The sequence below is a fragment of the Zingiber officinale genome, chromosome 1B (assembly GCF_018446385.1).
Source record: "Zingiber officinale cultivar Zhangliang chromosome 1B, Zo_v1.1, whole genome shotgun sequence".
Taxonomy (NCBI): Eukaryota; Viridiplantae; Streptophyta; class Magnoliopsida; order Zingiberales; family Zingiberaceae; genus Zingiber; species Zingiber officinale.
In genome coordinates, this window is record NC_055986.1 from 159999444 (window position 1) to 160071532 (window position 72089).

General features: G+C 40.8%; 2 protein-coding genes across 3 annotated transcripts; both read right to left on the reverse strand.

Moving 5' to 3' along the window:
- Positions 1-6845: 6845 nt before the first annotated feature.
- On the reverse strand, positions 6846-10647 carry LOC121986379 (auxin-responsive protein IAA17-like). 2 transcript variants are annotated; one of them, XM_042540292.1, is made up of 5 exons: positions 10064-10647; positions 9090-9319; positions 7971-8112; positions 7607-7668; positions 6846-7185 (listed from the first exon to the last, which is right to left on the reverse strand). In XM_042540292.1, exons 1-5 carry the CDS (start codon positions 10522-10524, stop codon positions 7154-7156), a joined length of 927 nt encoding a protein of 308 aa, XP_042396226.1. In that variant the 5' UTR covers positions 10525-10647; the 3' UTR covers positions 6846-7153. The 2 variants fall into 2 exon arrangements, with proteins under 2 accessions (XP_042396226.1, XP_042396234.1); XM_042540300.1 differs by having other exon boundaries at positions 7594-7668.
- Positions 10648-13814: 3167 nt separating this feature from the next.
- On the reverse strand, positions 13815-35270 carry LOC121986391 (D-amino-acid transaminase, chloroplastic-like). Its single transcript, XM_042540313.1, has 5 exons — positions 34941-35270; positions 34501-34556; positions 33695-33873; positions 15070-15743; positions 13815-14179 (listed from the first exon to the last, which is right to left on the reverse strand). The coding sequence occupies exons 1-5, from the start codon at positions 35143-35145 to the stop codon at positions 14085-14087; spliced, it is 1209 nt and encodes a 402-aa protein (XP_042396247.1). The 5' UTR covers positions 35146-35270; the 3' UTR covers positions 13815-14084.
- Between the last annotated feature and the right edge of the window lie 36819 nt (positions 35271-72089).

A 72089-nucleotide genomic window follows, 5' to 3' on the forward strand; every position in this document is an offset into this window, starting at 1 on the left:
TACACATTTATCTGCATTATTGGATCATCAAAAGATCAATTAGTTCTAGTCCTGATTTCTTTTAAGAGAGGAAAGGTTGCTGTTGATCTTCTAGCTTCATAACCTACAAAATTGCTGCATAAAATATACACAAGATTGTTAAGAATATATTTCTTAAACATCAATAATATATGCATATAAAACATATATATGAAATTAAATCACCTTGTTGTTGCTGGAGAATTATGATTTGAGAAAGTATTAGTTCTTCTTTCCATCATCAACTCAAAGTTTGAACTCTAATGCAATGCACTTATGCAATAGAGCAAGAGAGAGAGGGAGAGGAGGAGGAGGTGGAGGAGGAAGAGAACAAGTACCTCAAGAGCATTTTGGAAGTGTTTGTGTTGGAGTTGCAAATAATTGTATAGTTTACTTGAGTAGGTTTCATAGGTTTTGATTTAAGTTCAACCTAGGCGATTCTTTGACATTAGAATACTTAAAAAAACAGTTAGGATGAAGGAAATGGTGGACTTAATGACAATACAAGTACGCCCACGCTTTTCGTGTTAATTGATATTCAATTGGTGAAGCAGAAGCCACAAGGTTGGACCCTCCATTTTCTTGGAGTCTTCGGCACTAGTGTATTATTTAATATTATAGATCAAGAAGCTTCACTTGCCTTTAACATAACACGAGGGAGCCTAACAAAACTAGATTTCGGAATTCATATCTCACTTTATTTATATATATACTAAAAGAGAAACATATTTAGTCCAGATGGGATTTAGATTTGTCGAATCTACTCAATACATTCATTCCCAGAAATAAAATATGCTGGGAGATAAGACAATTGTCTCGCAAGGACGAATTCATGATTTGAACTTTAGAGGAGCTGAAACTCTTGTCATTACTTTCACCGCCGATCGATCGCTAGAATTTAAAATTAATTACATATTCAGAAAAGCTTGCGATTTAAGTTTTCTATTGGTAATTTGATATCAATATCTCGAAGTAATATCGTGACCTTGAAATGAGCTGTCAATCCTTGTTTCGCATTGGAGCTACACGTGAACTTGTTCACTATCATCTATAATTTGGGACGGTGATTTCTAAAATGTTTTGGGCTCAATTCTTGTTATAAATTAAGAATTCTCAAGGTTATTTGAGGGTGAGTAAATTTTTTATGATAATTATTTTGGTCACTTAATCTGATCATCGAGGAGAGAGCATGTCAATACAGAAAAAAAAACTTATAGTAATAAATTAATAAGGTTGGTAATTACTAATATTTTTGAAGGCTTTCTTTTTTTTTTCAAAATAAAAGTGTCATTTATTTTTTAATTGTCTAAGGGGAGGATTTATACGGATCCGCCCCTATCATGAACCGTTTGGGTGTGAAGCTGGATGGAATACAAATATTTACCTCTGTCGCCATCTAACAGACGAAGAGTTGAAATATGATGATGAATCATTCATATGTGAAGTTGGGTTTTCATTTGCAACAATACTTGGAGCGGATCCTCTTCCGAATTCTACTGACTTAGAGGTAACAACAAGCAACAACTCCGTTACTTAGTCTGTCTACTTGTCTTCTCTACTACTGCCTTCCTTGTGGCAATCGACCTTCTCTGATCTCGTTCCCAGATGATTGGAAGGTAGCCAGAGAGGGAAGATAAACGAATCCGATGTCTCCAAGCAGATCCAGTAGATGGTGCAATTGTAGGTGGAGGAGAAGGCCAATGAGATCTCCATCTCCGGGGAAGAGGTTTGAATCTTGAGATCATGTCAACAATCCCTAAATTTTGATGGGCATGGGGCACATGCATGTTAATTGACAACATGTTAATTTTAATATCCTATTTTTAAAATTAAAATTGAGTTGGATTTGAGTGGTGGTATTTGTAGCACTTTGTTAGCATCCAAAGGCAGTAGTCATGTTTTGTTAGTACAATCATCCTCGAGTCAAAGTTAACTAGTTTGACTAAGATCAAGTAGATTCGAGCTTGAATTTCGATATTTGACAATATATAAGAAAGAAGTTAGGTAAATCAAGGGAGGATTAAATATTTGATTGGAAAAGTTCTAACTGGAGGTTAGACAACGAAAAGTCCTAGCGGGAGCTAGGCAATGAAGACCTAGTTGAGAACTAGAAAGTGGAAGTCCTAGCGAGGCTAGACAATGAAGACCTATTTAGAAACTAAGCAATGGAAGTCCTAGCAGAGCTAGATAGTGGAAGATCTAGTTGGAAACTAGGTAATAGAAGTCCTAATAGAGTTAGGCAAGGGAAAAGTCCAAGTGGGTCAAACGTTGACTAGACACTTGGTGATCAAAATTCAACAAAAAGTTGGCAAGAGAAAAGTCCAAGTAGGTTACAGAGGACTGGCTATTTGGCACGAGACAGTAAGTCCAAATGAGTCACGAAGGATCAGACACTTAGTATGAGATGAAAAGTCCAAATGGGTTAAAAGTTGATCGGACACTTGATAAAGAAGCCCTGACAAGTCAAAGGTGACCAAATGTTAGATAACGGAAAGTCCCAACAAGTCACGGATAAGTTTAAGGTTGGGCAAAGGAACTCTAAAATTGAGTTCAAAGTTTAGGATTGGACAATCGGTTAGCTCACTCGATTAGCTCAAGGCCAATCGATTTAGTAGATTTCCTAATTGATTGGGACCTATTCCAATCGATTAGACTAATTGTCCAATAGATTGGGTGCTATTTGCGAAGCATAGTAAGGCTTGGAATCGATTGACTAATCTATTAGGCCTTATGTTAATTGATTATGACAATCGATTAAGGGACTTTTCGCATGAGAACAGAAAGGCTTAGAATCAATTGGGACAATCAATTCAAGCTTCACCAATCAATTGAAGCTCGTTCGAGAGAACACAGTAGGTGCTAGAATTGATTAAGATATTCTCACAAGAACAGAAAATTTCTAAATCGATTGAATAATTGCTTAGAAATTGCCGAATCGATTGGTATGACTCATCAATCATTAGTCTAGTGAAAAGAGTCATTCTACAGGTTTTGAATGGTCAAGCTGACATAACCATAGGAGGCGTCGAAGTAACCATAGAAAAGGGATTTTTGTGAACATTTGAACAACAATTGTTTCAGCTATTCTTGTGTGTTTGGATAAGAAGTCCTGCTACATTTTCTATCACTAAGAGACAATCCAAAGTAAAAAAAAAAAAAAAAAAAGCAAGCAAAGCAAGATTCATGTTGTAGACTTGTTTTCGACTTTCATTGTAATATTGTTTGCATTTTTTGGTTGTTTTCTTGTACTTGACCTTGTACGAGACTTCTCCACCTCTAGGAAGGAAGTTTCATAGTGCATTTGTGAGAATGAGTGGGCCCTTGGAATAGTCATCTCAAGGAGATGGATAATTAATAAGTAAAATTAAGGTGTTAGCATTACTTTAAGTTTTCCACTATAAATCATCCTCAAAAAAAGCAAATGAACGTATTCACCATTCCCCCCCCCCCTTCCAGGCTCTCTACATGTTTGACTTTCTCATAGTAACGTCATCATTTATTTATATTTTTTTATTTTTGTCCTAGTATTATTGGAGGGTTTAGGCCGTGTCACTCAAGTCTCAAGAGATTCATGTAAATCCACGTTTGATGTCTCGGCTGGCCTTAAACCTTGGTATCTTCCCTATCTCTGCCTTAGTTTAATACATAACAAACTAACATGAAAGAAATAGACTAATATTGTTCACACATAAGGACAATAACAATAACATAATTATAATAAACTAGATAGGCTACCACCACTTCCACTAGGGCAGACACTAGTGCAGTGACCAACATTATCCCTTTCAGGCTGGACTCATTTTGGGTAATCTCAGGTGGGACAGCTTCAGGATTCTCCATCGGATCCACAATCAGATCCTCTTCTGGATCTTCCTTGATCATTTCCGGGTCCTCTTCAAACTCTTCAGGATCCTCTTTAAGATCCTCTTCAGCCATATGGTGAAGTAGTTCCTCACATAATTCTAAATATGTGACGTGTCCTTTATGATGCCCCCATATATAGTCTGTTATGAACTTAGGATGCTATGACAATGAACACATCAAAGCCTAGATCCTATAACTGTCCAGGACTGGAAACTCTTCTCGCTCAAGTTTCCAAAATAGATCATCAAGTCGTCCAACGTGTCCGTCGACTCCATAAGTAGAGTTATACTCTATCTCCTGAATTTTCTCCCTGAGATGATTTCATCGTACTTTGTGACGAGTCAATGTGGTAATCGTCCGTGCCATATGAAAAATTGAAATTAAATAAGTTAGTACAAAACCGACTAACTAGTACAAAATCGGCTTAATTCAATTTATACAGACATAGTACCAACATAATAAATCAAGAAAAATAAATCTTCTCGATTTTCAGAAGTCTAAATCGACTGATCCATTGGATCAGCTGATTGAGAATTCAGTTCCTAAGCTTGGTCCATTATCCACAATTAAAATTGATCTAATTAGATAGTACCTATGTTTTGTTATTATTTAATCTAAGTTCATTTCAATCAATTTCAGACTTATTGAATAAACTCATGTCCGTTTGATCAAATCAAGGCTCGTTGATTTAAATCTGACTCATTAGAACAAATCTAATCATTTGATCATATTGGATTCAAGTCCAATTAATTAACCCAAATTGATTCAGATTTAGATCAAATTAATTTAATTAAATTAATTAATGATTTAATTTCAACCTGGTCTAAGTAGACCAACCTGATTAGTCCATTAATTAAATCTATTTTTTAATTAATTATTGCATGTAAAAATAATGATACAGTATGCATTAGCTCGCAAAAAAAATGTTTTAATTAATTAAGAAAAAAAACATAAACATATTATGTTTCTTCATTTCCAATGCATGTAGTAATTTTTTATAATGAAACGTTATTTTTATTTGATTTTCTCGAATCAAACATTTTCTGAAGAAGCAGTGTGCTTCGTGATCACGTTTCACTGCTTTCTCCGCTCACGATCGCTGGCCATGCCAACCTTATGCCGACCTTCTAAAGCGGTTGCCGGTCCTATCCAGCATCGATATCCAGTCGCTTTTGACCCGACGAGGTTGGAGGCGTCTACTTTGCCCATCCAAGCCACCAGCGCATCGCTGGCCAACTGGGACGACATCGCCAGCCACAGAATACCTTCATCGGCATTCCCCCCGGCCCGAGCCCGGCTCTGATGAAAATCGTGCCCTTGTCGCGATTTTGGTGCAGTGCGCTGCTCAGCAACGATGCTAACGCCGGCGGTGACTCGATCGGAGAGGTGCAACCCTGTCGTTGGTCTTCCACTACCGTGATATAGTCGCCGATGCCTATCTACTATGACACATTAACCGTGCAAACGGCGACGAAAAATTACAAATAGGTATAATTCCTAATGCTCTGCTACCAATGAACAAATTATATCTATTAATTGTACAAAACAATTAAATATTTACAGTGATCTCCCATAGATTTGGAATTGGCTACGACAAAACTTGCTATTGGAAGAGTGATCATAAAGTCTGAAAATTTCCCACAATTCTATGAACCAAATCTCACCGTCATGGATATTCTTCTTCCTTTCTCATTGTCTCTTTCTACACCTTCGTTCTTGAATGAGTATAATGGACTTTTCCATTAAAAATAGTGAGGAACGTGGATACGTTTTCACGTTCCCATTTCCTACAATCCTATCCTTAGGGCATGTGACTAATAATCATATGAAAGATAGTTGTGATTTAGATCTATAGGTTAATTTATAGGAAAGAATTTTAGGCCTAGAGTTTCGAAAGTTTGGAAGAGAGCTCGGAGTCTTGGGAGAGAGAGTGGCTGCATTGTTTTTTCTTAATTTTTCTTTATCATATTTATTTTTTTGAGAATAGTTAGGAGAGCCTTAAGCACTCACGTTTTGTTTAAGTTAAAATGGATTTTATATCTAAAACTTTAATAATTTTAAGACCCTTCCCAAGTGCAATAAATTTAAATTGTTTTTAAACACATAGCGCATATGACTGTTGGCTTACGGATGAGGGGACTTATCAGCAACCAATTTACAATCTTATGGAAAAACTAAGGCAAAATAAAAGTTTCTTCCAAGATTATCAGCACAGTTACGACCTTTTCTACTATCTAACGGGTGGGTGTTCACAGAAGAATCCAGGATAATTAATTTTAGCATTCAATGAACAAATAGTTGCCATAATTTGGCAGTATAATCAATCATTTATCAGGAGCTAGCAATGGCCTCAAGCAATCATCTCTTAAAGCATTCAGCCAGCCAACAGGATTTTCTGAGATCTCCTTTAGAAAACACAACAGTATGATATTAGCGCACAGAAAATGAAAGCCTAATGGAAGCAACAAGCAAGGAGCCTCAAAGAGTAAAAAGTTAAATGGCCACCAACAAGTAGATAGATCATCATGAGGAAAAGAAGTGGAATGCATCAGAAAGCCTGATTCCCAGGGGAAGAAATAGGTAACAGCTAAACATGGAGCACAAACCCCCCACCACAATAGAATCATGGTTCATGAAAAGATAGGTAATGAATGCTTGTCCCCCACACCCAACATGGTTTATTCTAAAAGCTGCAGATTTCACCATGCATGCCTGGTTCTGAGATGTAAGAAATAAGCATGCATGACACTTTTCCCACGATCACTTGGAGCATTTGTACCCTGTTAAGAAGCAAGTCGAAACTTGAGCATGGTATAGGAAGGGCATGCAATAGGCTTCACATGAACAGTACGAGCAGTACACAACCCCCTATGGAAGTCAAACACTGATATGAACTAGTAATCTCCTTGTCCAAATTATAAATGGATAGCTAGAATTTAAATTAGAAAAAAAAAACAATGAACTTTTGAACAGCATTCTCAAACAAGAGCATATATGATATAGCAGTTCCAAACAGCAAGCCTAGTGTTTACAGATGCAGTAGCAAGCTAAGAACACATACAAACACTGAATACACATTCACAGACAGCTTAGTCACTAGAAAATCTTAGCTAACCGAGTCTTAAATACATGTAAACAGAGAGTAAAGTAGATAATTCACTAGAAATGCAGCCAATTTACCAAGAACCTTGTTAAACCTTTCAATCGCAGTCAGGGCCTAGTGATATCGTCTGGTTCACATTTGCTTTCATGAAAAAGTTGTCATTTGCCCTTAGTTCTTGCATTTCTCATATGGCCTTGGAGCTGCGAGAAATATTTAAAAATTTGGAAGAGTATACATTTATTAAGCAGTGAATTAGGAAAAGGCGAACAGGAGTTACACTATCAAACTTGCAGTATAGTATTTGATCTAAAAGGTTCAAGATAATCATGCTTCACAACATACTCATGTGAGTGAATAAGTATATAAATTTTATGGTGAAATAAGTATAATAGATTAAAAGTACAAAACATGAACCTAATTATCATTGTTGAAGTTTGTTCTCTTGCTACAGTCTGCAGTAGTCTATTGTTCCATTTCATATGAGGGTAAAAAAAATCAACTTCATGAAAGATTATCAGTACTTAGGTTAAACCCTTTAAGACCATATATGTGCAATCACATATAATTTTATACAATTTGACAGATAAAAATTGTTAAATGTAACTAACAATTTATGCTCACCAAGTCCAATTGCATCTGAACCCTTCATTATCCTCAACCTTCTGCAAGAGCCAGAGAACATCCTAAAATTTCAAATCAAAGGTAAAAAGACACATTTGTCAAACAATAAGTCAAAGATGAAAGCTGGGGCAGAGAAGGGAAAAAGTAGAAAGAAAGGAGGATAATTTAGAGCAAGTTTAGGGGAAAAATGATTCTAATCAGACATCCAATAGTTAAAATAGGAAAATAATACAAATGAAAAAGTGACTTGGAACCTTAGATCAAACTATATGGATAAATGAAAAATAATCAACATTAAAATGTCAATCTTTATTATTTTGAAAAAATAGCTACTGAAATCACATTTAAGAAATTTGGCACTTACTCCCATGGCACATCCCCAACAAGCATCCAATCACCATCTTTGTCCTCATATGTGAGGACATATTCCGATTCACTCAAAATATCAGTCAACTTGCTCTCAGTTAATCCATCTTGTCCTGGTACCGCATGAGAATCATATTGGCCTGAAATAAACTCAATTTTTTTTTTTTTTACAAAAAAAAAAGTAAGATCCTCCCCACGGCAACAGAATTTGACAAGTGGAATTTTCTATTCAAGAAACTGACAAAAAAAATCAGACAAATTTTGCTTCAGCATTAAGAAATATGTTTTACATTTTTTCACCAAGTATAGCATTGTTGCTAGTCTTTCAAATAAGTACATTAAAAAGGTAACAAAATTACTGTGTAAATTTCCATTTGATTTGGACATTACTAATTAATTACCATGGTTAAATTAAAATACAATTTCTTCACCATCGCACAAATGGTTTATACTCAATTTTTTTAGTTGATTTGAAGGGCTGAATACCTGAATTACCAAAAAAAAATAAAAAGGTTTATACTCATGAACATTAATAGATGGTTTGATCTATCCAAAGCTCATGCTAGAACTATTATTGACCATTTATTAAAGTTTTATCCAGATAAGGGAAAGAGAGAGCCCCAACCAACATGGAAAACAATGAAATTAAACGATCGCTATAAATATCACTTCTACTTATATGTCAGTGATACTAAATTCATGTATGTACACATTCAATATGTCAAATAATAAGGCAAATACAAATTTGTCATGGACTTTTGACTTCATCAACTGTTTGTAAAAGTAAAATGAAGAAAGCGAAAGGTGTTCAGAAAAACAATAGATCTTTAATTGATGTAAATGATTATTTTCAAGTTAATGACACCCATATCAAAGTGTCAATATATTAGCGCTAAAAACATGTTATGACATGAAGAAACTAATATTTAAGCAAATACAGTTCAAAGACAATAGGAAATAGATGTGTTTCTTCCAACAAGGACTCGACTAATATGTTTATCAAGATATGGAACTAGGAAATGTCCAAATTAAATTAGAATGGGCAGATAACCAAAGCATTAATTTTTTTTTTGTGAGTTAAAATGAAGAAATTGAAGAAAAAAAAGTCAAAGCTCACCGATGGTGAAGCCACTAAACATCTGCTCAAGTGCTGATGAAAATTCCTTATAGTTGCTATACAGTTTCAGATCAACTTTCCTAAGGTATGGTGCTCCATCCATGCTAACCTTCACGTAAAGGCATCCCAAGCCTTGTTTTCCTTCAGTATCTTCTTTGTTCTTTGATGGATTTGTAGCCATACTGTTCTTTCGGTAACTACGTATTGGTGGCCAACCTACAACCTGTGCCCTGTTACAGCTTATACTAATCATTTCACATTCTGGACAAATTTATACTACAGTGGCTAAGTGAAAAATCTTGTTGAGAGAGAGGCTACAAGCACAAACAGGTGATCTTTCTAAGCACAATCAGGTAGGGTAGAAAATGTTTCCAGAGTGTCTTTGTTTTTCTTTTTATATGTTTTTGGACAATGAAGCAAACAAAAGGAAGTGTGTAAACAGTGCCCTATATCATAGGAAAGTTATAAGCAGTAGTAATTCAACCGGGTTTTGAATTATTGAGAAATAAACAAAAACTAAAGCAAGTAATCAAAATGTCATTACACGAAGAAATTATGAAAACTTCAGCAAGACCAACCAATTATTTGATAAGTGCAACAAAGAAAAAAAAAATTAAATTATAGAAAAAAATCAGACCAATGAAATATAAATAAAGTAGCGAAGAACATTCACCTAAGCGTCTAGTGAAAATATCTAAAAGAAAGTTCAAAGCATACATTCGTGAAAAACTTCGTTACAAAGTACTATAAGATCTTCTTCTTTGGGGAAATCGAATAAATATAATATACATTTAATAGAGAAAAACAACATCATCGTTTCTCAACTTAAACTCAAAACATCTGCCTAAAATAAACGTAACGTTTTTGCAAGAAGTGGAACCGACAAACAGGACCGAAGAAATATGATAAAAGATTGGAAAATTCTTCTCAAATTTCTTCGATCAAAGGATCCAGTAGAAGTCTGAGACACTTACTTTGCAGCGGGGGCGACGCCACGCTCACTTCCAGCGGAATTCTCAACCTGGATGGCGTCCTTCTTCTCCAGCGCCACCGCCTTCGACACCGTGTCCTTGGCCGCATTCCCCAGTCCGGGCAGCTTTCCGCCTCCTTTCTCCCCCATGGAGGAGAAGAAGGCGCATCCTTTTCCAGCATCCACCTCGAATCCGATCCCGCCTGCGATAAGTCCCCACTTCCCGGCCCCGTTCATGGCGTCGGAGAACCCTCGCTTGGCGCCGGGTACGAAGGGCTTGGAGAGGAGTCCCGGGGTGGTGAGACCTCCGACAAAGTCCTTCCGGTCGGGGGACTCGGACCCGGGCGGACCCAACCTCAGCTCCGTCTCCTTCAAGTTGAGGACCCCATCCCCCGCGGTGGCTACCGCCGCGGATGGCTGGAGTTCCGAAAGGCCTATGTAGTTATGCTCAAGAGGCGGTGACATCAGCCTCCGGCAAGGAGAGCCGGCGAGGATTCAAGCGGCGAACTTGAGAGAAAATGAGAGAGCGAGAGAGCACGAAGCGAGCATAGCGGAGAGAGTAGTGCGTGCGAGTGTGAGAAGGATCATTCTGAAGGCCGAGGAAATAAATAAATAAATAAAGATTAGAAAGAATAAATTTGTTTTTTATTCATTTTGTATTTCATATATTTTTAATTTATTAATATTTTTTTAAATTTTAATTAAATAATTAATAAGCTTTAATAAATTAATTATGTACTCCACATCCTATCTAAATTCATAATTAATCTTTTATGCCTATAAATTTTTATCTAAAAATTATTAATTTATGAAATTTATATACCAAATTATCACCTTAATATATCAAACAATCATATAAAATCATCCAAATTTGTTTTTCTTTGTAATATGATTGAAAAACCAATGTGAGTGTGTGCTTATGCGGGTGAATGCAGTTCGTAATGTCTTTAATGCATGAGCGCGTTAATATTTTTTTTTTTTTTTTTTTTTGAAATATGTAGATATTAACGTGTTCAAATATTTGAACACATTAATACTACAGTACAATAAAAAAATGTTCACGTCAGTATTAACATTCTAAGTTTAACACGAATGCAGATGAGGCGTGTAAAATCTAGATTAAATTAAAATAATCAATGAAATTGGTTTATTTTAAAATTTAATTTGATTAATTTAAAATTTTATTTTTTAAAAAAAAAAAATGAATATTTTAATTTACTCAGTTGATTATAAAATTTAAAATTTAAATTGAACTATCATCAAACTATACATTATTATCAATTTAATTCATAAATCAAATCAAATGTAATAAGTTTAAAATGTTATTATTGCGGTCAACTATCAACGTAGTAGTGTAATATCAGTCTATTGTTAATAACAAAAAAAATAAATAAATTTAATTTTGATTAATTTAATTCGATTACCCGTGGAGGATGGGTGTTGGAGTACATCTCTTGGTGGTAGGTTAAAGGAAGAGTAATCTTGGAACCTTGACCAAGGGGGTGAAGGTGCGTTTGAAAAGGTTTTGTCTTCATGTGCTTGCTTAAATAAGAGGAGTATTCTAGGCTAGTCACTTAGCCAGGGTAAAATCCTCCTCTCTTCACTTCTCTTCTGCTACGGCCGTCATCAAGCTAGTGCATGTGCACGTGTTGTCGAGGCTTTACTAGCGGACCTACCGACCTCGAAAACACAAGTTTCCACTGCTTTGACACATGCCAAACTTCTACTGACCGGATTCAGTGAACACAAATGGAGCCCTACTCTCAACGCAGTCCCACTCAAAGCACACCGCCATTTTCCTGACCATCCAGGACTCCTATATAATTAATTTCACTGATCATCTTAGCAAAAATACAGTTGCAAAATGGTCTGTCTGTTCTGTCTGCCTGCCAATAATTTCACTCCATTTTTCAAGTGTTATTTCCCTTGTTTCAGATGCATGCATCAGCATTATTAGTTGGTGGGCAACCTATTCCATTGCACCCATCTTCAATGCCTTGGATTAATCCAACAAGACTATGATTTGCCAAGATAAAAAAATAAAAATAAAGGAAGAAAGAAAGCAAGAAGATCTAGTGAAGATTGACATTGGTAATGGACAGCAGTTGAATCTGGAGAAAGATTTGAGCTACATGATTCTGAATTGTAGGTGGAAGGGGCCCTCGCCTCCCTGTTTCCAATAGTTGCTCATCGACTTGGCAATTATTCCCTTGTAGTGAACGAGATGGCTTCTGTTTGGGAACATCTTCTTCTTGGCTGATGAGATGAGACAAGGGCCAACTTCTTTTAGGGTGATCAGCAGTAGCATCAGCAACCACCAATGTGTCGATAAACTTGAAGGAAGCTCATGTCTCCGGTTCTTCTCTATACAACAACACATTTACGCCCTACCGAACGGCTGTCTTGCCTTTTCGATCATGTCAGGTGTGCTAGCTTTCGGTTCGATCGACAACCAATTGTTGGTTTAAGATGAAATGAAGTGCTCCATCATAGAGCTGAAGGATGCATACCGATCTATTTGTCCTCGGTCGGGTCCAACCTATAGCTAGTGTGGCATTTGTCATTGTTGTGGTGGGGCATCAAGAGGAGGACCACAGGAAGGGTTTGATTGAATCAAGAAGTGGAGTGCCATCATATCACATGGATTCTTAAGATGGAGGGCGAGGAAGTGGTGGCAGGGCTCCATGCTGTTGCTTCAATTGGCTTGCATTCATTGCAGTTTAGACCAATTCACCACAAAAGACTTTACAGATTTAAGAAAGCTAAAGAAGAAATGACCCCCTCCAATTCCAGCTTTCTCATCACAATTCATTCGAGTTCGTGTCGCTTTTTCGTCGAATGATCACCTCGCACCGCTTGCCTTTATTGGCATTCTTGGTCAGATCTTCTGCATCAGTGTGCCACAATTTATTCAGGCTGAGATAGATAAACCACTGAATCGCTTTACTTGCCCACAATTATCTGAAGATTCTGAAAACAACTTAGCTGAAATTGGTGGAAGATAAGAGCACAACCTTCTGTCTCGTCCATCGGAATGGCAGTCTCATCAAAAAAGTATCGGTTATGAGGCAAATTCTATCTGATAAGTTATTAACCAAAGAAAGAAAGAAAGATGGCGCAAGGGACATTTAATTATTCAGTGGAGGAAGGATTTGGCTCCATTGCTTTCTAAGATCCTTTCACTAAGAGAGAGGTAGGATTTGGCTCCATTACCTTAATATTATTTCAATGAAGAAATCATAAGTTCTTTGAGAAATTGTGATAATATAAAAGGTAGATGCTCAGTGGGTTCCAATTTGGCTGCTAGTGCTTGTAACTTCTCATGTTTTGGTTCAAGTTACACTCGCTAAATATATCTGTCTGCAGTCTGAAGCTTGATTCATTTGAGATTGAACACTAGCAATTACATGTTTTCTACAATGAGAGAGAAAAAAAAAGAAGAAAAAAACTTGTTCAAAATCAATTTGTTCATACATTCAAAATTAATTGGGTTTAATTTCATTGGTCAATTTATAGGTCTAATTATACCGGTACCAACTGCGCTAATCCGTGAGGACAGCTTGTCCAATTCGTTGAATCATGCTTAGTTTGCCTAGCTTACTCAACTCGTTTAGCTCATGGAATCAATTAGCTTATCAGCATTCAACCTACCCAATTTAGTCTCCCTCTTGATCATTTGTTCAAATGCTTTATCTACCTAGCCACACTTGAAAGGAAGGAACAAATACGAAGGATTACTAATGAATACACAAAAATGCCATAATAATATATCAAATTTCATCTGTAAAAATTCAAAACCAGCAACTTAACTATATAAGCGAACAAAACAAACCATGAATATGTGCAGATATTACATGATTAAAGTTTATCTGATTCTGCTGTTCCACTTAATCATCCCTCCCAAATCATGCAGTCCCATCAAACAAATATACCATTCCCATTGCATTACGCAAACTATATGCCATGGTAAATAGGTTATTAGGAGCCACTGATTGGTGCATCTTGAATTTATTTCTAGTATAGTTTCAATATGGAACTGGTATCCTTACTGTAGGTGGCCCATATTTCATGTCATCCAAAATCAGTTTAAATAGAGCTTGTGCAACAGGACCTTCCTTACCTACAACAACAAAAGCAGTTTAGAGCCAGAGCTGTAGAAATGTGATGCCTGCTACCATTATAAAGCTACTGAACATGATCCAGTTGACTGAAATAAATGAAACAAAATATAAACAGAGGAAGAAGGCAAAGAGTGGAAAATTTTCAACTTGATTTTCTGAGCTTATCAAAAAGTCTATCATAAGTTAAAGTCTTTCGAGTATGATTCATTGTTGTTCCTACAATGTAGCAAATGAAAACATGAGCTTCAATATAAATCCCTCAATGCTTGCATTCACAAATGACCACCAGTTGTCCAAACTCCTTCCCTAAGCATGGCATTAATCAAGTACAGTAATGAAAAAAAATCCATATGGAATTAACAGAAGCAGTCGTTAATATATCAACTCAAACATATACAGCCTTTTGATTCGTAATGGTCAATTGACCTTATGAAGGGTTGAGTCAAAGTGTACACGACAATAAAAGTTTAGTAAGTAGTTGAGGCATTAGAGTGGTATGCTATGTTGTTGGCTCTTGGGATCTAGTAGGCCAAGTTGATCCAAGACTGGTATGATGTGTTGCTAAACCTTGAGGTAGGCAAAACAAGTTTAGGTCAAAATTGATTTTCTAATGTTGTCGATCCTTGAAGTCAAATAAACTGGGCAGGTTCCAACTTGCTAGATCAGCAATAAAAAGTGAACGCCCTCTAGAGCAAGTGAGCACCAATTTCGTGCGCACATAATCTTTGATGCATGACGCAGACACTAAGGCCCACGATGGCATAGAAAAGACATCACTTGGGCTTAGTCCTTTGCAAGCCATACTAGTGATATTAAGTTTCAAGCAGATATTTGCTTAGATATATAAGTGTGAAGATGCAAGCTTCTTACATAAGAAAAGAAGACTTACCAGAACCAATGGGATGTTCATCCCATTGAAGAACAGGCTTCACGAGTATTCCACTTCCAATAAGCATCATTTCATTGGCCGCCTTTCCTTCCTGGACTGTGACATTCCTTGTATTAATTGCACTTAGCCTGCCATCTGCTAGAAGTTCTTCTGCAAGAACTAATACTCTTTTGGCTGTACATCCACTGAGAATTTTGTCAAACAGAGGCATGATTAGTTCTCTGTCTTTTGTCACAAATGCCACATTCATGTTGGGACCCTCAGCAATAAAGCCTTCATCATCTAGCCAAATTGCTGCAAATGCCCCATTCTCTTCAGCTTGCATTTTTGAGAGTGCATTAGGGAGATAATTAACATTCTTCATCACAGCGAACTGAAGTGGTTTCATAGGGATGGTAGATGTTACTACTTTATCTCCGCTACAAACTGGTAAGGATGGAGCTTCAATCACGATAGCATAAAGAGCAGGATTTAAACAGCCGGATGGAGATAACTGGAAATCTCCGGGTCCTGGAGAGAGCCAATATCTTAATGACCCTTGCATGCATTTCGACACTGCTGCAGTTTGTGTAAGGATATTCTTAATTGTAGGTTGATCAAAAGGAAGCTGGATTTTTGCCATTGATGCAGATTTCAAGAAACGATCTAGATGTTGATCTAGCTCATAAAGGTGCCTAAGTAGGAGAGATGAAAAGAAAAGGCGTGAGGTTGGAATTTGACCTGAAGATTGACTATATTTTTAGTTTCAACGCATACAAAGTCATAAGAACCAAAAGTTTAGAATTCATTTTTAAGACTCATTTTTACTTAAATAAAGAAACAACATTAAATATGAAGGATTGTGAGAACAATCCTACTGAAAGAATTTACTGTACTTCTCACTTCTTAAAGAAAATTCAATTTATTTGTGTTGAAAACATAAAACATGAGGCTTTTCAAATTTTCTTCTTGATAGACTCATTGGTGCTCAGCCGTGCCAACTTTTTTCCTGTTACAACTATTTGACGTGGGTATACTAGCCCAGAGAGCCTTTCAATGAACAACATGGTCATTTGAGAGTTCACAATATGGATTGCTTTGGATCCATGCACTCTCATTTTGACCATGAGTAAACAGACATATCTTACTTAGCCTACAGGCGGAAACCATAATTCTAAAAGAGGACTAGAAATTGAACCGAAAGTGGGATCACTAGTTCACTAGTCAAACTAGTGGGTCAATTGATCGAATTGCATATCAAACTAAAAATACAAGCTAACTAATCGGCTCCAATTGCATAATTATATCAATAATCCTAAATTTTTATTTACAGAAATCATATTTATATATTAGCCATCAATACAAATACATCTAGTCTACAAAAACCTTAAAAAAAAGTATTGATAAAAAGAGGTCTTTACCCATCTAATATTCAGTAGAAAACCAGGAAATCAGGTGAATGACTTGGGGTTTGGATTTTTATGCTATTGGTTATAGTTATTTCGATATTGTAAAGTGGCATCTCTACCAATATAATACTAGACTAAATAAATGAGTATTTTAGGGGTTTTAGGAGAATAACAAAACCATTTTGGTCTTGTATGTTATTGGTTCTCTATGTTTGATAAAAAAAATCAATTCCACCGTGTTTATGTAGGTCAAATGCAAATATGATTTCATTGTATTAATAGATTGGATTGGAACCTGAGCCTTAATTTTACCACACAAACTGATAATCTGTTGAGACTGGCTAACCACATGGTCAAGCATCATTAATAGGTTCTACATAAAGAGACACCTGTTGGTCGTATTAGCAGACCAACTATAATTGACAAAGGGCAAAAACTACTAGCCATGTCGTTCATTTCATAGTTGTTTCTTCATTTCTTGCCATTTGTTACTATCCATATGATACCCTAAAGCCCCACTTCAACCCTAGGTTCATCTCTAAACTCTACATCAATTGTACAACCGCATGATCATCCTAAATTCCGGAGCAATTCTCTATTCTCTAAACAATCTCTCACAACTTGCTTCAGAAGAAGTTGATAGCTCAGTTAGACACAATCCATTTATGCCGAACTCAAAATACCTCGACTGAGCTAGAAGAAATTAAATCGATTTCAACTCACTCCGTGCTTCAACTGAACCTAGTTGAGCTCTTCTCACCTTAACCACCTCTAGCCTATTCTTCTCCATATGAGATCCCAAAAATCTAGTAGACTTCTACATATACTGGGTTTTGACCACAACAGATTAAATTAGTGTTATCTCCAAAAAATTGCTAGACATGGATACAAGAGGAAAGAAAGAGAAAATATAAATCCATAACTCACCTGATTCACCAGTGAAGCAAATGTCCAAACTTCTAGCTAGCCAAGGAGGGGTCGAGCTTGTAAATTTCCATATTATAAATGAAAGAATTGTTTAATTCTAGGGCCACAAGTTCAAAATTTTCATTGGACTCAGTGGTGGTAGGTAAGGAAACATGAAACGATGAACTCACAAATAAAATCCAAGAAAGAGTGATTAGGAAGATATTTGTTGAGCTAATGATAGAGGAAAAGCCAAAGGTAGATGTTAGAGTGATGGAAGATTTGAGGGAGAAGTATGGCATCATTGTGGAGCAAGAATAATTTAAGCACCTAAGGGGAAAAGAAAAAATTATCTTGGTGTGAAAGAACCAAGTAATTTGAGGAGGAACAAATGTAGAGGAGGGAAGAGTTAAGGCAACAAAAATGAGAAGTCCAAAGACTTGAACACCCTTCACTTTGAGATTCAAAAGGAGCATGCCCCAAAGAATTTTCACAAAAATGGACACTTACGATGAGAGTATAGATTGTCAGAGAATATCAATGATTTTAATTCCCATACGCCCTTTTATAAAAAATGTATGATGCACTAATGTGCCAAGTTTTTCCAACAACATTACGAGTGGCAGCACGCTGATGGTTTGCTAGTTGTCATTAGGAAAATGTCTATTTTAGAACTCACCAATGTTTTAAGGCTTATTCTGTTAGCATTAATTGAATAATTCAAGCTGCAAATAGCCTGATAACATTGAAGAAAGGGATGAGCCACTTTCAAAAAATTTTAAATATGTTATCATGGTGACAAGGTAAATAAGTGGTTTTTATCCAACTATCCTAATGACTATCTTCAAGTTTGGCTCAATAGATTTTTATAATATTCACATTCTATATCTAAGAACTTCCAAAGGATTATGATAAAATGTTGGAGAGAGAGAGTAGATAATGGGACAATGTAATGCAAAATAAGGCCACAAAGATAAAACCCTAGAGGATTGAGCAGCTGAGGAGCTTTTGACAAGTAGTCAAGGGAGTTTAACAGACACAACCTGTAATGAGAAGGCTCAAAAGAAGAACCCAAAACACCCCACAATACAAATTACTTATGAAAATCAAAGATTAAAACCTGCAACTGCCTAAGCCACGACCAATTTGACCTTTATTCAGTAAAAAAGATAGAATGAAGCATTGCTGATATCACCAGGATCATGGGCACGACATAGACAAATGCATTCAGCTAAAATTTCAGATTGAGAAATAATCAGGAAATAGCATATCTGCAAGTTTGTCAGTCAAAAGGAGAAGGAACAGATTTAGGACACCCAGAAGCATCTCCTTTGATAGATAGAGAGTCAACTTCACGAGGTAAAAGTAGTGATAAGTCAGTCTTACGCCGGAAGGAAACCTTCATCTTTTGCTTTGCATGTAGAACATGAGTACTGATGTGGGGGATAGCAGAGGCCTACACGTGGCAAGATTTGGCCTCACTGCCTGATCAAAGGTCAAGAAGAGTTGGAAGTTAAAGTGGACCTTGGCACCAGACTCCTCCGATTCAGTCTACCTTAACACCTTGGACTCGGCTCGCCTGACTCCTCTGGCTCACTTTGCCCCAACACCTTGGACTCGGCTCACCTGGCTCCTCCGGTTCAGTCTACCTTGACACCTTGGACTCGGCTCACTCGACCCATTCGGTCCAATCTACCCCAACACCAAGGACTCGGCTCGCTTGACTCCTTCGACTCGGCTCACCCAAATTCCCTTGAATGGGAATTCGCATATTACGCAGCTCATTGAGCTGTTGCTCCTAGAAGATGCGGACAACATAGTCATTTCCCTCCCAGGGGACGTGGGTAACGTAAGCATTCATCTTGGAACACGTGGAGAACGTGTAGATACAACCGCAACTATATAAAAGATTACCTGCTCACGCAAGCTCAGATATGCACACACAACCAGCGACACTTTTTGACTACTTCATTTCCTTGCTCCTCCCTAGCCCCTTGGCTGACGTGAGTGTCTGAATGGTCACGCTGAGTCCATCCTCAACACTCATTCTAACCTCTTGCTGAGTGTTTGTAGGGAGCTTGTGGGTCTTCCTCGCCACCGTGCCCCTGCTACCTTCCCCTCAGCAGTTTCCTTTCGCTATCAATTGGCGTCGTCTGTGGGAATGACACTTGAACTGAGATGTTGAGATGGTCAAATCCGAGAGTATGGTCAAGGGTCCTAATTCCACAAGTGACATGGCTTATAGGGAAACTGTGACCATGCCCCGAGCAGACTTCCAAAGGCCAGTCGATCAAACGGTGCGGAGGGTTCTTCAAAGACTACCGCTAGTGAACCTGGCGCTTAAAGAAGTACTTGCTCTTCAACGGAGGTGCCTCCCATTCCCCTCCATGTATCGATGGGTCTGATGGGTCCTTCCCTCGCCGCATTTGTGGCTCCACAGGCTCAACCGATGGTCCGACCCGAGGAGCACTCACTCGAATCTGAAGTGAGAGAGACCTCCGTGGAATTTGAACAAGAAAAAGAGGCCTCTGCCCATTGATAAGAAAGGGGCAAATAGTACAGCTTTTGCAAAAATTATCTTGGAAGATGAGTTGCCACGTAACTTTTGAATGCCTTAGCTCGGAGAATACACCGGGCCAGCCGACCTAGAGGATCATTTTGGTCGGTTAGAGAATGTCGCTCTGTTAATACAGATGATGTCAAGTGCATAGTCTTCCTAACGATTTTGTCCGGCTCTGCCGCAAGGTGGTTTAATCGATTGTCACCCTCTTCTATCCGAGCCTTCACCGACTTCAAGGTAGCGTTCCTGCACCACTTCGCCAGCAGTACTACAAGACGTCCCTCAACTTGTTTGACCTAAAACAAACAACCAAGGAAATTCTGCGAGAGTACAAACAACGGTTTAATGATATTGCCTTGGATATGCCCTCAACCACCTCCGAGGTGCATCAACGCCTTCTTGCAAGGCCTATAGGAAGGAGACTTCTTCCGATCTCTAGTGAAGAAGCCTCCAACGAACTTTGATCATCTCTTGGGGTGAGCGGCGAAATACATTAATGTCGAAGAGGTTCAATCGGCAAGGAAGAAAGAAGTTGGTGCGCCGATGCATGTGGAGGCTCGACCTGAGCGCAAAGCTCCTCCCTCACCTTTGCGCCACAAGGAGTCGTTCACCAATCACCATTACCCTCCATTCCAGGCGAGTGCGAGAATGGTACAAACCGTGGAAGCAGTCCTGACACCCGACCTCTAGTCCCACATGTCGAATGGTGAGGCCCGGAGCGATATTGTGCTTTCACCACTTCGCCCATGAGTGTCAGCAGTATGCTAGAGAAGTTCGTCAAGCCGCGGAGGAGTGCCAACCTATTCAAAGATCACCTCTAAGGTCAGCTCGATGCTCACTTGCCCAACACACTCATGGTGAGAATTCGAAGCACCAAACCAATCGCCGAAATGACGGCTCCCCGATAAGGAGATCTCGATCCTGGTCTCGGTCTCAAGAATCAGATCGGAGTCGGCAACAGACTCGTCCCGAGAACACTAAGGAAAATCCCCCACCCCGCGGTGACATTCACATGATCTCGAAAGACTGAACCGACGGAGACTCAAATCAAGCCCGGAAGACTCACGGCCAAAGACTCGAAAGCTACGGAATCGGCACCAAATCTCGTGCGAGGACCGGTCCCTCGATTAGCTTCAGCCCTCGAGACTTGGAGGGGGTAGCTACTCCCCACGAGGATGCACTAGTGATATGGGTTGTCATGGCCAATTGTGTGGCAAGGGTCTTTGTTGACATCGGGAGCTCGTTGAATGTATTGTTCAAGCAGGCCTTTAACCAAATGCAGATAGACCGACATGACTTGCAAACCATTTCTATAGCGTTGTTCAATTTTACCGGACATGAGGTCAAGCCGCTCGAATAGATCTGTCTCTCACTGTCCATGGGAGAAGAACCTCGGAAGCGAACTTGGACCACTATCTTCACAATGGTCGATGCTTTGTTCGCCTACAACGTCAACCTAGGCCATCCCACCTTGAGCTCATTCCGAGCGGTGGTGTCCACGTATCATCAAAAGATAAAGTTCCCGATGGATGACAAAATGGGTAAGGTCAAGGGCAATCAGACAGTCATACGAAAGTGTTATGTTGAGGTGGTGAAGGTCGAGTTTCGTGTTATGTTGAGGTGGTGAAGGTCGACTCTCAGAAGAACAAAAGAAGTGCCAATGTCCAACTCGTCCACGACGCCCCTCCAACTCATCCAATCGAGGGACCAAAGAAGTACCGATAGTACCTGAGCTGTCGAATCGAACTACTCGGGTGGCAACCGACCTCTCCCTTGAGTTGAAATAAAAGGTAATTACTTGCCTCTCTCGTAACCAGGATGTCTTCACTTGGTCGGTAAAGGAGGTCACGGAGGTATCACCCTCAATCATGTAACATCGACCCAATACCGACCTAGAAGCTCGACCGGTCCAACAAAAGAAGCGACACTTTGGCCGAACGGAACAAAATAATCAAAGCTGAGGTCATCAAGATAATGGAGGTTGGCCATATTTTGGAGGTTCATTTCTTGATTTGGCTCACTAACGTGGTGGTAGTCCCCAAGGCCAGAGGAAAATGGAGGGTCTGCGTGGATTTTCGGGAGCTCAATAAAGCATGCCCAAAGGACTGCTATGCCCTACCTTGAATCGACCAATTGGTGGACTCGACCTCCGGCTGTAAGCTCATATGCATGCTGGACGCATTCCAGGCCTACCATTAGATCCCCTTGATTGTCGAAGACTAAGAAAAAGTTAGCTTCGTCACCTAGATTTTTTGTTACATCGTTATGCCCTTTGGACTAAAAAATGCATGGGCAACATATAAACGATTGATGGATCACATCTTCAAGTAGCAAGTCGGGAGGAATGTCGAGGATTATGTGGACGACATTCTGATCAAGAGCACTCGGGCTGACGGCCTGATTAGGGACATCATCAAGAATTGCGGCACGCTATGTCGATATGGTTTCAAACTAAATCCGAACAAGTACTTGTTTGGAGTAAAAAATGGTCGTTTCCTTGGTTACATTGTAACCGAGTGAAGGATTGAGGTCAATCTAGAGAAAGTCCAAGCGTTGCGGGATATGCCCTCCCTAAAACCTCAGGGAAGCTAGTCAGGCAGATCACCGACCTCTCTCGATTCATATCTAGATCAACCGACAAGAGCTTGCCCTTCTTCGAAGTTCTCTAGAAGTCAACTCGGTTTGAGTGGGGCAATAAGTGTGAACAAGCCTTCATGGAGCTCAAGGCATACCTGACTAGTCTCCCCTACTCTCTAAGTCTGTCAAGGGGAAACCCTCTAGCTATATTTGGAATTGACCGAAGGAGCAACTAGCTCAGTTCTACTTCGGAAAGAGGGTGGCATCCAACACCTCATTTATTGCACCACTCATCTTTTGAAAGACGCCGAGATTAGATATACCACCTTGGAGAAGCTAGCTTTGGCTCCGATAATGATGGCTCGAAAACTACAACCATATTTCCTATCTCATACCATCATCGTGCTCACCAACAACACTCTAGGACGGATATTAACCAACACCGAGGCTTTAGGACGACTTATCAAATGGACAACAGAGCTTAGCCAGTATAATATCCAATATCAACCTAGAACGACTATCAATACAGGCGTTAGCCAATTTCTTAATTGAGACCCCCGGTTAAGAATTGAAGGAGATTTGGAGGGTCTTTGTAGATAGATCATCAACAAAACTAGGCAGCGGAATAGGGGTGTTACTGATTTTGCCCTGGGAAGAAATCTTGCAAATAATCATACGAGCTTTTAAGCCTTCAATAATGAGGCCGAATACGAGGCGCTATTAGCCGAGCTCCGAGCTGCCAAACAAGTGGGTGCCTCTCAAGTTGTCATTCATTCCGACTCCCAATTGGCGACACAACAGCTCGAATGGGCGTTTGAGACCAAAAATGAGCAACTTCGGGATTATACCGCTGCTTTTGGAAAATTAAAAGTTGAATTTCATGAAGTTATCATCTAGAAGATACTCCATAGCAAAAATCAAAAGGCCGATGAGCTTGCTAAAATGGAAGTGCCTGGGCTACATAGACATTGGACGACCCGGTTGCCCGAGTTTAGTTAGTTTCGCAAATAGACCAAGTACCTTTGCAAGAACCGTTAACCGACTGGAGAACTCCATTTGTTTCCTTTCTAAAGGAGGGGATCCCATCCGGATCAAACTTGACTTCTCAAAAGGCGGGTCGCTCGGTTCACCCTGGTTAGAGATTGTTTATACAAGAAGGTCATCCTCTGCTTAGATGCCTTGGCCCCGAAGATGTTGAGTATGTTATACGTGAGATCCACAAAGGCAATTGTGGCAATCACATGGGCAGTCGGACGCTTGCCATAAAGGTGCGGGATACTTTTGGCTAACCTTACAAGCAGACATATCTCAACTAGTTCACACTTGTGCTAGTTGCCAAAAGCATCAGAACATCTCCCAAACCCTGGCCGAATTATTGAAGGCATCTAGTACGTCCTACCCTTTTGATAATAGAGGATGGACATCATTGGCCCATTCCCAACGGGACCTAGCCAAAAGAAGTTCCTCTGGATAGTGGTTGACTATTTCTGTGGAAGCTGAGCCCTTTGCCCGGATAATGGAAGAAGTTATACTAAAATTCCTATAGAAGAATATCATTTGTCGATATGATCTCCCTCATAAATTGGTGTCGTTAATGGTCTTCCAACGAAGCAAGCTCAGAGAGTGGTGTGAAGGCTTTAGTATTCAGCAGACCTTCACCTCTGTTACTTACCCTTAGAGTAACGAGCAAACAGAGATAACCAATCGAGAGATCATCCAAGGCCTTAAGATCAAGCTTGATCATGTCGATGATAGTTCGGTAGAAGAGTTGTCAAATATCCTTTGGGCTTATAGAACTACTCCTCGAGAAAGTATGACGAAGACTCCTTTTCATCTCGCATATGAAGGAGAGGTGCTCATCCCCGTCGAGATTGGCGTAGAATCTACTTGAGTACCAGCATATAATTCTAATAATCTCGACAAGTGACTACTCAAGCTGGACTTGATCACTGAAACTAGGGAGAAGGCAGCAGCACAGCTCATAGCCTATTGGCAACGAATGTGCCAAACCTACAATAAGCAGGTCAGCCCTCATGCCTTCCAAATCGTCAACTTTGTATGGAAGAAGGTTAAGTCAGTCGGTGATGTGAGGAAGTTAGAGCCAAAATGAGGAGGACCATACCGGGGTCACTCATAAGTTGAACTTGGGAGCATACTATTTGGAGGATTTGATTGGCAAAGAACTTGGCCGACCATGGTCGGTTGCGCATCTATGACCTTATTGCGTCTAGGGGCTCTAGGTACCTGTCATTTTCTATTTTGATGCAAGTATTTACTTTACTTTGTATCTGTCTTTTCCCTTCATCAATAAATGGTTGTCTTGCTTTTCGCAATAAATGACTCTTTATCACTCGGGCCCCTACACCAAGTCCAAGCGTGCTCCCACGCAATCGAAGGCACTCAGGCCCCAACACGTGTTCCCATGCAATCGAAGACACTCGGGCCTTGACATTGAGTTTAACTGAGTCTAAGGATGTCATGTGTCGAGCATTCTCATGGATTCGAAGCTTTGCGACTCCCGCTACCCACGACTGACCAAAAACGATTCAGAGACCATTCACAAGGGTTTACTTTTTCATTTCATTTCAAAATTTTGTCTAAGTACACAGCTGAAGGATTACAATTAGCAGAATATAGTCAAACTATGCTAATTGGCAAGCTCCACCTCGGGGATGTTGTTACAGACTCTTCGCATGCTTATGATGTTCTCAAATAAATGGCAAGTGTCTGGCCTTGTGAAGCTACTTGACGGCGCCACCAATCTCATATCGAACCATCTTAAGGGTGTGACTGCCTAGTAAATCATAGAATTCCTATGCCCACATAAACTATTCCTTCTTAGCGGCCCAACGGTCCTCTTCTCTAGCAAGATAGCCTTCGAACTTTGCCTCCATATTCTCTAGTTGGCCCCTTTGGGCCTCCCACGCGATCTTCAGGACCTCCGTCTCACCTTTCTGAGCCTCTGATTCAGCCCTCCCGGCCTCGGGTTCAAACCTCATCCCCTCCAGCTTTACCTTCTGAGTTTCTAAATTGGCTTTTATCGCCTTTGGGAAACCATAGCTTTCTTCTGCTATTTCCTCTCTGATGAGTCCTACAATTTCAGTTCTTTCAGGTGGCTGTTAGCTTAGCCCAATTGCCCTTTGAAGGAGGCCAAATTAGCTGAAGCTGAGTCTATCATCTCCTACATCAAACGCAGCTGCACTGCTTGGGCGGCGACTTCAAACTTCAATATGTTAGCCTCAGTCGTCGTCAATTCTCGACTAGAGGGAGTCGGCTAACTTTCTAATTTGGCCACCTGAGCTTGCATGTCTCGGAAGGATTAGAGGATAGCGGGAGCACAGGTGGACAACTCCATTATCACAGCCCATAACTGCAATAAAGAGAATGTAGTGGTCACCAAAATTGAAAGTCTAACCCTGCCTTGACACAGTGAATTTTACAAATCCTTACTCTAGTTGAGTCTTGCGCCACCGACTCCGGCAGGGAACTGAAGGATTTGCGCTGCTCTTTAGTCTCGCGCCACATCGTGGTCAATCGGTGGGTTAATGTTATCACGACGGGGCTGGACTTTGGAGCGATCTCTTATCCTTGAGGCATATCCAGTATAGCAGGCGAACCCCCAGCTACTCTTGGAGGTGAAGTGGTCGACTTGGGGTCTCCAGCCGACCTCATCAGAAGGTCGCCCAAAGAGATGGGGCCATGAGTTGAATGCAAAGAACTCGGGTCAGCTTGAACGGACTCTATCTCGAGGGAAGGGGCCGGTATCAGGACCGCTACCGGCAAAGTGGTCAATCGGAGGATCCATTGATTGGTGCCTTTTTCGAGTTACTCTAAAAGGCTCCTCCAATTCCTCGAAGGGGACAGATGTAATCGGCTCTGTGGGGCAGGGGGCGACAACTCTTTCACAGGTATAGTCGCCTCACCCGAGGAACCAAGGAGCATAGTGTCGCGTGCCTCTAGCTTAGCCTCAGCCAATTTGAGAGACTTGTTGAGGGAAGCCCTCCACATCGTTCGAGCTACACAAAGAGACAAATCTTCAATTAGCAATCATATATGACAGTAAGTGGAAACTTTTTACCAAAGGAAGCATGGAGCTCAGCGCCAATCGAGCTTCCGAGTGGTAGAGAAGACCCTTGAGTAGGCCGGAAAGAATGTTTATGGTTGTGAGATAGGTGGGCTCTGACTTGTACCAATTCAAATTCAGCGGTCGGGGCAACTTTATTTGCCTGCAAGTCGACCAAGTGAACAGAGTGGGAGGTCGGATAAACAGATAATGGGATTTCCATCCCTTATGTGAAGTCGACATCTTGTCTAGAAAACTACTGGTGTTGGTGTTGGTGTTGCTACTGGGAGCACAACTTTTAACCCAGAATTTTGATGTACAACTAAAATTAAAGTTAGGTTAGTTGTAATCTAACAATTTGTGTCAAGTGTGCAGGTTACTTACAAGTGGTGAAGTCCTGGTTGGGTAGACAGTGACTAAGTTCTAGTGGGACTAGGCAACCAAAGACTTGATTGGGAGTCAAACATGAGCTAAGTCTTGGTTAGAACCAAGCAAAAAAGTTCTAGCTGGATGTTAGGTGAATCAAGTCCAAGTGGAGCTAGCTGGGAGCTACAGGCTTAGCAAACAAAGACCAAGTGGAGTATGTTGGGACCTTGACGTCCGCTAGAGGGGGGGTGAATAGCGTCTCACCCAAATCGATCGCTTCCTATAATGTTAGTTCACAGCGGAAATACAAAAACAAATACTACCAAGAGAAAGCAAACCTAATACGTTGATTTAACGTGGTTCGGAGATAAAAGCTCCTACTCCACGGCTGTCCGTAAGGTGGACGATCCCGATCTGTCGATGGATGATTCCCCAGAAGACCTCCGGCTAGCTCAAGCTCTTTGTCGGTGGAGAAACCTCGTCACAAACACTTGAATACAAGCACACCGATCACACGAAGGCTTGGGAGACTCTAATAGGCTTTAACCAAGTCTATTTCGTCAACCATGCCCAAGCACCCCGAGCTCCATTAAATAGAGCTCAAGAGGAAAACAGTAAGCTGTTTTCCCGCTATCAGTCGACTGGTGTATGCACCAATCGACTGGTCCTTTAAGTGAAGTTGACCGTTACCCAACGGTCGACTACCAGTCGACTGCTACAGTGTACCAGTCGACTGCTACAGTAACCAGTCGACTGCTACAATGTTACAACAGTGTTGATACAGTGTCGCTACAGTAAACCCTAAAACCATAAGATTTCGCCCCGAGTACAATCACTCAGCACTCGTCCTCACCCGACCAACCTAGACCTAGCCTTCTAGCCTCCTCCATCAGCCTCGCGTCCCTCGGATGTCTCCCCATCCTTCACGTCTTGCCTCCTGGAGATTCCTTCGGCCTTGTCCAGATTGTCGGGTCTTCCTTTGCCAAGAGGCTCCTCACCTCCGGGACTTCATCCATTGCCAAGTCACACTTGGACTTACGTTGTCAAGACTACATGCTTGGACTTACATCGCCAAGACTCATTCTTGGACTTTCCTCATTTGCCAAGATCACACTTAGACTTTCCTTGTTGTACCTGTATCCTGCACACTCACAATGCATATCAAATACAACAATAAACCTAATTTAAACCTTTGCTCAAACATCAAAACCTAGGGCACCTAGATTGCTTCAACAGAGGAAGCTAGGAGTTGAAGCTTAACGGACAAGACTAAGTAGAGTAAGCTGGGGGTTGAAGCTTGGCAAGCAAATCCAAGTGGAATCAACTAGGACTTTAGCTTGGCAACTCAATCTAGATGAGTCTGGAGGCTAAATATATAGATCCAAAGTAAGTGCGAGTAACTTATAAATTTTTTATACTACTCATTACGTTTTTTATAAAGTGCGAGTAACAATTGAAGGCAAGTAATGTTCGACGGTTCCAGGCGACCAGAGGGAGTCTGGGGCGACTGGTTGGTGATAACTCTCGACAAGGGAATTCGAAGGTCCATGCGGCTGGAGGATACGGGTGACCGGAGCAACTTCCAGGCAACCGGGAGATAACGTTATCAGTAATCCGAGCGAGTCGGGTCAGGGTTGACCCCTCTAGGCGACTAGGGGACTTCCAGGCGACAAGAGAGCTTTGTTAACATTATCTAACGGATAACAATTGCAGCCACGTCAATACCTTTCTAGGCGATTGGAGAAGGGTTATAAAAATAGCTTCGAGGTAGAGCTTGAAAATCACTCATCTACACATAATTCACTCTTATTCTCATGATCTAAGTGCTCTCTTGCCTTCTGTACACTTGAGTAATATTTTCATTCAGTTTTTGTGTTTGCTATATTTTTGTTTGTGTTTAACATTTTAGATTCTTTTTCTTAAGGTTTTCCCACCTCCAAAGGGTTTCTGGAAAGGGAAAATTAGAAATAAAAATCGCATTTTTATAGCTGTTGCATGTGTCGACATTTCTGATTTGGTTGATCAACTGCTTGCATGCTTACATTGCATTATTTCCATTGTGCTCTATTGATTTAATTATTTCTGATATTATCTGCTCATTAAATTCATAACGTTATTCACTGAAGGGTTGAATCCTCTCCAGGCAGCATGATTTCCAACTTGCGCTTCATTTCTCTAGAGTCGAGTTCAATACTACAACTGGAAGGTTTCACTGTAAAGTAGAAGACCACAACATCCATCTTCTTCAGATAGAAAAAGTAGTGGAAGAATCAGGGTGTGAGGGGGATTTGGTACAAGCGAAAAATGATGACTACTGCGCAGAGTAGTCCGAAAGCATTGGGGGCAATTGTTGAAGGAGAATGTAGAAGTATTGAGAGACCTCAACAAAGAACCTTGGAATGGGAAATCAAAAGCCACCTAACAGTTGACCCTTGAAAACAGTGATGAAACCAACAGGGGGGAGTTGAGGTTGGTTAAGAGCATTTGGGATTATTACACGATGGTCCACAAGAATTTCATACTACAAGCGTAGTTGGTTTAAGTCCCGTCTATTAAAATTAGACGTCATGGAGGTGTACCAGAGAGGAGAAATCCCTTCAATCGCCATGGGTGTAATGGGAGACTAAGGAAGATGGAGACGAAAGAGAAAGCAAAAGTCGGAGCTCATGAAAGGTGAAGGAACTTGCCGGAAAAAAGAAGTTCGTGGGGCCGCAGAAAATCGCCGTTGGAACTCGAACAAGACGACGATAAAAGTGATGTCATTCTCCCTTCATTAATCTCAATCGTCCGATCCAGAAGCCAAAAAAGCGGGCTATTGCACGGAGCTGTTAGATCAAGCTCCTGAATCCATAGAGTCCCAACAGTCCCTCAAGTTGATATCCTCGGCATGGCATCACCACTCGCCAAGTGTCAACCTCGGACGACGAGTCAACATTGATAGCTAATGGGACGGGCTAATCGTGATCAAGATACGTCGTCATGTATATCACTCGCATTAATGACGTCTGATTCGCAGATTCCCAAGGAAAGTACAAGTGGAATGGTACGGTTCTTCGGCTACGTCAGCCCTAGGGTTAAATCAGTTGGCAGACCAAATCACGCTACAGTCCGGTCAATCGGACTCGAGCCTCCTTCGACAAGACTATGCGAGGAGGCTTGTGATGTGGGGCACAGCAGAGGCCTACACGTAGCGAGGTCTACCATTATTGCCCGGTCAAAGGTCAAGCAAAGGTGGGAGTCAAAGTGGATCCCGACACCAGACTCCTCTGGTTCAATCTACCCTAACACCTTTGCCTCGGCTCACCCGACTTCTTCGGCTGAATCTACCCCAACACCTTTGCCTCGGCTCACCCGACTTCTTCGGCTCAATCTACCCCAACACCTTAGACTCGGTTTTGTAGGATCGAAATGAACGATTGGCGGGTTCTAAAACTTTCCTTTTTCAGCTTTAAAAAGCTTGTTAAAAACCAAATTGCATAGTGGAAGAAAACAATTAGCAGAAAAGCAGAAAGAAAAAGACTCATTTGTTTTTATTTGGTTTATAGCCCTGCAATTACTACTCCAAGGCCCACGATCATTTGGACCGTTGCAATTGGACAATCTACTAAATTCTCTCTCAAAAAACCTTCGGCCAGAGAGGTCGAATACACGAATAAAGAAAGCATAGCACACTATACTTTCTTATGCAACAACAATAATAAATAAGAAGCAACACTTTAAATTTTACCGACACTTAGGTTTGATTTTTTTTTACTTGTTTAAGATGGATTTGGTATTCTATGTTTACTTTTTGTTTGTAGTTGATGTAATATGATTTTCTATTCTAGGATTTTTTTTTAATTTTTAATACTATATATATATATATATATAATATTTTTATACTTTTTAATAATCATCATATCCTAGTCGTATTGTGTCTTATCGTGTCGTGTCCGATATGATATATGTACTTGTATCCATGCAACATAGGTTGATTCGATTCAAGATGTGCGGCCTTTTTCCACTTGGGGGTGCCTTCATTCGACCGAGGGTGCCTCTAGTCAGCTCTGATGCGCCTCCAATCAACCCAGGGCGCCTCCAATTGTTGAAACTTCATCCTCAAAGTTTATCTCCTCTAGGGTGTCTCAATCCATCTAGGGCGCCTCCAACCCTTCACTCAAGGCGCTTTTAATCAACTGAGACGCCTCGAGCACTGTTCATCCAAACTTGATTTTTTACTCTAAGATCCTACAAAACATGTTAGTCTAAAATAACAAAAATATCAAAACAGAGTTAGCACATATAATAAAATTATGAATTAGATCCTGTTTAACACAACCAAGATCTAATCTTCAACTTAGATTTTCAAAATGGATCTAAGTTGGATCTGTTGGTAGATCGGTGGCCGGCTTGAAGGGGGGTTGGATAGATGTCACCCCCAAATCGTTGCTTCCTATGATGTTAGCGCAGCGGAATACAAACAAACACAAATAGAAAGCTAAACACTAAATACAAGAATGGAAATGCAAACCGCTAACACGTTCGTTTACGTGGTTCGGAGATAACTTGCTCCTACTCCACGGCGTGTCCGTAAGGTGGACGATCCCTCAATCCGTCGGTGGATTAGTCCCCGGCAAACTCCGGCTAGCTCAACCTCCTTGTGGGTGGAGAAACCTCACCACAACACTCACCAACAACACTTGGACAAAAGGGAACCTTGAGCACTTTGGTGACTACTAATTAGGCTTTAAGCAAGTCTAATTTCGTCGCCTTGGCCGGCCATACCAAGTTCCTTCTTATAGAGCTTGGGGAAATCAGCCTTGCTGATTTGCCCGTTACCAGTCGACTGGTCCTTGCACCAGTTGACTGAGGCTCGACTGCACCAGTCGACTGCTAAAACATCCAGTCGACTGCTACAGTACTGCTACAGTAGCGCTACAGTACTGCTACAGTAAAACCCTAAAACTAGGATTTTACTCCGAGTACAATCTCTCATGCACTCGTACCTTCACGACTCATTTGACTCTTCTTTGCAGCCTTGACCTCTTGCCTTCAAGCCTACTTCCTTTGGCTCTCATCCCTCGGATGCATCCAAGCCCGCGGCTTGTCTCCAATGCCATCCTTCGCGTATGCCTCGAAGTCGCTTCCCTCGACCATTGTCCTTGCTGCCTTGTCCATGGTCCCTCGGATGCTCCATCCTTCACCGGACCCGAAGCCGTCAACCTGAGTCACATGTGTCACCTGCAGTCCTGCACAACTCAAGTACACATATCAAATAACAAGGGTAAACCTAACTTAAACCCTTTGCCCAAACACCAAAACACATGGTCCCACGAACCATTGGGATTGCTCCAACAGGATCAGCGTCTACGGTCCTACTGGACTCGTTCCTAACTGGATCTTTCTTCTTCTCCAATTGCTTACCTAACTTACTATTTACAAAATCACTTGACTCGATGTCTGCCCACCGAGTCTTCCTGCCAAATGCCCCATCTTGACTTCAGTCATTTGTCAGGTTCTTCCTGCTAGATATCTAGTCCTCTCTGATCTATCTGGGCTTCTGATCATCCTAACCTAACTAGACTTCATCCTAGTATCTAGTCCTCTTGACCCGTCAAGTCCTTCAATCTGCACACTTGGTAAACCTATTAGATCACAAGAAGACTTAATTTTGAACCTTTGACAACATCAAAACCTAGGTTTGATTTTGGTGCTCCAAACATCATAAGGCTCACTTGACTCCTCTTGCTCAGTCTACCTCAACACCTTTGATTCGGCTCATCCGACCCCTTCAGTTCAATCTACCCCGACACCTTGGACTCGACTCACCCGACCCCTCCAGTCCAATCTACCCCAACACCAAGGACTCAACTCGCCTGACTCCTCCGACTTGACTCACCCGAATTCTCTTGAATGGGAATTCGCATATTACCAGACTCACTGAGTTGTTGCTCTCGAAAGACATAGACAACGTAGTCATTTCCCTCCCAGAGGACGTGGGCAAAGTAGTCGTTTATCTCGAAGGACGTGGAGAATGTAAGTGTTCATCTCGGAACACATGGAGAACGTGCAGGTACAGTTGAAACTCTATAAAAGGTTGCCTGTTCACACGGGCATAGGTATGCACACACAATCATCGACCCTTTTCGACTACTTTATTCCCTTGCTCCTCCCTAACCCTTTGGCTGACTTGAGTGTCGAAGTGGTCACGCCTGAGTCCATTCTCGGTACCTATTCTAACCTCTTGCTAAGCGTTTATAGGGAACTCATGGGTCCTCGCCATCGTGTCCCTTGTTACCTTCCCCTCGGTAGTTTTCTTTTGTTGACTCATCAGACCACAATCTCAAACAGGAACAGATATAATTAGAATCTCAGTTCTCAAAAAAGGATATAGCTAGAATCAGGATACCCTAGTCTGCTAACTAATTGGTTAGGAAGGATTTGGTAGATACTAAAAGATGGCTATACTAGAAGTGAAAGTATCACATTGATAGGTTTTACTAGAGATGGCATAAGGACTCTTGAAACAACTGTTTTGACTGTAACTGTTGGAAAGGAGTGCCACATCAGTACAAGCCGAGTTCTTAGTAGTAAATTTATCTTCCGCATATATTGTGATTCTAGGGAACTTGGCATGTTTATGGAACTAGCCACTATGGAGGGGAGAAAGTTCTAAAGGCTTGACATGTGGTCAAATTAAAGAAATTTTTTGTTTATAAAAACAACTTATGTAAACATGTTCCATCTAGAATATTTCATAGGCATGGTAAATTTCGTAGGGAATACCCATCCATTATAGCAGCAGTATCAAAGACACCATGTCCTCGATGGACCATGTGATCATCCATTGGAATAACCATTGCTGCGAGATCTGTAGTAATTCCACCAAAAATGCTGGAGTACATGGCCAAATAATTCTGCTTGCTGATTGAGTTTCCAAGAAATGTTGTAAGCCTTTGTACAACCTAGTCATTTGCCACATAAATACTAGTTAGAAAATTACTCTTATATAATCAACTTTGGATAAAATATATTGTAGGAGGAATAATTATTTTTTTAAGTACAATATTCAACATAATAAAGAAATAAAATATGAATAATTATTCAGTCTGATTAGCTTCATTCAAAATAAAATTTTATCCAATTATAACTTCAAATAGTCTAAGCTTCTCAATTAGAATTTAAGAGAAAGTTTGATCTTGAAGATGAAAGACATCGATGTGAATTTTTATAAGCCAAACGTGGCATACATGAGATCCTCAGTTGAAGGACTACAAAACAATGAAGTCTTCATTTTCTTTAATTAGCTTTACCTAGTGTTCTTCAATGATGAAGAATGCTGCTATCAGACACCAAACAATTGGCCTGCATTGTGATTATTCTAAATGGAAAACTTAGGAGAGATAGACAGGATTACTTTGTGAAATTAACTCTCGAAACCAGCAATAACTTTAATTAAATATTGCATGAAATGGAAGCAGATAACCTGTCACTTTCATGTATACGTTAGCAATAACGATGGGCCAAAAAATCTGAACCATTCCACAAGTATACTCAATTGCTAACCAGTTTAAGGAGGGAATATAGGTTACCTCAGAACCAGACAAGACAGGAATATCAGATCTAGCGATAGAAGCCTCGATGGAATCTGATCACAAAGCAAATAAACTGTCATGACTCAACTTACCAAGTAAAAAAGATCAAATGCAAGAACTTTCTTTGAGAATGACAGAAGGTGATCCTTGCAACCTTTCGAGGAGTTACTAGCTCCAAGATCTCACTAGTCACTCCTTTTTCATTCTCTCCAAATTGAGTAGCCATGCTACATTGGGGATTCGCCCAATCACTAGATCAAATGATGCTAATTCAAATTTGCAGCATTATCCAAAAGAAACCATTCATTTTCTTCTTTTTTTTCCCGTAAAAAAAACAGTGAATTTCCAACCTTCCCCAATTCGAATCAAAGTGAAAAGACAAATCATTTGAGAGGCACCGATTTGCATGCCAAAACGGACTAAAGGTCAACGCTTACCACCACAATCGGGGCTCCTCACAACCCTCACTGCTCCTCGCCTTTTCTCACCCGCCTGCAGCTTAAAAACCCGAAAGCAATCGCCTCTAAGCGTGAGAGTACTCCGCCTTCCAAAAGGACATGGAGCACAATGCAAAGCGGCGATCGTGGGAGCAGGAAAGTTCTCCGATAGGGGGTGATGTAGAGCTGTGGAGATGGAAGCCATGGGAAGGAGGACGGAAGGGTGTAAGCTGCCGAAAGTAGTCGCCCGGCGACAGGAGCGGAGGTATCAGAGCAGGAAATCGACGCGTTCGGTAGTCCTCCGCAACTAAAACAGTTTGTTTCCTAGTGATTCAATGTTGTATTTACGGAAATTTGATCGAGCCGTGCACGATCAGGTCCGGCACAATCATGCTGAGTCCGGTTTAAAACTAAATAAGTCAGCCGGACAGTAGTGACTTGGCTCTTGGATCGAACATGGTCCGGGTGCCGGGGTAGCACAACTACAGCGGCGTTAACCACGATATCAATAATAGAAATCTTACAAAATTACTAAAATATTTTTAATTCAAAAACAACTTAAGCAAAAACATTTCAGAAACTTTAATTTAGGTGTATCAAATTAATTTTAAAACATTTTTATTTTTATATGTTTTTTTAAATACCTTGAACCCAGGCAAATCCTCTTATTTAAAAATAGACTAGAAGATAGATGATTTATAATTACGGTCGAATTATAACTACGATTCAATTATAATTGAATGTAATTCCTCTCTAGGTTCATTATCTCTCAGGTTATAGATTTATAATTTGGGTCGGGACGGATGGTCGGAGGCCACCCGTAGGTCGCCGGAAGTGGGCAAGTGGTCTGACAGCCTAGTGCCGAGCGAGGGTGACATCCGAGTGGCTTTCCTTCACCCGTCCCAACCTAAACTATAACGAAGACGATGAACCCAGAGAAGAAACACTTATAATTATGAGCACGATCCCATCATAATTATAAATGATGCGTCCCTTATTTCACTTGGTTTATGGATATTTATGTTGGTTATTATTTCTAATTGGTGGGTTTAATTTTAAGTTGTACATATGAGTACAAATCGAATCCATTAAAGTGATCTAACTTAGGTTTATTAGGTTCGATTGTTGGATGTAGACTTTGTATATATAGAACCTACAGTCCCGTATCTATTATCATCTATATATTGATAATAAATGTTTAGTATATACATGGATCTATAGCCCCACATATATTATTATCTATGGATTGATAATAGATGTTCACTATATATAGGATTAGTCACCAAAGGTTTAGCGTATTATCTTGACCTAGTTTCTTGCTTCCCATTGACAAGAAATTTTACAGCGTTGTCATCCCCTAAACCCCTTGAAAGATCTTCCCCATTTGATTCTGCTTTTTTCTTCTTCAAGATCTTTTGGGCGACGTTAAAAGATAAAGAAATGACTCTTCAATCAAGTTCTTTACTTTCTTATATCATGTTTAATTGATGAAACTAGATCTTCTTATTCTTGTATTTTTGATATATGTGTTCTTTTTATTTTAGAATTCAATTGACTTAGGTTTTTACAAGAACTATCAATTGGTATCAGAGCTAGTTTCTGTTTTATCGTTTTTATTGGCAATAAAGTTTAAATTTTTTGTCGATTTATTATTTATATGCTAGATTAAGTTTTCCTAGTATAATATAATTTTTAATTGTCGAAAATCATGTAAGAGAAAACTATGATAGACTTGTTTTTTGAATTTTTTTATGTTTCTGTAAAGAACACGAAGAACGGTGAAAATCGTTATTATTTGACTTAATTTTAGATAAAATTATGATGGTTCAATCAATTACTTTGGTTAAACAATTGATTGTTGAGTTTAAAATTTTGAACAGAAATAATTAAAATTTAAGTAATTAACCGCCTTAAATTCATTAATTATCAATTGATTAGAATTATTTTTAATGGATTAATTACTTATTGTTTCAATTATCTTTTTTTTTTTAAAGAAAAAACGGTTTTAACGAAACAGTATCTCATTACAAAAACATTTAATACTGTTTCGAAATGAAACAGTGCCAAAAAAAAAAGAATTTTTTTTAAAAACAGTATACTCATATTTCATGCATAATTTTTTTTAGACACGATTTCAACTAGATCCAGAAATTCAAGCATGGAGGGGCGATTTTTACGTGGAACAAAGGGTAGTATCTTCTGTCTCCACCGGTGGAATTCCATACTACTAGGGGTTCCATTACCGGCAAGGGGGGGCGACCGCCGATGCTGCCCCCCCTCTGGATCCGCCCCTGGTTTCAACGTGAATGTTTCATCTGAAGAGAAAAAAAAATTAATTACTTAAATAATACTATTTAATTATAAAACATAAATGAAACTTAAACGGGAGTTCTAGATATATATAATTATGTAATCGTATACTATAAGATATAAGATATCAATCGATTAATAAGTTTAATTTTATATTGTTAAAACTAATTTAGTAATTTCTATTCGAATTAAGTTCTTAAAATTTTCTTTAGTCTATCCACACAACGTGCTACTAAGTTGAACTAATGTGTCGGTCCAAATGAAGACATCTTAGGTAGGTTTAATGTATTTTATTTTGGTAGACGTATATCTATGCTAAAAGTAATCAACCCAAAGGAAGGTTACTTTTATACCAGATATATGCATAAGATAGTTTACAACTATAGAACAAAATTTATTTTGTTCAGATCATGCACAAAATATGTCAGCCCAAAGAAAGACATATTACGTGGCAGATTAAAGTTGTTGTAAGCTGTAGGTGAAAATATAATTCACATAAAGTGTCATATTATGCGCACAATGGGTCAGCCCAAATAAAGGCACATTGTGTGACCAATTAAAATTTGAGTTATATCAGAGAGTATCGCTAACAAATAATGTGTCGGCCCAAAGGAAGACATATTATGTTGTACTTGGTATCTCATAAAGAGCCTATTTATGTGTAGGGCTGTAAATGAACCAAACGTTTATGAACAAGCTTGGTGTTCGGCTTGGTAAGTGCTTGTTTATGTTTGTTTAATATACATAAGATTAATTAAACAAACAAACTTAAACAGCTCGTTAAACTAAACAAACAAGCTTGAACACATATGTGTTCAGCTCGTTAACGTTCGTGAACAATATTCGTGAACAACGTTCATGAACAATGTTCACGAACCATATTCATTAATAAAACTCTTTTCAATATGCTAAATAAATAATAAAATAAAATAAATTTAAATTATCAAACTCAATAACCAATCAAACAACTAAAAGTTTTAAACAATCAAACAAGCTTGAATTGAGAGTTTGATAACATCTAAACGAACTAACCTCGAACCAAGCTCAAGCCAAGCTCGAATCAAGCTTAAGCCAAGCTTGAATTGAGAGCTTGATAACATCTAAACGAACCAAGCTCAAGCCAAGCTTCAAACAAACTTAAGCTCATAAAAAATAAACCAAGTCAAACTTGAACACTCATTTCAAACGCTTGGTTCATTTTAAGCTCGACTCGGCTCGGCTTGGTTACCTTATCAAACAAGCTTGAACACCTCAAAGCTCGGCTCGGCTTGGCTTGTTTATAGCCATATTTATGTGCATTTAAAATTTTATTTTATTTACATAAATTTTATGTTACTTATATATTCTTGGCTTTAGTTAAATCATTAGTTTAAATAAATTTCTCTTTTAAATTTTAGTGCAATCTGTAACTGCCAACATTAATAACATCCCAATATTAACTGGTTCGAATTTTGCTGAATGGAAAGAATACGTGATAGTAGTCTTAGGCTGTATGAACTTAGACTATGCATTAAGGAATGATCGCCCCGCACCTCTGACTAGTGCTAGCACTATAGAGTAGAGGGATGAATTTCAACTATGGAAGAAATCAAATCGCATATGTCTGAGTATCATGATGCTTTCTATATCGGTACCAATAAAGGACTCAATAACAGAGGGAGGGGATGCTAGGAGTTTCTTGGACCAATTAGTAGACTGATTCACATCAAATGAAAAGGTTGAGACTACCACACTTCTTACGAAGTTGGTAACTATGCGATACAATGGTAAAAGAAACATAAGGGAGCACATTATGGAGATGTCCAATATAGCGATAAGCCTGAAAGTACTAAAACTCGACATGTCTGAGGGTATGTTAGTGTATTTCATCTTGATGTCTCTGCCTGCACGGTTCATTTCATTTAAGATGAAAAGTAGGTATTGAATGAGCTCATTGCTCAATGTGTGTAAGAGGAGGGGAGACTAAAGATTGAGATATCTGAGAGTACTCACTTAGCATCTAGTTCTTAAAGTGCGAGCAAGAAGTGAAAGAGGATCAATAACAAAGAAAAAGAAAAACAAACTGCAGATTCTGGAGGTAATGGCCATAAGGAGCACAAGAAGCAGGATAAGGAATTCACTTGTTTCTTTTGCAAGAAAAAAGATCATATGAAGAAAGACTGCCTCAAGTACGCCAATTGGCATGTAAAGAAAGGTAAACTTCTCAACTTTGTTAATTCGGAAGTCAATTTAGCTATTGTACTCACTCACACTTGGTGGATAGATACTGATGCTACTACTCACATAAGTGTCACTATGCAGGGTTGTCTTAAGAGTCGACTTCCGTTTGATGGTAAAAGATACATCTATACAAGAAATGGAAAGAAAGTTAAAGTCAAGCTGATTAGTGTTTTTAGGCTTTGTTTAGGAATCAATATTTTTCTAGATTTAGAAAATATATTTATTATACCGTCTTTTCGATGGAATTTAATTTTAATTTTTTGTTTGGACAAATTAGGTTATTCTTGTTCATTTAGAAATGGATTTTTCAGTATTTTCTTTAATTCAGTGTTGGTTGGCAATGGTTCCTTGGTTGATAAGCTCTATAAATTAAGCACCTTTACTCCTACGGTTGACAACGTAATAATGTATAGTATAGGTACGAAAGGCAAATTAATCGACGAGAATTCTTCTATGTTATGACATAGGCATTTATGACATATATCTAAAAAACGCCTAGAAAGGTTAATGTCACATGGAATTCTTGATTCCCTTGATATGTTAGACTTTGATATCTGCATAGAGTGTGTTAAGGGGAAGACTACTAACAAAAGGAACAAGAGGACTAGCCGTTGTAATGACGTTTTGAAGCTAATACATACGGACATTTGTGGACCATTCCCTAAGACATCTTGGAATGGACACACATATTTTATTAGCTTCATAGGCGACTATTCTAGATTTGGCTATCTGTTCCTTATTCATGAGAAATCGCAATCTTTGGACATTTTTAAAGTTTTCAAAGCCGAAGTTGAACTTCAACTAGGTAAAAAAATTAAAGTCATCTGATCCGACCGTGGAGGTAAATATTACAGTCGATATGATGGATCAGGTGAACAACGTCCAAGACTTTTTATGAACTACCTTGCCGAGTGTGAGATTGTACCTCAATATACCATGTCCGGTACACCCAGTCAGAATGGTGCAACTGAGTGTCGCAATCTAACCCCAAAAGACATGGTAAAAGGTATGATGGCTTTCACTTCTCTACCAAACTCTTTGTGGGGTGAAGCACTCAAGACTGCAGTTTAATTTACATACTCAATAGAGTACCTAATAAGGCAGTAACTAAAACCCCATTCGAGATATAGACAAGTAGAAAGCCTAGTGATCCTGCCTGAACGCTGAATCAACGGACGTTGGGCACGTGGCGCTCTCCCCGTTGTTGACGTAGATCCCCGACCGGTCACACGGAGCTCCGGCGAACCTGCAAAGAAGTCGGGCCGGGAAGGGGTTCCCGGCGATGACCCTCCGACGCTCAAGTCAGGCAAGTGGTCAACAAAGAAGTGGCTCCAAATATCGTAGAATGCGTACCTCCAATGAAGTGTGAGGCCCTTTATATAGAGCTGCGAAGAGGCTCATGCACACATACCGAGGCACATACGTGTCCTCAACCCATACCTCAGCATGGGCTTGTCAGACAAGCTTACCTGACACCATACTGCTACAGTCCGTGCATGTCTCTGATGGGACAACGAAACCCTCTGTCATAAGATCCTGCTTATGGCCTGCTCGTTAGACATACCCGCTGTCAGAAGATGTTTCCTTGTCCTTTTCTCCTTACCCCATGCCGAGTGTCCGACCGGTCAGCAGTCCCATTACGTCCGGCCGATCATATGTGCGGGTCCACTTAGGAGATTCCCGGTAGTGTGCTCTGTGAAGACTGTTCGCAGTATTGCTACTTTATTCCTTCGGCCGAGCGGGCTACTCGCTCGGCCGTACGATCCTGTTCAACATGAGCGTCGGAACCCTAACTTCCGCCGGGGTGCCTTTGACTTCAGTTAGACACCGGTAGCCGGTCGGTCCAACCTTTTTCGGTCGGCCGGTCGGGCCACCCTTCTCCGATAGTCCTTTTGACCTCCACGTGGCGTTGACTTCTTGGAACGGGGGTCCCCTGTTCTTACCACCGGATCACTTGTCTCCCCTTCAAGTCTAGTCGAAGGAGGCGATTAGTCCGACTGACTGGACCATCAGTTGGGCCGAGCGACATTACCATCCGCTCGGAAACAAGGGGCAGCCAAAACGCCAGTCAACGTGCACATTCCCCAGCATCTCTTCGAATTTTCTGCCAATCTCCATCATTAAGGTTGAGCACGCGCTCATTAAATGCGTTCCAGTGGCTGAATGCCACGTGGCGGTGCTGCCGTCATTGTACGGCGGCGGCGTGGTGTTCTGATGGGATCGAGGCGGTTCGAAATGAACGGCGTGATGCGTGCTCCGATTCTCGTGACTTGGATCCGACGGTGGAGGCCGCTCGGGCTCATCCCTATAAAGCCTTCGCTTTCTTTACCTTCGCAGCATTCCTTCTCTTGCGTGCCTAGAAGCTTCGGCGTTTCCAGTGCTCCGGCGACCCAACCCCTCTGCTCTCCGACGACCTTCGGTGTTCCTCTTCGATCCTCCTCTTCGTTATAAGGTTCTCCTATTTTCTCTCCTTGGTTCTGGTGCTTTCTTTGCATTTCTTTCCCAAGTTTTCGTCCTTGGGGTACTGTTTCATCGCCATCTTTTTTTTTTTATCCTCGTTCGTCTTTTTTGATTACGTCCGCTCGGACAATGGCTAGCTCTTCCCATCCACAAGACCAAGCCCTCGGCCCATGGTATACCACCATGGAGTCGCGCTTCGATCGGCGCGACGCCGACATTCTGATAGATAGTTTTGGCATCCCCTCCAACCTTGAAATCATCCTACCCATAGATTCCGCTCAGCCACACAAACCACCGCGAGGAGCTTTTTGTGTTTTCCGCGACCAGTTTACAGTCGGTCTGCGATTTTCGATCCATCCCTTCTTTGTGGAAGTTTGCAACTTTTTCGGCATTCCGCTCGGAAGCCTAGTCCCCAATACCTTCCGCCTCCTATGCGGCGTGGTCGTCCTATTCAAGATCCATAACATTCCCCTCCGGCCGGAGGTCTTCTATTATTTCTATTACCCTAAACAGTCTGAGCCGGGCACTTACATGTTCCAAGCTCGGCCCGACTTGGTTTTCTTCAATAAACTTTCTTCTTCCAATAAGCATTGGAAAGAATTCTACTTTTATATTCGCCTTTCCGAGCGGGCTCCCTTCCGAACACAATGGCAGGTCGGTCAACCTCTCTCCCCAGAACTCAAAAGGTTCAAGACCCGGCCGGATTATCTCCACGCCGCCAACATGCTCGCCGGTCTGCGGTTTGACATCAACAAATTCCTTCCAGAGGGGGTTATGTACATATTCGGCTTGAGTCCGATCAGAACACCCCTCCCGAGTGGCTTCGGTAAGAATTTTACTTGTACATTTGTCTTGCTTGCTAACTGATTTTTTTCTTTTTCCTTTGCAGCGAATATTGTCATGGAGTCGGTGATGGCTGGTATTCTGAAGAAGAAGGCGGCGCTCGAGGCCGCGGCGGCCAAAGAGATGGAAGTGCTAGGCATCCAGCCGGTCGGATCTAATGAGGGGGAGAGCGGGACCCATGCCGGGGAGTCGGCCGCTCAGGCTTCTCTTCCAGAGCAAGCGGCTGGCGCAACTGTTAGTCGAGAGCCTTCCGCTGGGGAGGAGGGCTCGGCGCAAGAGGAAGAGCGCCCCCTCCAACAAAAAAGACGCTGGGCGGAAACGCCATCCGCTCGGCTACTTCTGCGATCCATCCATCCGAACGGGTCGCCGCCGCTTCTCGAGGCAAAGCTCCAGAGATCGAGGCGATTTCGTCCGATCGGACTCCCTCCCAACTCGACGCGTCGGCGGACCCTCTGGAGGTCGTTCCAGTCAACATCCTTCCGCCCGCTCCTCGCCAAGTTCATCGTTCTACTATTTTGTCCCAGTTTTCTGTGCCGGCTTTCGCTCCTTCTCCGACTTCCGCCCAGACGACCCCCGGTCGGCGCCGCACTGTCTGAGTCTCACTTCACCTCCCGACTGAAGAATTGCTGCCCGAGGTCGATCGACCCACCGCGCCCGAGCATATGATCACGATGAAGGGCCCCTTAGCCGAAATGTGGGCCGACGCTCGGGCGCGGGTGGCGATGATTCCACTCAGCAACTTGGCTAATAGTCACATGCAACAGGGGGTAAGTGCATTTTCTTTAAATCGTTTACACATTCTTTCCGATCGGCTACTAATAATTTTTCCTTTGTTAGAGATGGGTGGAGGAGATTGTGGTCTCCAATCGGCTTGCCATGGTGGACGAGGAGCTCAAACGGCTACGGAGTTCGGGCGGCGCTCCTTCCCAAGGCCCTTCATATGCCGATCTTCAGAAGGAGCTCAAAAAGGCCCAAGATCTGTTGGAGGCCGAGCGGAAGAAGACGGCCGATCAGGCCCACGCTTTGGCTGAGCTTGAGCGCGTGAATAAATCTCTGGATCGCAAGATAAGCCTGGCGACCGAGCGGAAGAACACAGCTATCTCCGACCTGGAGAAGAAGAATGTTGAGGCTCGGGGCTTGGAGGAGAAGGTTAAAGAGTTGATGGACCAACTGGCCAACGAGAAGGTTGCCCGAACGGACGAGGTGACAAAGCTCGAGGCTGCTTTACAAGAACACAAGGCAGCCGCCGATGCTTCCCAAGCGGCCTTTAAAGAGTATCAGGAGGCCGAACCAAGCCGGGTCGCTGCCCTGAAACAGAAATACATCCGTTCGACCGAATTTTCGGAGAAGGTCTACGAGCGGATGTACATGGCCTTCGAGCTTGCCATGAATGCCACGACGGAATACTTGAAGTCCAAGGGGCAACTTCCCGAGTCCGCCGTCATCCCGGCTAAGGACCAGGCGACACTTCTCAACAACATCCCGACGACGCTTTATGATTATATAAAATAGGAGTCTATATGTAATTATGCCGTTCGGCTTAAATTGTCACTTTTTGTAATTTGGCCGCTCGTCCTTAGTTTCCTTAATATGACATCCTTTTGCTTGCTTTGTCCTTTTGTTAGTCGATATGTGTGTTGTCTGCTCGCCTCTTGTCACACCTCTCTTGTGTTCGAAAGGGATTTTAACGAAGTATTTTGCGGAACATTTCCGCTCGGCCGAATATGTCCTGCTTCGAGAGAAGAGGTTGTTCGCTGGATGTTAATGACATACCTTTAGGTACTGGGCCGAGCGGAACGTAGAGGCGGTCGAACGATATTTACAGCAAATACCTTTAGGTACTTGCTCACAAGTCCTCTTTATTGCCTTCTTCCGCTCGGAGGGTTTATAGACGCCGGCTCGTCTCTCGATTTTTAACGTCGGAGCTCGACGGTCTTCCGCTCGGAGGGTTTATAGACGCCGGCTCGTCTCTCGATTTTTAACGTCGGAGCTCGACGGTCTTCCGCTCGGAGGGTTTATAGACGCCGGCTCGTCTCTCGATTTTTAACGTCGGAGCTCGACGGTCTTCCACTCGGATGATTTATAGTCGCCGGCTCGACTCTCGATTTTTAACGTCGGATCTCGACGGTCTTCCGATCGGATGATTTATAGTCGCCGGCTTGACTCTCAATTTTTAACGTCGGCGCTCGACGGTCCTCCGCTCGGAGGGTTTATAGTCGCCGGCTTGACTCGATTTTTAACGTCAGAGCTCGACGGTCTTCCGCTCGGAGGGTTTATAGTCGCCGGCTCGACTCTCGATTTTTAATGTCGGAGCTCGACGGTCTTCCGCTCGGATGATTTATAGTCGCCGGCTCGACTCTCGATTTTTAACGTCGGAGCTCGACGGTCTTCCGCTCGGAGGATTTATAGTCGCCGGCTCGACTCTCGATTTTTAACGTCGGAGCTCGACGGTCTTCCGCTCGGAGGATTTATAGTCGCCGGTTCGACTCTCGATTTTTAACGTCGGAGCTCGACGGTCTTCCGCTCGGAGGATTTATAGTCGCCGGCTTGACTCTCAATTTTTAACGTCGGAGCTCGACGACCTTTGATAACTAGCGTTTTTATATGTTATTTTGGATCTTAGACTTGATATTTTTATCCTCTCATATGCTTAATTCTGTATTTATATCATGTTTTATGAGTTGAGATTTATTTAGAGCGTTGATCTAATTTCTCCTATATTTTTCTGATATTTTATCTAAAATATGCATCTTGTTTTGTAGGGAAGTAATCTGGACCGTTGATCAAGATCCATGATCAAGACATCAAGGAGATCCAAAGAAGTAAAGCCTCATCTCAAACCCATTCCTCAAGCCCAATTATAAAAGCCCAATTTCACTTCTCATAATGGATCCGGATTCACTCTTTAATGGATCTGCTTTCTTAATCCGGATCCGGCAACCCATTAAGAAATATTCTCTTCTCCTCACAAAATGGACGGTCGGATCTTCATCCAACACAAACGGATGGATCAGATGAAAGGGAAAAGCTTCCCTTTATCTTCTCTCACGCGGAAGCACAGGCACTTGGCTAGGGCTTGCGATTTCTTCTCCCCGATGCCCCCGTTCCTTTCTCCCAATCGAAGACAACGAAGCCGACGGCGGCGATTCCAGCGGATCTGTAGCAGCGACGGTCACTGAGCATCACCGGAGAGGTTTCTCCGACGAGGTTCTCCATCCCCTCGCATTTCCTTCGAGTGAGTATCTGCCCGAAACGGTGAAGAGGGCAGAGACTTACCGACGGTGGCGAGTTCTGGGTTCTTCTCCGGCGTCACTCCATTTCTCACATCAGCATCGGAATCCTGAGTTTCTCTGCTGTGATTCAGAGTTCCAGTAGCCCCATTTCCTCTTCGCCAGAGAAATTCCAGAGGAGTTCTTCCAAGTTTCGGAAACGCACAACCTTCTCTGCTTGACACGGTGAAGAGGGCAGATCTAGGTTGACGGTTCTTGGAAGATTTCCTTGGTTTCCAGCAGCTGTCCAAGGAGAGGTTTCTTCGAGGATTTCGTGCTTCCACCGTTGTGAATTGTACTTCCGACCAGTAACGTCAACCGTCCACCGGATCTAGAAGTTTTCCGAGTGACAGCGGTCTTCTTCCTCGGTGATTCTGTAGTGACAGACAGAATACTTTATCGTGTTTGATTGTGGAGAAGTGGATTGGTTAATTAGGATTTATTTACTGTTCTTGTTTCATTTTATAGTTAAGTTCTTATGCTTGTTTAATGTGTAGTTGTTAGTTTAATTTCGTGTTCGATCTTCTTATGATGCATGTTAATTAGATTTGGTATTTTGTTTAGTTCATTATGTATGATTGTTGATCTTGTATCATAGCGTGACAATATGGTACAAGTTTAGCTTTTATGCATAATTAGGTTTAATATAATTGTCGTTAAGTTTGTTTAGTTAATTGTCTTTAAGTATTGCTTTCTTTATTAATGTTTCTTGGATCCTCATAGTGTAGAGTAACACTGCATTATGAGTTTATATTTGCTGTTTAGTTAGGATTTCCTTATTTGCATTAGGTGTAGAAATTCCAAAACAAAACCCCATTGTTCGATTTCGTCTGAGAGCAAACGTCCTATCATTGTTTCCACGTGAGAGACGACCCGGTCCTCTACTATACTACCTTAGTGTAAGTTAAGGGGTTCGGTTGAGTATAAATGAATTAATTTGATTTACGAATGTGACAGATTCGTTGTCAAATTTTGGCGCCGTTGCCGGGGAAAAAAAAATGCAATGTTTAGTAATTTTAGGATTGTTGTTTTGATTGCTTTCATGATTATATATTCATGTGTTGATTTTATTTGTTCCTGAGTCTTCTGATTTTATTTGCTAGTGTTTCAGTGTAAGAACAGGAAATTCATGTGACCATGGATCCATATCATCAGTATTTTGGAGATGAGATGGAGAATTATTATTATCAGCCTCAGACTCAGTTTTATCAGCTTGAATATCAGTCCTACCTACCTATGGAGCAACGGAATAGGTATGATGATGCACAAGAACAAATTGAAGAATCAATGTGGAAATGCAATGAAGTTATGCAACAAATGAGAGAGCATCAAGAGCAACAATTTGCAAGGATACGGAATATTCAGAGTCAGTTAGATCAGATTGCATCATCCATTAATCAGTTACAAGCACAGAACTCCAGTGGAGAGATGGAGAGTAGTGATTTTGTCAGGCCTGACCCTATTCCCATTTATTCACAAGATTTATCTAATTTTATTTGTGATGATGATGTAGTTGTTCAGATTTCTGATTCTACTGATAGTGTTGCTTTAGATGTTGTTGAAGATGCAGGTATTGTTGCAGAAGATGATATAAGTGTAGGGGAGTGCTTACTGGAAGCATTACCTCAAGAATCACCAAGAATAGAGGATGTAAGTGTAGGGACTTGTGCTATGGAGCCAAGCACCCAAGAATCACTACATGAAGATGTACATACACCAGAACTGGAGTCTGAGCCATTTGTAGATGAGAAGGAGGTAATAATCACCACTCCATGTACCTTTCAAGATGACAAGGTGAGTATTTTGTGTAATTTTTCAGAGAATTGTATAGAGGTACCAATTGTTGATTTTATTAGATGTGATTCATTTTTTGATACATTTTCTACTCACACTAATATTCTCCTATTTTATTTTTACCCCACATGCGTGTGGGAGGTATTTTCTTTTATTGATGTTGTAGGAGAACACAAGCTCCCGGAGTGGGTGCTAAAACTGAACCGATTAAGACCTCTAGAAAGAATTTTCAAAGGAAAAAGGATTAATAAGAAGAATTTGAGTAGAACCATGATTACTCCACTTCCGGGGTGGCTTCTTTTGTTAGATCTTCTTCAACCACCGGGAATTTAAAGGGGAGTTAGTTCCAATTTTGCTTACTCTTGCATTTAAATTCATGCTTTATGTTTAGTTTTTCTTTAATAAATTCTTTATGCATTTCTTTAGTTTTATATTTTGCATTTTGCATTTTATTTCCATACATTGCATTTTGGTTTAGTATACATAGCATGTCATTTGAATAAAAGTCACCATGGGAATTTTCTAAGTAATAATTGTAAGATGGTAAAAGTTTCTTAAATTTGATCATTAAATTTAGGTCATTTAACATGATTGGATGCTTTTCTTACATGATATTGGTTAAAATGGTAGGGAATTCCAATTTGATTGATTGAGCTTGTTTGCATGAATATTACCTAGTGAGGTCCACTTTAAGCCTATACCTTATTATTTTCTTTGTGAGACATGCACTCATAGCTATTGAAACTCTAGAACTTGCTTATTTTCTTTTCAAAGCCATAATAGCATATGTATGCGTGGATATAAAGGATATTTGTCATTCTTGTTCTCTCACAATTTCAAATTCCTTTCTCCACAATTTTCTTAAAATATTCTTGTCTAGCATTCAATCCCTTGATTATCCTTGCTTGTCATTATTTCATTGAGGGTTTTGGTTGATTATCTTGATAAGTTAGATTGTTTGATGATGGTCAAGATTTTAAGTGTGGGGGAGAGATGATGAGATGATAAATATTTTGGCAAAATTACTTGATGATGGAGTTGCTCAGTGCAATTGTGGAGCTGAAATTTTTATGCAATTAAATTATCCTTGCTCTTGTTGAAGTAAAGAAATGATTAGAAATGCTTTTTGATTAATGGACAGCAGTTGAGTGTGCCATTTTGAGAATTGTTTGTGCCAAATCTTTATAGTAATGAAGCAATTGAAGAAAAGTATAAATTACTCTGAAAAGTTGAAGGAGAGGGCAGCATTTGGGACTTAAAACAGTGAGGTTAAAATACTGAAAACAGAATTCTGCACTGAGCAGAAATCAGCCTATTGGCTGTTTAGCTTTTGGAGCAATGTGCCAATCTGAATTTCAATGTGTTTGAGCTTGAAGAACTGAATGATATGCTATATTGTTCTGAGTTCTTGCTGGTTTAGAGATTGTAGAAGTGCTGACAGTTTCAAGAATTGCAGAAACATTCAATGAGTTACATTTGAAATCATGCACTTGGAATACAAGTAGAAGTTGCAACTTGTTGTGTTTACTTCGGAGATTAGTTACACCAAGCTAGAGTTGCCAAACCAAGAAACCAGAATTTCTGAAATGCTTGCTTCTAAACGAGCTTCAGCAATCTACAGCCACCAGCTAGCTCTTTCAGGAATCCAGAATTTAATCTTAAGTTTAGCATTGTATTCAGAAATCAACTCCTATTTTGTGAACTTTGATTACTGTCCAGATTATGTATCAGTTCTAGTTTTTGGTACACAAATGGCCATGTAATGCTATCTTGATGACTCCCTTCCAGATATTGAACAATAATCAAATTCTGATCAGCTTAACTGTTATTTCAGACAGCCTTCAGTTATTAATTCTGTAAGAAATTCCTGCAGATTTGGTTTCAGCAGATTTAGTTCTGCTTTAGCATATGAAATGAAAGTGAACTTCAGTCCATGAATGGTGCCAACCTTTCAATTTATTTTCTGGTCAGAAATATAGAGAATTCAATTCCCTATTATTCAGTATTAGATGATGATTACTTCCAAGCTTAACTTGTCTTGAATCCAGTCAAGATCTCCCTAAATTTCAGACTTTGGAACTAAGTAGTTTCTGGATTTAAGTCCAAGAAATCAGTAATTCAAGTGATTTGTTATGAACTCGGTTTCAAGGAGCTATTTGTGTTCCGAAACCTTGTTGATTCATAATTGATACAAGATCCTGCACACAAACTGTTCTTTAATCAGAATTCAGAATTCTGATTTTTCAACCTCAGTGTCACAATATTAGATGCAGAAATGAAGAATATGCAAACTGCAGAAATTGAAACCTTTCCCTAAGCTTAGCTTTTCATGACTGAAGCCCAGATTTCCTTGAAATCCAGCTTCAAAACCTAAGATTAACTCCATTTCCGAGACCTTGTAGCTGCTGAAGATAGCATCCTAACAATTCTGAAGAGCTGGATCAGTGAACATAGTGCTGAGATAATCAAATTCTGATACTGACTTCTCAAGCTTAAGCTCGAGTCAACAATTATAGAGATTAGCCTATATTCAGAAATGGTTGTCTTAAAAGCTGAATTTTCATTGATGCAAGCTGAAACTATCTGAATTTACAGATTCAGCTTGACAAACTATTTCAAGAAGGATAGCTGTAAACTACCTATTTCTGTATAGTTTACTTGAGAGCAGAAAAGTAAATGAAGCAAAAGAGAAAGGAAGAAACTATCATATATCTAATGCGCCACTTTGGAATTTTTGTGAAGTGAATGACCACCAACATTTTGAATTGGAGCATCTGTTGATTCATGACTAACGTCTCTGGCGTGCAAGAATTGATGATGGGTTCTTAGAGTTGCGAACTGAGGTTTAAATAAGAAGGAACTGTCAAGTGTTGTGTGCCAACCCATTCTGAAATTCTTTGTATGAAGATTTCCATGGCTCAAGGCATGTAGTTTTAGTGGGATTAATTTCTGATAATGTCCAGCTCATATTAAGTTAACTCCAAACTTCTGGATTTCCTGATCAGTGAGCACATTATGCTGGGAAACAAAATTGGAAGTTGCTGTAACAAGAAGGCAAAAGATTTCTGAATTGCTGGAGCTGAATTCTGGAAAACCAGAATTTAGCATTAAGATGAGATTTGGATTGAAAAGGTTGAGGTTACTGATTCCCAGAGGCTGCTGGGCAAATGAATCAATTTTGTTGTTTGATATTTTCATGCAGGAGTAAAACTGAAGCTGTAGAATCTGAATTGTGAAGTGCAGAAATGGATTTAGTGTAAAATGTTGTTTTAATGGAAGAACGAATTTGTTGGTTCCTTCATTATACTAAACATCAAGAGCTATCTTTGAGTTGAATTGAGATAATTGTTAAAGCATAAGAAGCAGTAAAAGCAGAACAAACAGTAATCAAGTAATAGATTTCAGTTTTTGAATTGTGCCAATTGTGTGCCAATGTCCTCATAAAATTCTCAAATCATTAAGGAACACAATTATTTGCCATTCTTTCCTGTTTCCAATGAATTGGAAATCTTGAATGTGATGAGTTTTGAAAATTGAAAATTGTACTTGGAAATGCAGAAATTGTTGAAGGTTGAGTTGCTATTGCTGTCAAGGAGATCTGAGTTGTGAGTTAGCTGAATTTGACTATCTATTCTTATGTAAGGAGTGAATCCTAAGTTGCAATGAACTCTGAACTAATGATCTGCTGAACTTGAGAATTTGCTTTCGAGATGCATTTCCTGGAACTTGAAGCTGTTTTCTGTAAACAGAACCTTTACTCTGATTTCTGTTGATTTTCAATTTGTTGCATTGCCAAATGAAATTCTCTCTTAAGCTATACCCTTCAAGTCTTATCTAGAAGTTCTCTGAAAATTATTTTCTGGAACTGGAACTCTGTGAGTGTAGAAATAGATTTGAATTTCATAGTCTGAATTTGTTGTAGCTGTGATGATTGCTGCCGAATTTTGTGATCAAGGCTGATGTAGGTGATCAATGAAGTTAAGGTTCATGGGTATAGAACAAAGGAGGTAACAGCAGGGAATGTTCTTAATTCTGGACACTATTTGATTATTTTTGCTTGCCCTGTTAGTGCAATCCTTACTAGACAGCCTTAAAGCCAATGTGAAACTGCTGAAAACAAGGAATTTGGTTAGCTTGCTGAATTTGTAATTATTGATGGTATAATTTGAGCTGAGTATTGTTAGGTTTTGCTGTGGAATAAATGCAAAATGCAAAAGGAAAACTACAGAAATGGAGGACATTACATTACTAGAAATGAGGCAGTGAAATAATTTCATAAACTGAAACTGAATAGTGCTTTTGGAGCTGGAATTTTACAGAAATGCAGGAATTCAGAGGTGGAGGGTTAGTATTTGTGAAACTCTGTTAGTATTTGGGGATTGAAATCAGAAATGCAGTAAACAGAAGCTAGACAGGGTATAAGAATTCTGTTGTTGAAGCTGTGATCTCAGGAGCAAGCAATATCAGAATCCAGAATTTAAGTTTTAATAACATTTAAGTTGATTGTCAATGCGGAAGATTGTTCCTGAACAACACTCTTGAAGGATTGAACCTGATTCTGGAATCAGGAATTCCAAGCATGAGATTGAAATCTGAAACCCAAGATTTTGAGGCAGTTTCATTTCTGAATTTATTTCTTGACATTACCTTTGAAACTGAATTTGAAACTAAGGGTTCGAATTGATTGAAGCTGAGTTGTTACTTCATTAGCAGCTGATATAATTACTGCACAGGAAAAAATTAGAGCACTAGAAAGAGGTTGAATGACTAAATCTTGTTGCTGAATTTGCTGGGCTGGAATTTTTAGAAAAGAGCTGAGTTTTGAAACTGACGTAAAGAAGTAGGAATGAATTGGAATTATAAACCTTTGTTCAGCATAACAACAGATGATAAAATCTGTAGAAATAAAACAAACAGAAAGGGAATAGCAACCTGCAGAATGAAGAAAACAGTGGCAAGATTAGTATCAAGTAAGGATAGCGTGATGTATTTTATTGTCCGAGACGGCCAAATTTTAAGTGTGGGGGAGGGATTTCTTATCCATTAGTTGATTTGAGATGATTTGAGTTTCAAATGCTGGAATTGAAGTGGGAAAAGAGCAAAAATAGTGAGAAAAAAAAAATTTGGCACATCAAGAGAGTATCAAGTGGCAGATAGAGTATCAAGATTCTTTGTTTGCCATCAAATTGAATGGGAGGTTAGCTTGATCTTTTGAATTGATAAAAACAAATGGTATGCATCTCTTTACACATCAAAATGGTCAACTCATCAAGTATATTCCTCCAATACTCTTATCTCTTCACTTTTTCATTGAATTCTTTTCTTTTGCCTATTTCATTCACTTCCATTGTTCTTTTTGCTTCCATTTCAATTCTTCATGATTAAATCCTTTTGATTCATGTATGCTATGTTTTATAGTGGTGGAGAAGTAGGAAATAAGCAAGCTTATGGAAGTGAAATGTTGTGAGTTGCATTGAGTGAGCTCCACTTATACACATGCTTGAGTGTGAGAGATAGATTAGGTAAATCCCTTGTGAGATTGCAACTTGCTTTATTTTTCATTTGGATTGAAACTACCATACCTACTGATTATTGTTTGGATTGTATTCATGATTTTTAGTGATCTTTAGATGGTCTTAGTTAAATTCTTGTTACTATCTTTTAGATATTGCTAGGGAATTTTCTATGGAGATGATTTTTAGTTTTCTTTACTTTCACGGGACGTTCAAGGCTAAGTGTGGGGGATTTGATAACCATGATTTTACTGCATTATTTTGATTCATTTATGCATGGTTTTGATGTTGGTTTCATAGTTTAAATCATGGTTACATTACATTTTTGTGCATTGCATAGATTTTGGACTTAATTGCAAATTATATTATTTTTTGTATTATTTGATGCTAATATTTGATTCTTATTTTGTAGGCATCAAAGGATCTTAGATTTGGATCTATTTGGACCGGAATTGGGCTTGAATCGGAGTTCAAAAGACAAGATCAAGCTTTGGGTCGATTTGGGCCGTTTATCAAGAATAGGACAGATCTGAACCATCCGTTGAAGATCTGGCCGATCCAACCTAATGGGGAGCAGATCTAAGCCATTGATGAAGATCCAGAAGTTTTGATCCAGATCTGAGTTCATCCAGCCATTGATCCAGCCGGATTAATCTGGGCCGTTCATTAAAGATCGGCAGATCTGGGCCATCCAGTGATGATCTGATCGATCCGACCTAAGGGAGAGTAGATCCAGACCCTAGATCAAGATCAGTACCTTCAGATCCGATTTTGGGCAAACTTTCACCGTTGATTTAGCTCCAAATTGATCCCAGCCGTCGGTTCAAATCTGGATCAGATTTAAAACAGAAGCTACAGTTCCCTTTATTCTTCGTCGACTCCACAGCGCGCAGCAGCCTCGTCCTCGCTGCAATCTTCCGGATTTCGGCCCCTTTCCTTTCTCCAATCAATCTCTAGAGCTTCAACCTCGGTGTAGAGCTTCTCGGCAGCTTCATCCCGATCATTTGGAGCCATCAGAGGGTGTTCCCTCCGGCGCAATCTCTATTTCTGCGATTCTCTGTTCCAGCGCCGATTTGGAGGTGGTCTTCCAATCGGCGACTCCGATTTCCATCAGCAGCATTTGGAGGTGGTCTTCCGGTGTTCATGAGCTCCATCCGACATCAAACTATCATCCGCAACTCCATCCAGATCCAGAGGACCAGATTTGTAGATTTCCAGCATTTTCGGCCATTTTTGGGTTCCGGGTTGTTCTTAGCTCGCCGGGGGTGGTCCGTCGGTGTTCTTGAGCATTCCTTGAACTGATACGCCACTGAGATGCTCCACTGAGGTCCAGAGTTGGGTGGTCTCGACTTTGGCACTCTTGTGTGACGGCTTGAGTGTGAAGTTTGGTGAGATTGATTGTGAGAATGGATCGGTTAGGGTTTTATTTCGTTTATTTCCTGCTTTGTATCTTGGCACAGATTTATTTTGATGTTGTTATGTTTTTAGTAGTAGTTTAGCATTTTATTACCTTGTCAAAGTTTAGTTTAAGTCTTATTTGGAGTTTGTTTAATTGTTAAGTGGTAGGTTTCAAATTAGGGTTTAAATTCTGCTTAGATTAGATTTTATTTCTGTTTTTGTATTTCTTTTCTAGTTTAAGTGTGTGTTAATAATTTAATCAAAACGTAGAGTGACAATGCGTTTGGGTTTGATTGTTGGCACACAAGTGTTCATTGGCACATAGTTAGGTTTCACTCTTGCATTAGATTAGTTTCTTATTTGTTGTGCTTTTCATTTGTTAGATTTAAATTCAAGTTTAATTCCCCCCAAATTCCATTTATATGTTTAAAACCCCAAAAATAGGAATAAAAAGGCAATCCTAAATTACATTCTACCGTTGGTTCCTCGGGATCGATCCTGGGCTCGTTACTACAACGTTATTGCAAAATTAAGGGGTTCAGTGGAAAAATACATTTGTACAATTTGATTAGCGGATGTGACAGATTCGCTACATCAAATTTTGGCGCCGTTGCCGGGGAAAAAAAATGCAATGTTTGGTAATTTTAGGATTGTTGTTTTGATTGCTTTCATGATTATATATTCATGTGTTGATTTTATTTGTTCCTGAGTCTTCTGATTTTATTTGCTAGTGTTTCAGTGTAAGAACAGGAAATTCATGTGACCATGAATCCATATCATCAGTATTTTGGAGATGGGATGGAGAATTATTATTATCAGCCTCAGACTCAGTTTTATCAGCTTGAATATCAGTCCTACCTACCTATGGAGCAACGGAATAGGTATGATGATGCACAAGAACAAATTGAAGAATCAATGTGGAAATGCAATGAAGTTATGCAACAAATGAGAGAGCATCAAGAGCAACAATTTGCAAGGATACAGAATATTCAGAGTCAGTTAGATCAGATTGCATCATCCATTAATCAGTTACAAGCACAGAACTCCAGTGGAGAGATGGAGAGTAGTGATTTTGTCAGACCTAACCCTATTCCCATTTATTCACAAGATTTATCTAATTTTATTTGTGATGATGATGTAGTTATTCAGATTTCTGATTCTACTGATAGTGTTGCTTTAGATGTTGTTGAAGATGCAGGTATTGTTGCAGAAGATGATATAAGTGTAGGGGAGTGCTTACTGGAAGCATTACCTCAAGAATCACCAAGAATAGAGGATGTAAGTGTAGGGACTTGTGCTATGGAGCCAAGCACCCAAGAATCACTACATGAAGATATACATACACCAGAACTGGAGTCTGAGCCATTAGTAGATGAGAAGGAGGTAATAATCACCACTCCAGGTACCTTTCAAGATGACAAGGTGAGTATTTTGTGTAATTTTTCAGAGAATTGTATAGAGGTACAAATTGTTGATTTTATTAGATGTGATTCATTTTTTGATATATTTTCTACTCACACTAATATTCTCCTATTTTATTTTTACCCCACATGCGTGTGGGAGGTATTTTCTTTTATTGATGTTGTAGGAGAACACAAGCTCCCGGAGTGGGTGCTAAAACTGAACCGATTAAGACCTCCAGAAAGAATTTTCAAAGGAAAAAGGATTAATAAGAAGAATTTGAGTAGAACCATGATTACTCCACTTCCGGGGTGGCTTCTTTTGTTAGATCTTCTTCAACCACCGAGAATTTAAAGGGGAGTTAGTTCCAATTTTGCTTACTCTTGCATTTAAATTCATGCTTTATGTTTAGTTTTTCTTTAATAAATTCTTTATGCATTTCTTTAGTTTTATATTTTGCATTTTGCATTTTATTTCCATACATTGCATTTTGGTTTAGTATACATAGCATTTCATTTGAATAAAAGTCACCATGGGAATTTTCTAAGTAATAATTGTAAGATGGTAAAAGTTTCTTAAATTTGATCATTAAATTTAGGTCATTTAACATGATTGGATGCTTTTCTTACATGATATTGGTTAAAATGGTAGGGAATTCCAATTTGATTGATTGAGCTTGTTTGCATGAATATTACCTAGTGAGGTCCACTTTAAGCCTATACCTTATTATTTTCTTTGTGAGACATGCACTCATAGCTATTGAAACTCTAGAACTTGCTTATTTTCTTTTCAAAGCCATAATAGCATATGTATGCGTGGATATAAAGGATATTTGTCATTCTTGTTCTCTCACAATTTCAAATTCCTTTCTCCACAATTTTCTTAAAATATTCTTGTCTAGCATTCAATCCCTTGATTATCCTTGCTTGTCATTATTTCATCGAGGGTTTTGGTTGATTATCTTGATGAGTTAGATTGTTTGATGATGGTCAAGATTTTAAGTGTGGGGGAGAGATGATGAGATGATAAATATTTTGGCAAAATTACTTGATGATGGAGTTGCTCAGTGCAATTGTGGAGCTGAAATTTTTATGCAATTAAATTATCCTTGCTCTTGTTGAAGTAAAGAAATGATTAGAAATGCTTTTTGATTAATGGACAGCAGTTGAGTGTGCCATTTTGAGAATTGTTTGTGCCAAATCTTTATAGTAATGAAGCAATTGAAGAAAAGTATAAATTACTTTGGAAAATTGAAGAAAAGGGCAGCAATCGATTCTCAAACAGTGAGGTGAAAGGGGAGGTATTGTGCTTCCATTTTCTATCATTTGTTGCATCTATGGAGTGGGATGAGAGTGCTGCAACACTGAACCAGTTGTGATTCAGATCAAGTTAAGGAGGTTTTGGAAAAGCAAGTGTCATGATTCAATCTAAACAATGATAATGCAAGCTTCAAAAATCAGATTCAGCATTCCAACTCAAAAGAAGTATAGTGCTCAAGAGACTTTCAGCTTAATTCATCAAGAATTCAATATCCTTTGAGTTAGATTTTTCAAGATGATAAAGTCTAAGTGTGGGGAAGGGCTGAAAAGTTTGTATCAGTTTTGTATCAAAAAGTAGAATGCAATATCCAAATGAGTGGAAGCTTAGTTGGAATTGGGGAAGATGCTGAAATAAATGGTATGCTATCTTGTATGACATTTGCAAGATAAGAAAAGGATGAATTCAGGGATTTATCTGGACACAAAACAATGAAGAAACAGGGAGCTTTAAGTAGCCACTGGAATGTGATTTAAATGGATTAAAATTCGGAATTCAATGAGTGGTTATTATTTCATCAACTAAGCATTCGAATGGAGTGTCAATTACTCTGAAAGGTTGAAGGAAAGGAGTGAGAGAAGTAATACTACAGTATGTCGTGAATAAAGACCTATTTTGGTCAATTTCATCATTTAGACCACCGTTTTAATTTTTCTATATTTTGCATTTCATTTTCTTTCGACTTTATTCTCTCTTATTTCTATTTCTTTGGTGGTTGCAAAAATTCAAAAATGTTGCTAGGGCTTTATTATTCATTTCCTGTATATATGCGTGCTATCTTGTATAATTTCCTGTGTCTTTTGATTATATTTGCATGAGTGTTTCAGGTTAGACCAGGGAATCTCTTTTATGTAATCAGTTTCAGTGTGTTCAGGACTTCAGATATGTCAAGTAATATGGAGAACAACACTAAAAAGACTCTGAGAGATCTTTGGGCACCAGATTTGTCAGAGGATTCTTTTTGCATTCATCATTCTGATTTGGACGCAGACTTCGAGTTATGGAATATTGCACATTTATTACCGAAGTTTCATGGGCTATCTGGTGAAGATCCCAACAGGCATCTACATGAATTGGATACGGTGTGCTCTTCATGGAATCCACATGGCGTATCAGGTGAAGATGCCAGACTTAGAACATTTCCATTCTCATTGGCGGAGTCAGCAAAAGATTGGTTGTACTGTCTCCCACCCAACTCTATTACCAGCTGGTTCGAGATGAAGAGATTATTTCTGGCGAGGTTCTTTCCTGCTTCTAGGATTGCAGCTATTCAGAGGAGTATTTGTGGAATCCAACAATTCACAGGAGAACCGTTTCAAGAATATTGGGATAGATTTAAAAGACTTGTTGCTAGTTGCCCTCATCACCAGATAAGCGATCAGCTACTGATTGTATACTTCTATGAGGGATTGCTTCCCATGGACAGGAGTATGGTTGATGCATCTTGTGGAGGGGCTCTAGTTAACAAGACATCTACTCAGGCTAGGGAACTTATCGAGATTATGGCTGCGAATTATCAGCAGTATGGGACTAGACCAGTGATTGCTAAAGATGTTCATTCCTTTGCTAGTGTGTTCCCGACCAGGATCCAGTATCACCAGCCTGATCCTCAATATTATGAGACTCATCAACAGGACAGATATAATTTAATTGAAGGATTCAGGTGTGGGAATACACAACAAGGGACTTCTGAGTGGCCCCAGTCTTTTCAGCCTTATTTTCAGCACCATCAGCTTGAGCAGGATTTTTGGGAGCAGTCACAACAACTTGTGCAACATCAAGAAACACAATTCCAAGAAAGAACACATTCATCAACACAGTTACAGTTGCAATCAGATCAACCTACTGCATCAATTTTGGAGGAGATGAATTGTAGAGTTTGTGATTTGCCTTATCCTAATTCTGCTTCTCTGCATGATTCTTCTAGCTTTTTACATTGTGATGTTGTAGTTGATCCTGATAATATTTTTGTTGATGATATTGTTGTTTCAGATGTTCTTGATGTTGTAGGTGATATTAGTGGCAATGGAAGTGTAGGGGAAACTCAAGAATCACTTCCATTGATTGTACCTGATCCAGAGCCTAATTTTTTACCTGACCAAGATGATGTCACATTCACTATACTAGAGACACTAGGTATCTTTCAGGATGGTAACGATGATATTTCTTCTGAATCTTTAGGGAATACCATGGAGGTAGTTCACTTTGATTGTAGTGGATGTAACATGTCTTTTGATTCATGCTCTGTTGATTTTGATATTGTTTCTGGTACATCTTACACAGCATGCGTGCAGGAAATGCATCCTTTTCTTTTTAGTGTGCAGAATTTCTTCAGATATTTTAATTGTAGCCAATCATGCAAGGATGCATTCTACCACTTGAAGAAAGCTCTAACTCTCTATGCAATAAGCAAGCTTCTGGAGTGGATATTTCAAGTGAACCATCTCTTACCACTTCCAGATTGGCTGTTAAAACTGAATCGACTTCGACCTCCAGAATTTCAGGGGAGTTGGTTCCATCTCACTTTTTCTATTCCTTTATGCTTGTATCTATTTCTTTGCTTTGTTTGCTTTTGCTGGGTAGTTCATTTTTAGCTTGTCTAGTCATCTTTCATAATAAATTCCTTATGCATTCTTTTTATCATTTTAGAAATTGTGAAAGTTAGTTAAATTTGATTGCCGAATTTGATGATTTATTGTCATGATTGGATTCTTGGATTGCATGTGATTACAACTTGATAATGGATTTCATGTTGGTAGATTGAGATGATAATTTTTGATATACCTAGTGAGGATATTTTTCGAGCCTATTATTCCTATTGATGTGTGATGCACTTGTGGTTAATGCTACTCTAGAACTTGCTTAATTCTTTCAAGACCACATTATCATAGGTTTGCATGATTTTTATGAAGGCTATCTATCTCACTTTCTTTTATCCATTCCTTTTGTTATCACATGTTTATTGAATAAATTCATATCATTTGGTCATTTCATTCTTTTCTCTCTTCCATTTATTTCCCTCTATTACCTTCTTATGGATGTGGATATTTTTGGATGTACATGATGAGTGTTTTGCCCGAGACGGTCAAAAGTTTAAGTGTGGGGGAGAGAGATAGCTTAGTGGAATCTAGTGGAAGCATAGGTGAACCATGCTTGATCACCATAGGTGAACCATGCTAGTTATCTTTTTATTTGAGCTATTGGCTATTGATGATATTGTAGAGTAATGCACAACATGTTTGAAAAAAAAACAAAAAGAAAAAAAAATCAGAAATAAAAAAAGTAAAAAGGAAAAAAAATCAGAAATGAAAAAAAAAACAAAAAAAAATGAAAAAAAAATAGAAAAAAAAGAAAAATACTTTTGATATGTTGTGCTATTTTATATTCCTTTGTGATAGAATTTTTGGGAGAGACAATCTTTATTGTAGCAATATTTCGATTCTATTGTATATCGTGAGTGATATTTTTATTGAAAAGCTATAGTAGAGGTTGCCTACATGTTTATTGAATTTATGGAAAAACTTTGACATGTGATATTTTGTATTCATTTGTGATAAAATTTTTATGAGTGACAATTTTTACTTTAGCGATATTGAGATATTATTGCATATCATGTGTAAATTTTTAGTATAAAATGCTAGAGTAGGAGTTGTTCACATTTTTATTGAGTTTTTAGAGCTAGCTTGGAAGTTGGATGAGATACTTTTGGGGCATTATTTTCTTGTACTCATCTATGTAACATTCCATTATGTCCATGTCTTCCACCAATAACTTGTTTTATCTTCTTCATCTCTTTTCTTATCCTATCATTTGCTTTGATTCATATTTCCCTTATATTTCAAATAATGCCTTCATTATTTTATTGTGCACTCTTATGTATATAGTGGTGGAGATTAGAAGCAAAGCAAGCATATGGTAGTGCATGAATCCATGAGTAGCTTGAGTGAGCTCCACTATTGCATGTATATGAGAGGAGAGCCACCATCATTTACCTTGTGAGGTTATTTTATTATCATTTTCAGTTTATCTATTATGGATTGAAATTATCATATTTGTTAATCAATATATGAATTGAATTCATGAATGCTTAGGTTATTTGAATTTGACAATCTTAGATAACTCTCTTTTCACTATTTTTTATATATGGTTGAGAATTGCTAGGGGATTACATTTTAGTTATTTTCTTTTTTTTGTTGATTTGCTCGAGACGAGCAAGAATAAGTGTGGGGGAGTTGATAACTAGCGTTTTTATATGTTATTTTGGATCTTGGACTTGATATTTTTATCCTCTCATATGCTTAATTCCGTATTTATATCATGTTTTATGAGTTGAGATTTATTTAGAGCGTTGATCTAATTTTTCCTATATTTTTCTGATATTTTATCTAAAATATGCATCTTGTTTTGTAGGGAAGTAATCTGGACCGTTGATCAAGATCCATGATCAAGACATCAAGGAGATCCAAAGAAGTAAAGCCTCATCTCAAACCCATTCCTCAAGCCCAATTATAAAAGCCCAATTTCACTTCTCATAATGGATCCGGATTCACTCTTTAATGGATCTGCTTTCTTAATCCGGATCCGGCAACCCATTAAGAAATATTCTCTTCTCCTCACAAAATGGACGGTCGGATCTTCATCCATCACAAACGGACGGATCAGATGAAAGGGAAAAGCTTCCCTTTATCTTCTCTCACGCGGAAGCACAGGAACTCGGCTAGGGCTTGCGATTTCTTCTCCCCGACGCCCCCGTTCCTTTCTCCCAATCGAAGACAACGAAGCCGACGGCGGCGATTCCAGCGGATCTGTAGCAGCGACGGTCACTGAGCATCACCGGAGAGGTTTCTCCGACGAGGTTCTCCATCCCCTCGCATTTCCTTCGAGTGAGTATCTGCCCGAAACGGTGAAGAGGGCAGAGACTTACCGACGGTGGCGAGTTCTGGGTTCTTCTCCGGCGTCACTCCATTTCTCACATCAGCATCGGAATCCTGAGTTTCTCTGCCGGAAACGGTGAAGAAGGCAGTGATTCAGAGTTCCAGTAGCCCCATTTCCTCTTCGCCAGAGAAATTCCAGAGGAGTTCTTCCAAGTTTCGGAAACACACAACCTTCTCTGCTTGACACGGTGAAGAGGGCAGATCTAGGTTGACGGTTCTTGGAAGATTTCCTTCGTTTCCAGCAGCTGTCCAAGGAGAGGTTTCTTCGAGGATTTCACGCTTCCACCGTTGTGAATTGTACTTCCGACCAGTAACATCAGCCGTCCACCGGATCCAGGAGTTTTCCGAGTGACAGCGGTCTTCTTCCTCGGTGATTCTGTAGTGATAGACAGAATACTTTATCGTGTTTGATTGTGGAGAAGTGGATTGGTTAATTAGGATTTATTTACTGTTCTTGTTTCATTTTATAGTTAAGTTCTTATGCTTGTTTAATGTGTAGTTGTTAGTTTAATTTCGTGTTCGATCTTCTTATGATGCATGTTAATTAGATTTGGTATTTTGTTTAGTTCATTATGTATGATTGTTGATCTTGTATCATAGCGTGATAATATGGTACAAGTTTAGCTTTTATGCATAATTAGGTTTCATATAATTGTCGTTAAGTTTGTTTAGTTAATTGTCTTTGAGTATTGCTTTCTTTATTAATGTTTCTTGGATCCTCATAGTGTAGAGTGACACTGCATTATGAGTTTATATTTGCTGTTTAGTTAGGATTTCCTTATTTGCATTAGGTGTAGAAATTCCAAAACAAAACCCCATTGTTCGATTTCGTCTGAGAGCAAACGTCCTATCACTGTTTCCACGTGAGAGACGACCCGGTCCTCTACTATACTACCTTAGTGTAGGTTAAGGGGTTCGGTTGAGTATAAATGAATTAATTTGATTTACGAATGTGACAGATTCGTTGTCAGCCTTTAAGGCTAATTTTGACACTACCATTCGGCGAAGCTATTTGCCATCCTTTTATCATTTTGCTTCCTGCATTACAAGGACATGGACGACCCACAACATATATAAAATTACATTTAGCGCACCTCTCATCCAGCTCGGTACGGCTGGAGATGATTCGCGCTCCATGGTCGGTCCAGCCGCCGTCCGTCTTCATCCTCCAAATAATAAGCACACGAGCGGAGCTTCTCGATGACTTTGAAGGGGCCCGCCCAAGGAGCCTTCAGCTTGCCCACGTCGCCGACCGGCTTTACTTTCTTCTAGACAAAGTCGCCAACCTGGAATGCTCTGGGGATTACGCGCCGGTTGTAGTTTTGCTTCATCCGTTGCCGGTACGCCATCAGCCGGACGGACGCCTTGGCTCGCTCTTCATCGACCAAATCCAGCTCCATGTTCCTCCGCTCGACGTTATCATCATCATAATTCTGGATCCGGACGGACTCGACGCCGACTTCGACAGTAATAACCGCTTCGCCGCCATACACCAAATGAAAAGGCGTGACGCCCGTTCCTTCCTTTGGGGTCGTGCGGATGACCCATAAGACGCCTGACACTTCATCCACCAGCTTCCTCCCAAATGGTCGAGTCGAGCGCGCAGAATGCGAAGAATTTCCCGGTTGGCTACTTCGGCTTGACCATTGCTTTGGGGATACGCCACGGACGTGAAGTGTTGCTCGATGCCGTAGCTTTTGCACCAATCTTCGAGCAACTTTCCCGCGAACTGCCGCCCGTTATCGGAAACAAGTCGACGGGGGATGCCGAACCGGCAGATGATGTGTTGCCATATAAACTTTTTGACCATCTGCTCGGTGATCCTGGCCAGTGGCTCGACCTCCACCCATTTGGAAAAATAGTCGACAACCACCAGTAGAAACTTCCGCTGACCGGTCGCCATAGGAAATGGACTCACAATATCCATCCCCCACTGGTCGAACGGACATGAGACGGTAGCTGCTTTCATTTCCTCCGCCGGTCGGTGGGAGAAGTTGTGATACTTCTGGCAGGAAAGACACGTCGCGAAGGTCCGGGCGGCATCTGCTTGCAAGGTTGGCCAGAAGTATCCGGCCAACAGGATCTTCTTAGCCAACGATCGTCCACCCGGATGCCCTCCGCACGATCCTTGATGCACTTCTTGGAGGATGTACGCCGCGTCTTCCGAGCTCACACATTTTAAAAGCGGACGGGAGAAAGCCTTCTTGTAAAGTTGGTCTCCAATGAGCGTGAACCGACCGGCTCTCCTCCTTAATTGCTGGGCTGCTTCCCAATCGGATGGTGTTGCCCTCGATCGAAGAAACTCCATGATGGTTGTTCTCCAGTCGCTCGGAAACTCGAGGCCCTCCATCCGATCGACGTGCGCCACCAAAGATACTTGTTCAATTGGCTGTTGGATGACGACCGACGTTATTGAACTTGCGAGTTTGGCTAACTCATCTGCCGCCTGGTTTTCCGCTCGGGGTATCTTTTGGATAATGACTTCTCTGAAATTGGCCTTGAGCTTTTCGAAGGCTTTAGCGTAGAGTTTGAGCCAAGCGTTGTTAATCTCAAAAGTGCCAGAGAGCTGCTGAGCGGCCAACTGAGAATCTGAATGCAGCGTCACCCGTCCGACCCCCACATGCCGGGCGGCCTGTAAGCCGGCTATAAGGGCCTCATACTCCGCTTCGTTGTTTGTGGCTCTGTAATCCAGCCGAACGGACAGATGCATTCGTTCTTCTTGTGGAGAGAGCAATAATACCCCAATTCCGCTTCCGCGCCGAGTAGATGATCCATCCGCAAATATTTTCCACATGGCTTCGGGCTCTGGTTTTTGTACTTCGGTGATGAAATCTGCTAAGGACTGCGCCTTTATTGCCGAGCATGGTTGTTATTGAATATCAAATTCACTCAACTCTGTGGTCCATTTGATGAGCCGTTCGGACGCTTCTGGGTTCAGCAGCACTCTTCCCAAAGGGCTATTCATCCGGACGATGATAGTATGCGCCAAGAAATAGGGGCGAAGTCTCCGAGCGGCGAGGACCAAGGCAAAAGCTAGTTTCTCAAGCCCAGTGTAGCGAGATTCAGCGTCTTTTAAAATATGGCTTAAGAAATACACGGGTTCATCTCCGCTCGCCCTTACTAATGCCGAGCCCACTGCTTGCTCGGTCGACGATAAGTATATACAGAGCGGCTCACCCACAGCTGGCTTGGCTAGCACAGGTAGAGAGTTCAGGTATGCCTTCAGTTCTTCGAACGCCCGATCGCATTCTTCATCCCAATGAAACTTAGTGGCTTTGAGCAAGATTTTGAAAAACGGGAGACTCTGATTGGCTGTCTTTGAGATGAATATGGACAATGCTGTTATCCGACCGGTTAAGCGCTGTACTTCCCTCAGATTTCTTGGAGGCGGCATATCTTGTAATGCTTTCACCTTGCTGGGATTTGCCTCGATGCCCCTCTCGGTCACTATGTAGCCCAAGAAACGCCCGCCTTTTGCTCCGAACAGACACTTCTGAGGGTTCAGCTTAACTCCATACCTCCTCAGCGTTCGGAAAGTCTCCTCCATGTCTTTAAAGAGGTCTGCCGATCGGACGGATTTGATGAGAATATCGTCCACATACACTTCCAAATTTCGTCCGATCTACTCCTTGAACACTTTGTTCATCAGTCTCTGATAGGTTGCCCCCGCATTCTTCAGTCCAAACGACATCACATTATAGCAGTAAGTGTCGTCGGCTGTAACGAAGCTGACATTCTCTTGATCTTCTAGGGCGAGCGGCACTTGATGGTAGCCCTGATAAGCGTCGAGCATGCATATCAATTTGCAACCGGCTGTGGAGTCCACCAGTTGATCGATCTGGGGCAGAGGATAAAAATCCTTCGGGCACGCTTTGTTGAGATCCCGAAAATCGATGCACACCCTCCACTTGTTGCCAGGCTTGGAGACTAGTACAACGTTCGCCAACCAGCTGGGGAACTGGACCTCGTGTATGTGGTCAGCCTCCAGGAGCCTCTCGAGTCTCGACCTCCGCTCGGATGATGACATTTTATTCGGCACTGAAGTCCCTCTTCCTTTGCTTCACCGGCCGAGCGTCCGGTCGGACATGGAGCTCGTGTCGCGCTATACTCGACGAAATTCCGGGCAGCTCATGAGTCGACCAGACGAAGACATCACAGTTTCTCTCGAGGCATTTGATCACTTCCTCTTTCTGGCTTGCCTCCAAATCGGCCGCAATGAATGTGGTGGCCCCCGATCGGGTCGGGTGAATCTGCACTTCCTCTTTTTCTTCATAAACCAAAGAGGGAGGTTTTTCGGTTATAGCGTTCACCTCGATCCGTGGCGTCTTCCGGGCGGCATTAGCTTTAACTCGGACCATCTCGATGTAGCATCGCCGAGCAGCCAGCTGGTTTCCTCGTACTTCTCCCACTTTATCTTCCACCGGGAACTTGATTTTCTGGTGGAAGGTGGAGACGGCTGCTCGGAACTCGCTGAGCGCCGGTCGCCCCAAGATCACGTTGTACGCTGAGGGAGAATCGACAACGACGAAGTTTGTAGTGCGCGTCCTTCTGAGTGGCTCCTCTCCTAGCGAGATAGCCAGTCGGACTTGTCCGACCGGCAGAACTTCATTGCCCGTAAACCCATAGAGGGGGGTTATCATGGGCAGCAGCTCGGCTCGATCAATTTGTAGTTGGTCGAAGGCCTTTTTGAATATAATATTGACCGAGCTTCCTGTATCAATGAAAACGCGGTGAATAGTGTAGTTGGCTATTACCGCCTTGATGAGGAGAGCGTCGTCGTGTGGCACTTCGACTCCCTCCAAGTCCCTGGGCCCGAAACTGATTTCGGGACCTCTCACCCGTTCTTAGCTACATCCGACCGCATGGATTTGAAGCTGTCTGACGCTCGCCTTCCTTGCTCTGTTAGAGTTGCCTCCGGTCGGCCCGCCAGCAATAATGTTGATCTCCCCTCGGGAAGTGTTGTTTCTATTTTCTTCTTCCCGAGCAGATGGCCTAGGCTGCTCCCTAGACCTCCGGGGATTATCCTCACGCCTCGAAGTATGATGCCGCTCGGGAGTCTGTCTCTGCCGCCTGTCGGATATCATCCGATCGGCTTCACGAGGGCGCTATCGCCTGTCAGATGATGACGATCGACGGTGGCCACCCCGGAGCACGGGGTGGGCAATCAGGGGAAGGCTCCGGCAGTCTCTTGTATTATGAGTGTCTGTCCGGTGAAATGAGCAAAACATTAGCGCTCATACCTTCTGTTTAGGCTTGGGCCGCTCGGCAGACACTTCTTGAATGGCGTGGGATCTTGCATGTTGCTGGGGGCGAGCTGCTTCAGCCCGCGGTCCTCTAGGCGGCTGATGAGCAGTGTGCGGCTTCCGCTAGGCGGGGGGCGCCCGCTCGGTTGGTGTTTCCTTCCTTCGTCCCGCTTGGGCTTCCTCCACATTGATGTATTCATTGGCCCAGTGTAGCATATGATCGTAGTCTTGGGGCGGCTTCCGAATGAGCGAGCGGAAGAAGTCCCCGTCCATGAGGTCTTGCGTAAATGCATTCATCATTGTTTCGGAGGTGGCCGTTGGAATGTCCATGGCCACCCGATTGAATCGTTGGATATAAGCTCTGAGCGGCTCTCTGGGCTCTTGCTTGATGGCGAATAGGCTGACGCTAGTCTTCTGGTAGCGTCGACTGCTTGCAAAATGATGGAGGAAGGCCGTGCGGAAGTCTTTGAAATTTGTGATGGATCCGTCCGGCAGCCTCCGAAACCACCGTTGAGCCGATCCCGAGAGTGTGGTAAGGAAAACCCGACACTTCACTCCATCTGTGTATTGATGAAGGGTAGCTGTGTTGTCGAACTTACCCAAATGATCGTCTGGGTCGGTGGTTCCGTTGTATTCACCGATCGCCGGGGGCACATAGTGCTTTGGCAGAGGGTCCTGCAGGATAGCCTCTGAGAATTGACGGTTGACCCTCTCGGGGGAGGTGTCTGCTCGGGGGGCCTTGCCTTTTCTGTTGTCCCGTATTGGCACTTCATCTGACGAAGATCCTCGATCCCGATTAACTGCTGCAGCTTCAGGAGGTGTGCGGAATAGGGCTCGAGGAAACGGAACCGTGGCCGCGGGTGCTTCCGCTCGGCCTCCCGATGCGGACGTCGCTTGTTGCTCCATCCGCTCTGCTTGCGACTTCTGCCTTTGTTGTTCCACTAGCTTGGCTGCTCTGGTTTCGATCAGAGCGTCGAGCTCCTCTGTGGAGAGCATCACTGAGTGCGGTCGTCCAGCTTCGTCCATTGCTTCCGATCGGATGCAGGAGCGTTCCCACAGACGGCGCCAAATTGATCCTGCCCGAACGCTGAATCAACGGACGCTGGGCACGTGGCGCTCTCCCCGTTGCTGACGTAGATCCCCGACCGGTCACACGGAGCTCCGGCGAACCTGCAAAGAAGTCGGGCCAGGAAGGGGTTCCCGGCGACGACCCTCCGACGCTCAAGTCAGGCAAGTGGTCAACAAAGAAGTGACTCCAAATATCGTAGAATGTGTACCTCCAATGAAGTGTAAGGCCCTTTATATAGAGCTGCGAAGAGGCTCACACACACATAGAGGCGCGTACGTGTCCTCAGCCCATACCTCAGCATGGGCTTGTCAGACAAGCTTACCTGACACCATACTGCTACAGTCCGTGCACGTCTCTGATGGGACAACGGAACCCTCTGTCATAAGACCCTGCTTATGGCCTGCTCGTTGGATATACCAGCTGTCAGAAGATGTTTCCTTGTCCTTTTCTCCTTACCCCATGCCGAGTGTCCGACCGGTCAGCAGTCCCATTACGTCCGGCCGGTCATATGTGCGGGTCCACTTAGGAGATTCCCGGTAGTGTGCTCTGTGAAGACTGTTCACAGTATTGCTACTTTATTCCTTCGGCCGAGCGGGCTACTCGCTCGGCCGCACGATCCTGTTCAACATGAGCGTCGGAACCCTAACTTCCGTCGGGGTGCCTTTGACTTCAGTTAGACACCGGTAGCTGGTCGATCTAACCTTTTCCGGTCGGCCGGTCGGCCCACCCTTCTCTGATAGTCCTTTTGACCTCCACGTGGCATTGACTTCTTGGAACGGGGGTCCCCTGTTCTTATCGCCGGATCACCTAGCATCAGGCATTACACATTGGGGTTGTCCAGCTGAAGCTAGGCCTTACAGGCCTAATGAAAGGAACCTGGACTCAAGAATAGTTAGCTACAATTTTGTAGGTTACTCTAAAAAATTAAAGGGGTATAAATTTTATGATCCCTCTGAGAGATCCTTGTTCGAAATGGGAAACGCTAAATTCATTGATCGAGGATAGTGGGAGTGATAAAATCAGGGAAGTATATTTTAAAGAAAGCATTGATAATCCTCCTGTGGTCACTATTAGTGCGATCTGTAGTGATATGGTTATGGTACCCCATATTATGGGTATCACACATCCAGTGAGTGCAGTGATCCAAGATATTCCCATGTCATCTCTAATGCAATTGGAGGGGTTTACCACTGAAATTGAAGTATTACCTCATATTGATGAGTAAGTACCTCAACCACCTCAAACACAAGTGCCTCTAAGATGATCCACAAGGGAACGAAGAACCACTAATTCTTGTGATTATGTTTATCTCCAAGAGCATGATTTTGACATAGGGTTGGAAAGTGATCCTACATCTTTTCAAGAAGTCAAACAATGCTCTAACCCTGAAAGGTGGATTAATGTCATGCAAGAAGAGTTAAAGTCTATGGTAGATAATGACGTTTGGGAACTTATTGAATTGTCTGAAGGTAAAAAGTCCCTTGGTTGTAAATGGATATTTAAAATCAAGCGGGATTGAAGGGGTAATGTTGAAAAGTATAAGACTCGTCTTGTTGCCAAGGGACTCGCTCAGAAATAAGACATTGATTACAAGGATACTTTCTCACTTGTGTCAACGAAAGACTCCCTTAGGGTAATCATGACACTTATGGCTCATTATGATTTGCAGCTACATCAAATGAAGGTAAAGATTACATTCCTCAATGGAGACATAAAGGAATCTATATATGTAGTGCAACTAGAGAATTTTGAGTTAAGAACTCAAAACACCTAGTATGTAGATTAAAGAAGTCCATTTATGATTTAAAGCAAGCGTCCCGTCAGTGGTACTAAAAATTTGATCAAGTGGTTACCTCATTGGATTTAAAGAGAACCTCGTTGATCAGTACATATATATCAAGTTCAATGGGAGCAAGTTTGTTATACTTATTTTGTATATGGACGATATATTACTTGCGAGCAATAATAAGGGCATGCTGCATCAAACCAAGTCATTTTTATCTGATACTTTTGAAATAAAAAATCTTGGTGAAGCATCCTTTGTTTTAAGTATACAGATCTATCGTGATCGTTCAAGAGACATGCTTGGACTTTCACAACATGCCTATATTGAAAAGGTGCTTATAAGGCATGGTATACAGAACTATATACTTGGTGACACACCTGTATCAAGAGGTAGCAAGTTTAACTTGCAGCAGTGTCCATGGCTTGAACTTGAAATAAAAGAGATTGAACAATTCCCATATGCGCCAGCAGTGGGAAGTCTCATGCATACACAAGTTTGTACTCGACCAGATATCATATTTATAGTAGGGATGTTAGGTAGATATGTAAGTAACCCAGGATCATCGTACTGGAAAGTGGTAAAGAGAGTGATGCAGTATTTGCAAAGAACTAAAGGACATATGCTCACGTATTAGAGATCAGATTATCTGGAGGTGATTGGATATTCATACTTCAATTTTACTGGATGCTTGGATAGGAGGAGATCTACTTTGGGCTATATTTTTATACTTGCTGGAGAGACTATATCTTAGAAGAGCATAAAGTAAACGCTAGTAGCCACTTCTACTATGGAGGCTGAGTTGGTAGCATGCTATGAAGCATCCAATCACGAGATTTGGCTGCGGAACTTCATCACAACATTGCATATCGTTGATGGTATTGACAGGCCATTGAGGACCTACTATGATAATAAAACTGCAGAACTTTATACCAAGAACAATCACAGTTCATCAAAGTCTAAACACATCGACATTAAGTTTTTAGCGGTTAAAGAAAGAGTTCAGAGTTGTCAGATTATGACAGAACACATCAGCACAGATTCCATGTTGGTCGATCCACTCACCAAAGACTTGGTGTCTAAGGTGTTTCATGCGCATGTTGTGGATATGAGAGTCCTTTTTATGAAAGAAGAACTCATCTAGCAGGAGTTTGTATTTATTACTCTATGTTGATTTATAAAGATAAACATTTATTTTGATTATTGTACATATTAAAGTTCAAAACATTAATGGGAATTTATATGTTTGTTTGACACTATGATATGATATCATGATTTACTGTTGCTATTTAGCATTTGATGTTTGTAAATATGATATAGATTCCTTTTGGAATCATACAGTTTGGATCATTATTTTCTATTACAGTTTAGCATAAAGTATTTTATAAATATAATCTGATATCTTTTGAGGTAATCTTAGGACAAATTGAAAATTGACATGTATTGATCATATTTAATATAATTTTCACTCTACACATCTACATCTTGATCTATGTCATTAATGACATTAATATTGTGATTACTGTTGGGGCTTGCTACGATCATATACAATAGTTATGACCTCTTTAGTCATATACCAATAAAGTTAGTAGACC

Bases quoted from the DNA above. Each gene is read 5' to 3' on its own strand.
- LOC121986379 (XM_042540292.1), bottom strand. From the start codon at position 10,524: ATGTCACCGCCTCTTGAGCATAACTACATAGGCCTTTCGGAACTCCAG. The intron at 9,320-10,063 runs GTAAGTGTCTCA...AAGCTGTAACAG, and splicing joins GGCGTCGCCCCCGCTGCAAA to GGCACAGGTTGTAGGTTGGC. The intron at 8,113-9,089 runs GTGAGCTTTGAC...AGTTTATTTCAG, and splicing joins GTTTAGTGGCTTCACCATCG to GCCAATATGATTCTCATGCG.
- LOC121986391 (XM_042540313.1), bottom strand. From the start codon at position 35,145: ATGGCTTCCATCTCCACAGCTCTACATCACCCCCTATCGGAGAACTTT. The intron at 33,874-34,500 runs GTAACCTATATT...GCAAATGACTAG, and splicing joins CTGTCTTGTCTGGTTCTGAG to GTTGTACAAAGGCTTACAAC. The intron at 15,744-33,694 runs GTATTCCCTACG...TCTCCTACTTAG, and splicing joins ACTGCTGCTATAATGGATGG to GCACCTTTATGAGCTAGATC.